The sequence below is a fragment of the Meriones unguiculatus genome, chromosome 4 (genome assembly GCF_030254825.1).
Source record: "Meriones unguiculatus strain TT.TT164.6M chromosome 4, Bangor_MerUng_6.1, whole genome shotgun sequence".
NCBI lineage: Eukaryota > Metazoa > Chordata > Mammalia > Rodentia > Muridae > Meriones > Meriones unguiculatus.
In genome coordinates this window covers 82,285,074-82,355,888 of record NC_083352.1, presented here as the reverse complement: position 1 = coordinate 82,355,888, position 70,815 = coordinate 82,285,074, and the positions used below count along the sequence as shown (strand labels likewise).

General features: G+C 43.8%; 4 protein-coding genes across 5 annotated transcripts in view; 3 read left to right on the top strand and 1 right to left on the bottom strand.

Moving 5' to 3' along the window:
• The window catches only part of Septin14 (septin 14), a 19,593-nt gene extending 17,352 nt beyond the window's left edge, over positions 1-2,241 (bottom strand). The window contains exon 1 of one of the 2 annotated variants that reach the window (XM_021664848.2): positions 2,182-2,241. In XM_021664848.2, the coding sequence (XP_021520523.1) occupies positions 2,182-2,235 (54 nt within the window). In that variant the 5' untranslated portion in view covers positions 2,236-2,241. The remainder of the gene's footprint in view (positions 1-2,181) is intronic. The other variant, XM_060381289.1, reaches the window with a different exon arrangement.
• Positions 2,242-19,311: 17,070 nt separating this feature from the next.
• LOC110566928 (zinc finger protein 713-like) lies at positions 19,312-39,552 on the top strand. The gene is given in 8 exon segments (XM_060383229.1): positions 19,312-19,411; positions 19,914-20,006; positions 22,384-22,409; positions 27,806-28,118; positions 28,121-28,237; positions 35,160-35,252; positions 37,954-38,144; positions 38,418-39,552. Coding segments are annotated over 8 exon segments (1,506 nt in total). The 3' UTR covers positions 38,991-39,552.
• A 3,354-nt stretch (positions 39,553-42,906) lies between these two features.
• Positions 42,907-64,347, top strand: Znf713 (zinc finger protein 713). The gene is made up of 11 exons (XM_060383228.1): positions 42,907-43,837; positions 45,499-45,570; positions 47,636-47,762; positions 48,493-48,585; positions 50,076-50,266; positions 50,539-51,040; positions 52,621-53,576; positions 59,673-59,744; positions 60,357-60,483; positions 61,015-61,107; positions 62,419-64,347. The coding sequence occupies exons 2-11, from the start codon at positions 45,523-45,525 to the stop codon at positions 63,417-63,419; spliced, it is 3,210 nt and encodes a 1,069-aa protein (XP_060239211.1). The 5' UTR covers positions 42,907-43,837; positions 45,499-45,522; the 3' UTR covers positions 63,420-64,347.
• Positions 64,348-66,511: 2,164 nt separating this feature from the next.
• Mrps17 (mitochondrial ribosomal protein S17) lies at positions 66,512-70,502 on the top strand. Its single transcript, XM_021657284.2, has 3 exons — positions 66,512-66,665; positions 67,917-68,056; positions 70,139-70,502. Exons 2-3 carry the CDS (start codon positions 67,934-67,936, stop codon positions 70,400-70,402), a joined length of 387 nt encoding a protein of 128 aa, XP_021512959.1. The 5' UTR covers positions 66,512-66,665; positions 67,917-67,933; the 3' UTR covers positions 70,403-70,502.
• The last annotated feature ends 313 nt before the right edge of the window (positions 70,503-70,815 follow it).

Sequence of the window (70,815 nt, the reverse complement as noted above, 5' to 3'; positions counted from 1 at the left end):
TATTTTTAAAAAACAGGGCTGGTTATCCCTGCATTGTCTTCTCCATGCAAATGTATGAAGTGAAACAAAAACAACCCACATAGATGTTGATGTTATTGTTATAAGTAAATTGAGTCAACCTCTGATCACATGATTTAAAAAAAAAAAAAGAACACCATGAGAAACTCCCTGGTTTTATTCTAAAATAGTAGTGGCTTTTCTATATTAAAGAAAATTTTAATATTGCTGTAGTGTGTATCTATGTTAAGAAAACCTAAGGAAGATATGGTGGTACACAGCTGTGTTCCCAGCACTCAGGGCCTCAAAGCAGGAGGATCGGGAGTTCCAGGCCAGCCTCGGCTACCAGCCTAAACATAACATCTTGGCTAAAGAAAAACTTTAGCCAGGTGTGGTGGCACACATCTTTAATCTCAGAGCTTGGTGGCACTTCTGAGTTGAGATCTGTTGATGGGGATGTGTTACCAGCAGCTCCTGAAGCAGTAAACAGAAGACTATGGTAAACAAAACTAAAATTAAAGATGAAAAGGGATATATTAAAACAGACCTCACAAAAATACAAAAGGACATTAAAAATCAGGATGACAGTTTAGGGCACTCAGCACTCACCAGTTTCTCCTGCCGGTTGAATCAAAACAACTGGAGAACTGCCAAAACATTCAGACAAGCTTGGAGAAACTTAAGAGGCCTTAGACAGTAGAGCAGAGGGTGCCCTGGAGCTAATTATGCAGCTTCATGGCAGAGAGCATGGTCAGAGATGAGGGAAAACCTGGACCCATCACACGAGTGGTGCTGTGCTGAAATGCTGTCTCTTCAGACAGTGGCAATGGGATCTCCAGGGAAACTGGTTCTCAAGAAGCTCTGAGTCCAGCCAGGCCCACAGTGGTGCACAACTTTAATCCCAGCATGCAAGAGGCAGAGGTAGGTGGATCTATGAGTTAGGCCAGCCTGATCTACAGAATGAGTTCCAGGACAGCCAGAGCTACACAGAGAAACTGTGTCAACAACAACAACAAAAAAAAGTCCCTGGGCTGGAGAGATGGCTCAGAGGTTAAGAACACTGGCTGTTCTTCCAAAGGTCCTGAGTTCAATTCCCAGCAAGCACATGATGGCTCATAACCATCTATAATGAGATCTGGTGCCCTCTTCTGGCATGCAGGCACATGAACTAGCAGTATAGTGTATAAATAATAAATTTAAAAATTAAAAAAAAAAGTCCCTAAGATGACACTTCTAGTGGCACAATGGGGCACTCTTTTGAGAAGACGCTGGACTCGTCGTTTCTCTAGGAGTCACGACTCCTGGTCTCCTTTCCACTGGGAGCCTTCAGCAGTTCGCCCATGGCGGGAAACGCCTTCAGTAGTCCGCCCATGGCGGGAAACGCCCGCCAAAACCCACCGAGAACTTCGCGCAGTGAGAAACTGGTCTGACACACAAAGAAGGACTGTCTCACTTTCAGACTGGCGGCTCAGAAAGCCAGCTGGAGGAATTCAGAAAGAGATGTTGCATGTCATTCCGTGCAACTGCTTTTGGGAACTAAGTCCCAGAATATCAGAGCTGTGGAAGGTAGATTGATAGCTAAGATTGCAATAAATTAGACGTCTTCTGCCCAGCAAAGAAAATGATTGACAGTGAAGAAACAAACTACAGAATAGGAGAAAATATTTTCCAATTACTCATCTGACTAGAGATAGAATTCCCTGGTCTTAGGGGCTCTGTGGTCAACACAGGTAGCTGTCAGAGAGGCAGAATTCACACTGGTAACAGGGTCTCCCACCCTTCCTCGGCATTCCCATCTGGGGAGGTGGGGTGCAGAGGGGTGGGGACAAATTGAACAGTGGAGGAGAATGAATGGGTCTCTGCACATCTTTCTCCATGAAGTGTTTTGCAACAGTGATACAAAACTGATAACACCCCTAGAGTGACTTTAAATTTTGATTTAGTTTCCTTTGCTTTTAAATGAGACTGTTTTGTACACACACACACAAAGATCAATAGAGTCAAGAAACATGTTAACAATTGTTTAAGCCATCATTTACATTTAAATATAATCAATAGTAAAGTTCATTCATTTTCAAAAACTGCCTCTTTTGTTATCCAGACCTGATTCAACTTATAGTCAATATTTTGAAACCACTTACTAAAGGACACAATGCATGGTTATATATGAAAGATGTACTTAACTGTATCGTCATTGTTATTTGTTTGTGTCAACATGTTCATTGACTTTTCTGCCATCCCAGACTGAAAAGGCTGAAATAAAGAGAGAAAGCTTTGTCAATTCCACCTACAAAGATCATATTCTTTAACCTTAGGCCATTAAAGAATCCAATATAGAGATAACACAAACTCTGTCATTCTATTCACACCTTTGACCTGTTTGAAGTTGGAGCTTTCATCCTAAACAAGCTTGTATGTGCTCAAAAAAGTAGTCGGTAGTCAGTATATAAAGTACCATTGTTTAACCGATAATACCCAAAACAACAACAACCAAAAAAGATAAGCTCTTTCAAAGTCAAGAGTATACTGAGATTATGGATTATTCCAGCTATCAATGAATTTCACTGTGACCTTCCGTACATGCATTACACTATTCTCAGTCCTCCATTTAAATGGCTCTGAGCATGAGAAAAAGAAGCAGAAGAACAAGAAGGGAGACTCTTAAGAATGACTTCAATTCCCAGAGGAGCGTAAGCCTGAGGCTGGAGTATCAAAACTCAGCCGTTAAAGGAGAAATGAAAAGAGGCGAAATTAGGGACATTGCAAAAGGAAAGGAGGCTTCCCAAAATCTACACAAATTCTTTAGGAACCGAACCAAACCCATTTTTTTTTTTCATTTACAAAGCATCTTCATGCACCTAGCACTGTGCTAGATGATTTACCTCATGCAGTACTTAAAGGACATCTAAGCTCTTCAGACCCAGAAATATCAAGTGACTTACTTGCCCTGGGTTTCAGCTGTGAAATGAGTCTGAACGAACTCGGAGGCCGAAATGCTCTCCCTTGCTATCTGCAGATTTGGACCAAATTAATAGCGACTGTATTTGCAACATTTGGGAACGAGGAGTACAAAAGAATGTGTTGTGCTGATTTCTAAACAGAGCAGTTTGAGAAGGCCATGCTAACCTACTTTTGAGTACAGTGCAAAGATACTAAGCATATGAAACCTTTTTGAAAGGATTTATGTATTTGTGTGTTATGCATTTGAGTGTCTTGCCTGTGTGTGTATATGTGTGTACTGTGTGAAAGCCTGGTACCCTAGAGGTCAGAAGATGACATTGGATGCCCCGAAATTAGAATTACAATCACTTGTGAGTTGCCGTGTGAGTGCCAGGAAACCCAGGTCCTCTGCAAAAAGAGAATTTGCTCTGTAAACCAGGCTGGACTTGAACTCAGAGATCCACCTGCCTCTGCCTCCACACCAGGCCCAGCTTACAGCAAATGTTCTTAACTGCTGAGCCATCTCTACAACCCCCATAAGGAATTTTTTTTTAATATGTATAAGGTGAAACAAAATTGTTTCATTCATGCCTGGGGATTAGTCAACACTACTGTATAAGTTTGTCAAATGTTTCCTTGATGTTAAATAAGATTCTCTCACAAATGGTCTCTTTTCCACTGTATGATTTTCTATATAGATTTAGTAGGATCTTTTTGTTATTTATTTTGGTTTTTCAAGACAGGGTTTCTCTGTGTAGCTTTGGCTGTGCTGGAACACACTATATAGACCAGGCTTGCCTTGAACTCACAGAGATCTGCCTGCTTCTGCCTCCAAAGTGCTAGAATTAAAGGTTCTCATCACCAAGGCCCAGCCTAAGCAGAATCTTTTTTTTTTTTTTTCAAAACAGGGTTTCTCTGTGTAGCCTTGGCTGTCCTGGACTCTCTTTGTAGACTAGGATGGCATTGAACTCACAGCAATCTGTCTGTCTCTGCCTCCCAGAGTGCTGGGATTACAGGGGTGCACCACCACACCCCAGCTCTTAGTAGAATCTTTATGTTAGCCATTACCAAGATTTTCAGTCCTGATCTGAAATCAATAATACTCAAAAAGTAAAAAGGGGATTGTTTCAAAACCTCTTATAACTACCCATTCTCAGAATATAAGGTTAAACGCCAGACTTGGCAGCATATGTGTATAAGCTCAGCTCTTGAGGGGAGGGGCAGAGGCAGGAGGAGCAGAGGCGGGAGGAACAGGAGTTCAAGATCATTATCTGATGCACAGCCCGTGTATTCGTCAGGGTTTCTGTGGCTGTAATGAAGCACCATGACCAAAAAGCATGTTGGGGAGGAAAGGGTTTATTCAGCTTACACTTCCACATCATGTTCATCAAAGGATGTCAGGCCAGGAACGCAAACAAGGCAGGGACCGGGAGGCAGGAGCTGATGCAGAGGCCATGGAGGGTGCTGCTTACTGGGCTGCTCCCCATGGCTAGCTCAGCCTGCTTTCTTATAGCACCTGGGACCACCAGCCCAGGAGCAGCCCCACCCACATGGGCTAGGCCCTCCCACAATCAATGAGATTGGATGCCCTGAAATTAGAATTACAATCACTTGTGAGCTGCCTTGTGAGTGCCAGGAAACCCAGGTCCTCTGCAAAAAGAGAATTTGCTCTGTAGACAGGCTGGACTTGAACTCAGAGGTCCACCTGCCTCTGCCTGCTATTTAAGAAGAAACGCCTCACAGTGATTACCACTGCACAGCTGGTACATTGTGGCAAGCGTGCTAAAGCACAAATGCAAGCTTTGTATTTATAAGCCCAATTCCTATAATTCTTGTATTTATTAATTCTTGTAATTTATTTACTTTCTTATAATTTATTTATTCACTTTATATCCCCTCCCTCCTCTCTTTCCAGTCCCACCCTCCCTTCATCTTTCCCCTATTCTCGCTTTCTTCCTCCTCAGAAAAGCAGAGCTCCCCCCAACCCCCGACTCCACCAACCCACCCTAGCACATCAAGTTGCATCAGGACTGAGTGCATCCTCTTTCCCTGTAGCCTGGCGAGGAAGCCCACCAGGGGAAAGTGATTGAAAAGCAGACAACAGAGAGACAGCTACAGCTTTTACTAGGGATCCTACATGAAACTGGAGCCACCCATTGACTACATCTGTGTTGGGAGCCTAGGTCCAGTCCATGCATGGTCTTTGGTTGGTGCTTCGGTCTCCGAAAGCCCCTCTGGGCCCTTCTTTGTTGGCTCCATTGTTCTTCTTGTGGAGCTCCTGGCACCTTCAGGTCCGTCTATCCTTCCCCTCACTTTTCCACAAGACTACACATGCCTCACCCAATGTTTGGCCATGCGTCTCAGCATCTGTTTTGATCCGCTGCTAGGTGGAGCCTCTCAGAGGACAACTGTGCTAGGCTCCCTTCTATCTGCAAGCAGAGCAGAATATGGTTATCAGTGTCAGAGGTTGGCCCTCTCCCATGGGGTGGGCCTCAGGTGGGCCAGGCATTGGTTGGACATTCCCTCAATCTCTGCTCTATCTTTATCCCTGCACATCTTGCAGGCAGGTAAATTTTACTGAAGAAGACACCCTCTAACTAGACAGGACTCCTAATGGAGGGAGGGGAACACCAACCCACCCTCAAAAACTTTGACGAAAACCATAATTCTTAATCACATGATCGAAACTCTCCTCTGAAAAGCCCACACCTATTTCTCTCTCTCTCTCTCTCTGTCTCTCTCTTCCTCTCTGTCTCTCTGTCTCTCTGCCTCTCTCTCTCTCTCTCTCTCTCTCTCTCTCTCTCTCTCTCTCAGGAGTCTTGCTTTCTTCCCATAACCTCTCTTTCTCTCAGTCCTTGTGCTTAAAAATCTGTGCTGAAAAAAAAAATCTGTGCTGAAAATGTGTTCTAATAAACTCCAACTTTGTCTAATTAACAAAATTAATAAAGCCAATGTCTTAAACAAATAAAAGTATTTTTCTAGCACTTAAATCTAGAGCAGATGGTGGCTGGAGAGGTGATTCAGTGGATAAGAGCATTCGCTGCTCTTCCAGAGGACCCAGGTTCAGTTCCCAGCACCCACATCAGGCAGCTCACAACCATCTGTATGCCAGCTCTAGGCAATCCAACACCTCTGGTTTCCACGGGACCCTGTACTCCTGTGCACATGCCTGCATGTAAGCATACACACCTACACGCAGTTAAAAATAATAGAAAACGTTTTTTAAATATAGAGTACAAGTCTCCAAATATGAGTCCCTAGAGAGCCCTAAGTTTCTTTCAGGATACCCATGAGATTTTTTTTTTCTAGCAATGCTAGGATGTGATTTGTTTTTTCTTCTACGTTGAAGTTTATACCAGTGATTCAAAAGCAATGGTGGAGCTGGTTGGTCAGTCCAGGACTCAGAAGGCAAAGGCAGGGGAGCTAGCCGGTTAGCAGAGTGAGTTCCGGGACAGCCAGGACTCTATAGAGAAACCCTGTCTTGAATAATAATGATGATAATAATAATAACAACAACAACAACTAGGGCAGGCTTGGAGGCACACATCAGTAAACCCAGTCAAGGCAGGAGAAATTCAAATTTGAAGACAGCTTCAGGTATTTAGTAAGTTTTATTTGAAGGCTGCACAACAAGACTGGGGGAGGGGGAATGAAGGAGGAGGAGGGACGAAAAAATGAGAGGGAGAGGATGTTGATGAGAACAAAGGGGGTGAAAGAAAAGAATGGCAGAATCCCAGAGGGCAGAACCTCCTCCTCCACCAGGAAATACCAATTCTATAGCCGCACTCCGAGGCCAAGCACCCTGGAAGACGACTGGACATCAACGTGAGAGGAAGCTCGTAGAACCCGGACTACAATCACGTACAGAGGGAAACAAATTATCCTGACATCTGCCATCCTCGCTTCCTATCTGGAAGGGCAGGGAGGCTCCCTCTGTGCGGGATAAGCTCGGAAGGGAGTCTCGGAACACTCTTAAAAGATGCTGAGATCCCAGCTCTAGGGAGGTTTCCCAAGACTCGCATGCTGGGGAGTTACCAAAACAGGCACAATTGTCTTACTCTGTAGAAAGATCTCTCTCGTTATCTCCCGGCAAAGCTCCAGAATGCTGAAGCCGGAGTCGCCTTGAGAAGGAAGCCATGGTCTGACTCCGAATAGATTTGGTGGTCAGAAACCCTGTGTATTAGGTTTTTTATTTTCTCATCCCTGGGGGGTCGGGGAGAGCGACAAAAGCAGCTTAAGGGTAGTTTGTTTTGTTTTTTGTTTGGTTTTGGGTTTTGCTGTTGTTTGTTTGGTTTTGTTTGCTTTGACTCACGTTAAGGGTACAGCCAGTCATGGTGGGCACAATGGTTTACATTGTCAACCCAGCAGGACCCAGGACCACCTAAGAAATGAGCCAATGGCCGAGCAGGGATTCTCTAGACTAGGTTACCCTGTGTTGCTGCCTCTGAGCACTCCCGTTGAGGTGGGAAGCCCCGTGGAAACCTGGGCCACACCGTTCCCTAGCCTTAGGTATGGCGCTGCACAGGAGAGAGGAAGGCCTCTGAACAGCCGCCTGGCTTTCTCGCCTTGACTGATTGTGAACCTCGAACTGTGAGCCAAAGTAAATGCTTCTGATGGTGGGGGAGGTTGTGCCACAGCAGCAGAGGAAGATGATAGCTAATGCGGAAAGCTGGTAAGGAGAAATGGGACAATTGCTGTAATGAACCCTGACCGCGTGGTTCTTAGGCCTTGTGGTAAGAACGAGTTAGAGTTTGAAACTTTGGGCCAGAAAAGTCCTTGACTGCTTACGGTAAGCAGAGCTTAGTGGGACATTCTAGCAGGAGCTTGGAAGACAAGAATGTTGAGACAAAGGTGGATAGGGTAGGGCCATCTCATGAGGTATCAGAGGGAAGCAGATTCTATGAGGAACTGGCATACATACAGACTGTAAGTGTTACAGCTCTGAGGAGAAAGGTTTCCCCTATGTAAGTGTTGCAGCTCTGAGGAAAGGTTATCTTGGCAGTCCAGATCCAAGGAATGCCACAAAATCATACCACACAGCAAACCTCACACAGAGATTTGTTGGGAAAGACACAACAAATGTCTCTTCTGGGGAGAGAAGCAGAGAACTGAATGGGAGGCAGGCTTATAGAGAGAGTCTGGGGTGGGGTGGGGCTCTTTTTCAAGGCGGAGACTTTCAGGGTGGGGATTGTTGGAATTTCAAGTCCTGAGCTTGGGACAAACTTAAGTGGAATTTTAAGCTCAGGGATTGGTGGGTTTTCAAGCTCAGGGATTGGTGGGTTTTCAAAGCCTAGAAGTGAATTTGGCCCCTACAGGGGCCATTTGTGTGATAGCCAAGAATCTGGCTGCTTTCTGTCAGGGTTCTGAGAACTTAGTGGGGTTGAACTTCAAAGTATGGACTGGTTATTTGGTGGAGGGAATATCAAGAGAGGAGAACATTCATGCTGTGATGTGGCTACTGTTTTCTAGGCTTGCCGGGTGAAGGGGACAAAGAGTTGGGCAGAAGGAGATAGAAAATGCACAGTTGGGAGTGAAAAAGAGCACCTAGGAGTTTGAAGTTGTAGCAGAGGCAATAGGCAATAGCTATCCATCCAGGAGAAACCTCCCTCTCTGGGCTGGAACAATATGGTGTCCTGAGAACAAGCCCTTACCCATCAAAGGGTTGGGAGGAGAAATAACCTTTGGCAGAGTGCAAGCCTTACATATGGGAATCCTTGGCCTTGATCCACAGCACCACACTAAATGGCATGGAGGTGCATGCCTGTAATCCCAGCACTCAGGAGGTGCAAGCAGAAGGATTATACATTCAAAGTCTTGCTTGACTACTTAGCGAGTTCAAGACTATTGTGGGCTATATGAAACCATATTTGGTTGATTGGTTAGTTAGTTGGCTGGTTGATTGTTTGGTTGGCTGGTTGGTTGATTGGTTTTTCAAGACAGGGTCTTTCTGTGTAGCCTTGGCTGTCCTGGAACTCACTCTGTAGATCAGGCTGGTCTTGAACTCGGAGATCTGCCCCAAGTGCTGAGATTAGACTTTTTTTTAAAAGAAGGTTCTGGAATGCTGACTCAGTGAATGACTAAGAGTGCTTGGTATGCATACATAAGGATCTGAGTTCAAATCGCAGTGACCACCATAATTCTTTTATTGGAGAATGGTGGTAGGATTGCTGGGCTTTGATGGTTATCTGCCAGCTCCAGTTTTAGTGAGATACTGTCTCAATGAAGTAAATGGAGAAAGTAATAAAAGACACCCAGCATCCTCCTTTATTCTCTAGACACACACACACACACACGCACACACCCCTAAAGCAATTTTTTCCAAGCTCAGACATATAGTTCTTGGAGTGTTTTCAGCCTTCTGTGACATTGAAAAGACATTGTGGTATTTCAAAATCCATTTGTGTGGCTGAGGAGCTCCCACCTAACTTTTATGTGAGTGTAATTAATCGGCATTAATGAAATGCTAATGACACTCACAGTAGAAAATTATAGAGCTGTGGGAAAACAAAGTTTTTTTTTTCTCAAGCTGTGGACAGCTGCTTGCTTGGCAAGCTGCTTTGTTATAGAGTATTCTGCAAAAAAAAAAAAACCAAAAAAAACATGTTTTCACCCTGGCTTTTACCTTGAAACAGAAATAAGCAGGAGGTTTTGCCAAGTTTCTTTAACTTGCCTGTGAGACCTTGGACCATGTCTGCCATACAGGAATGCGGTCTTAGAAAACAAGTTTGAGGGTTCTACGAACCCAGTCCTTGTACTGATATAAACGATTTTTGCTTTGCCTTTAAAAAGGAGCTGTGGAATAAACTTGGCTGCTTCAGTATTGACTGCACACCCTCCCAAAACTATCCTAAGTTTTCTGTCTCTTTCTTTTAACCTGTAATTTTTCAATCCGCACTCTCTCCATCATGTCCCGAATTACCTACAGCCGCTCCATCATAGAGCTACATAAACACAGCCCAAGCATTGAACATACTCAAGTTAAATTGTATGCTTGTGAATCAATATTTGACAGTTCCCATCCGAAAAGCTTTTCAAAGGAGAAATATGTAAAATCTGTTCATGATTGGCATTAGTTAGCTAACCATTCTTTACATTTGATTTCAGTAATAGAAAGTGCTAAGGTTAACATGGCCAGGGTGGTTCTGACTTGTAATCCCAGCGCTTGGGAGGCTGAACAGGATGCCATGAATGCCAAGCATGGGCTAGCAAAAACCCATCTCAAAGCAAACAGAAAAAGAGGGGTAAGGGACAGGTGTCGGGTAGAGAGGGAACACTGACCCATTAACTGTGAATTCTAGCTAAACAGGAATTTCATTGTAGCTGAGCCTAATGCTGTAGACCTGTAATGCCAGTTAGGTACCTGAGGCAGACCTGTTTCACAATAGAAGGAAGAGAGGAGGAGGAGAAAAACTATGGGGCTTGAGGTATGGATCAGAACTTAAGAGTGCTTTTTGCTCTTGTGGAGATCCATAACTCCAGGTCCAAGGATCAGATGTCTTCTGACATCAGCAGGCACCAAGCACATTGTGCAAAACATATACATGCAGGCAAAACATTCCTACAAATAAAATAAAGAAACCTTTCTTTAAAGTTCAATGAAAAAAGGACAGGGTATATAATTCAATAGAAAAGAGTTTTCCCAGGCTCGGGCTTAATCCTCAATAGCTTGCTCATGAGCACATGAACACGTACTCACGAATTCCAATCGGTGGATCTGTAATTAGATTTTTTTGTATATTTTAGTTTTCTTCAGTGTAAAGTTGGCAGGTTGGGAATGTGGGGATGACAAGATGAGGTGAACTGCAGCTGAGTTGTTCCCTGGGAAGGAATGACAACTGCAAGGGGTACGTTTCTGATTGACAAAGGCTGTCTGTCCGGCCCTGGGCTCACCCATTTAGGGCACTCAGAACAGGAGCTCCTGTGGAAGGCTGATGGAGAAAACTCAGCAGACCCTCCTTCAGACTAGGAGGTCTGCAGCTCCCTAGGGAACAGCAGGCTTGCCCAGCTGAGCCCAAGGTGTGAAGAGCACGCCTAGACAACGCTGGCACATAGGCGTTCAAGATCTGAAACCAGCAGTGGGGTAGCCATTGGCCCAGGGAAGTGGAAGTGTCAGGCTCAGCCAGCTGGCCCAGCCACAGGGGCCCAGTCACTGGTCATCACTGGCTCAAGAGTCAGGACCGTGCATCGTCAGCACCTTTTCCCACCCAAGTCCAAGCAGACTGTGGAGGCTGCGGCGTCACTGGGCGGAGCCACCCTGCGTGACCTTTGTCTTTGGTGAGTGGAAGAGTGTGGAGGACAGAGAACTTCTTGCGTGAGCTGTTCCAGGCAGCCCACGGAGCCCCTCTCCAAGACGTTTCTAATCGGTGTCCCTCTGGGGACTTGGGTCTTTCATCCGTAAAGTCTTTCCTAAGCCATTATAATAAACTTAGTCTCATATTTTCTGGATGCTGTGCCTAGAAGGGATGTGGAATCTCTGCCCCGGCTCCCCACCACGTCTGGTCCCACCCTTCTGTCTCTGTGTCTGTCTTAAGTGACACACACTTGTTTGTTTTTTTGTTTGTTTTGGGTACTGGGGATTGAACCCAGGACTTCCCGCATGCAAGGCATCCAAGCCGCTCTACCCCTGATTAGTCCACAGCTCCCCCCCCCACCCCGCCCCACTATATTTTAAATTTTGAGGTAAGACCGAAGTTGTTCGGGATAGTCTTGCCTTTGTAGTCTTCTTGAAACTTCTCTGAGTGCTGAAACTAGGCCTGCAGCACCCTCTGGCTCAGGTCAACCCTGCAGCAGCTAGCTCCACGCTAACTCTACCGAGCAAAACATCTGTATCGCTAACAGATGCTGCACTGCATCTCTGTGTCAGATGATAGTTAATAATACACTTGAAGCCAGCTTGACCAGCATGAGGTCCTGCCTCAAAAACAAAAATAATAATTCACGAATTAGAAAGCTGGTGCTGTTTACTTTTCTTTTTTTTTCTGACATACATAATATTGTGTGTTTGAGGTAAGTCTAATATAAATCATAATAAAATTAGAGATACAAAAAAACACTTCAGTCACCAGCACTTACATGTAGAACTGAGCATTTACTAAGCCAAGTTAGTGGTTTGATGGTGGATCACCTCACTGCATTATAATTTATGTCAGTGTCCTGCTGCTAGATGCAGAGCATATTTCTCTGTCACTGTAGCCAGAATGGAGTACACAGGATCCTGCCTCAAAAATAAGTTTTAAAAAAATAGAGCAATTAAAAATATAAAAGCAGACAGTAAAACCCTCCCAGGTATTCATTTAGCAAGTATGTATTACCAGGTACTGGGCATTGAAAACAGATAAGCAGGTGTAGTTCCTGCCTTCAAGAAGCTTAACGTCACACATGGGTGAGATATGAAGATGAGTTGCCAGATAGTTTCAGTGAGCAGAAAAGTACTTCTTGAACAAGGAAAATGCAAATGAAGTGTCTGGTTAGGTACGACATCAAAATCTCTTCAGATTTAAGCTCTTACACGAACAACATGTAAATACCTAGGCTGATAGATGGCTCCAATGATAAAGTGCTTATCACTAAATCCAATCCCTGGGTCCCAGGTAAATGTGTAAGGAGAACACCAACTCCATGTGTACCATGGCACACGTACCCCCAACACACACACACACACACTAAATACTAAAAACACTAAAGTTTTTCTTTTTTCAAGTAAAAACACGATATATATCAGCATGCTCCTTATCTGATGGGGCTTTTGTTGGATTTTATAATGTATATCACAATACAAAATCTTTTAAGAGGAGCCTGGAGGTCACCACTCAGAAGGCAGAGGCAGGCAGATCTCTGTGAGTTTGAGGGCAGCCTGGTCTACAGGGCTAGTTCCAGGCCAGCTAGGGCTACATAGAGAAACTCTTTCTTGAACTCCCCCTTTCCCCTCAAAAAAAATTAATATATATAACAAAGAAATGCATTTAACCTTGCATGGTGCAAGCCTTTAATCCCAGCACTTAGGAGGCAGTTGGATTTCTGTGAGTTCCAGGCCAGTCTGTTCCAGGCTTTCCAGGCCAGCCGGAGCTACAAGGTGAAACCTTGTTTGTTTTGTTGTGGTGGTGGTTTTTGAGACAGGGTTTCTCTACGTAGCCTTGGCTGTCCTGGAATTGCTTTGTAGACCAGGCTAGCTTCAAACTCACAGAGATCCACCTGTCTCTGCCTCCCAGGACTGGGATCACAGGTGTGCTGCTGCTGTGCCTGGAAACCCTGTATCTTTTTTTTAATTATGAGTATATGTATACATCTATGTGGTGATACGCACATGTGAGTGCAAGTGCCCTCAAGGGCCAGAAGAGGATGCAGAATCTCCTGAGGCCAGATCACAGGCGACTGTGAGCAGCCCATCATGGATGCTAGCAACCCAACCCAAACCCAGGTCTTCTGAAAGAGCACCAACCACTCCTAACTGCTGAGCCATCTCTCCAGCCACAGCAGTTTTGGTGGGTATAGGGTTTCACTATGTAGCTCTGGCTGGCCTGCTACATACACAAGGCTGCCTCAAACTTGCAGTGATCTTCCCGCATTAATTTTCCAAGTGCTGGCATGAGGGTGTGCATGACCACGCCTGGCTGAGGCCAGCATTTTCCTAACTTCATTTGGTCCCTTTTTATAACACACAGCAGGGTATTATTATTTAGCACACTTTGGGAAAGCCCTAACTTAGTAACCTCGGAGTCGTTTTCAGTTTGTGTATACTAAGGAGAGGCTCTGTCCTGACGGACTTGATAGATGTAAGGGTTTTTATTATTATTATTTGCATTTTGTGTGTATGAGTGTTCTGCCTGTGTATGTATACTGTGTGCTGGCTGATGCTGGCAGAGGCCAGAGGAGGACGCCAAGGCTCCTGGAACAGATAGCTGCCCCCTGCAAGAGCAGCCGGTGTTCTTAACCACTGACCCATCTCTCCAGCTGGATGAACGTAGTTTTTGGTGTCAGTTTTGGCTTTGAGATCATTGAGTTTGAAACTTAAGGACATTTTTATTAGTTTTTTTTTTCTGGCTCTTTTTGAGAGCTTATAAGTGATAAAATAAGAGCCTCGTTCCTAAAGGTTTTTTTCTTCCTCTATTTGTTTGTTTATTTGTTTGTTTGTTTGTTTGTTTTGTGGAGTGTGTGGAAGGAAGTCAGAGGGGAACTTACAGAAGTCAGGGATCAAACTCAAGCCCTGAACACTGGCAGCACACTCCTTTACCTGCTGACCTGGCCTTAAGGTACTTTTTTCAGACACTTTCTCACTATATAGCCCTGACTAGCCTGGAACTTGCTATGCAGACCAGCATGGCTTCGAACTCACATCTGCCTTCCTCTGTCCCCCAGGTGCTGAGATTATAATTATGCACCATAACTTCCTGCTCCTAGGGTTTTGTTTGTTTGTTTGTTTGGTTGGTTGGTTGGTTGGTTGGTTGGTTGGATTTTATTTTGGGTGGGGTGGTGGGGTTATTTGTTTGTTTTTTAGACAGGGGTTTCTCTTTGAAAACCTGGACGCCCTAGAACTAGCTCTGTAGGCCAGGCTGGCCTTGAACTCGCAGAGATCTGTCTGCCTCTGCTTTCCGAGTGCTGCTAAAGTGCTTTTAAATTAATCTGGAAAGGTCTGCCTCTTGGTAAATTGGCTGTGAAATTTTAAGATTGGTATCATGTCTCAGGCAGTGAGTGAATGGCTGGGTTTTCCTCTTTTAAAGGGAACTGCTGCCAGGTGGTGATGGCACAGGCCTTTCATCCCACTCCAGATGCAAAGGCAGGTGGATCTCTGAGAGTGTGAGGCCAGCCTGATCTATAGAGCAAGCTTCGGGACAGTCAAGCTACACAGAGAAGCCCTGTCTCGAAAAAGAAAAAGAGAGAAAGAAAAAAGAAAGAAAGAAAGAAAGAGAGAGAGAGAGAGAAAGAAAGGAGGGAGGGAGGGAGGAAGGAAGATCCCTTTACAGATACGCTTTACTTGGTTTCTTTGGGGGCTCCTCATGAAAATGCCATAATTATGCCCATTATTGTTTATAATTTATATGTGCTGATTTTAAAAACTTTTTAATAAAAGAAATGGCATCTTCATTTCTGTCACTGGCTGTTGTTTGAGAGCTGTTTTTCCAGGTGTCTTTGTGAGCAGACAAAGACTGTTCTTTTATGGTAATTAGCAAATTCATACATTTCACTCTGCTACTAAAATAACTAACTTACCCCTCCTCCCCTTCTTCCTCCTCCTCCTCCATTTTTGAGGCAGAGTCTTACTATTTCCCAGGCTGGACTCCAACTCATTACGTAGCCAAGGACAACCTTGCTCTCCCAATCCTCCTCCCTCTACCTCCTGAGTGCTAAAATTACAGGTCTTTACCACCAAGCCCAGCTTATTAGATGGAACTCAGGGCTTTATGAATGCTAGGCAAGGGCTCTACCAAATGAACTACAGCCTCAGCCCTGGTTTCTCCCGTTTCTAAGGGGAAAAAAAAATCTAATCTTTCTGAAGACTTTCAATTAATAAGGCAAGGACACTATGTTCTCTATTCTGGGAAAATGACATGAAAAGACTAAGTTTCTTGAAGTTGATAACATTCACAGCCCTTTGGCTTTTTGCTTGTTTCTTTTTTGCTTTGGGGGAACAGGTCTCTCTTGCTGACTTAGAGCTCACTCTGTAGACCAGGCTGACCTCAAGCTCATGGAGATCCACCTTCTTGTGCTGAGATTAAAGCTGTGTACCCCAAATGCCTGGCAACCTCTATTTTTAAAATCTGTGAATCAGACATCTAAAAGCCTGAGATGGCAGTAGTTCATGCCTGTTGTCCCCACGCTAGACAGGCTGAGGCAGAAGGATGGCCAAGAGTTCAAAGCCAGCCTGGGCTATACAAATCTTGCCTCGGAAAAAAGAGGTGGGGGGAGGGAAGTGAGGGAAATGAAGGACAATTAAAGTGCTTTTTCTTTATTTTAAAGAATGTCACCAGACTGTGGTGCTAAAAAGCCTTTAATCCCAGCACGCAGAAGGCAGAGGTAGGTGGATCACTGAGTTCGAGGCCAGCCTGGGCTACAAAGCAAGTTCTAGGACAGCCAGGGCTACACAGAGAAACCTGTCTCTGCAGCTTGCTGTTCTCTGTCTTAATGAACAGGTTGTCCTTTTCTTTTCGGACTCCATACGTCTCTCCTGACCAAGACTTCTGAATTCTGTCTGCTTCCTATGGCACCACTCATTCTAGGAGCCCAATCTAAAATTGTATCTTACCAAAATTGTATCTCTGCCAAAAGACGATTTGGGCTATCACAGCCAAAAAAGGCTTACATAGCTGGGTGTAGTGTCACACGCCTTTAATACCAGTATTGGGGAGGCAGAGGCAGACAGATCTGTGAGTTCGAGGCCAGCCTGAACTACAGCGCAAGTTCCAGAACAGCCAAGGCTGCATAAAGAAACCCTGTCTCCAAAAAACCAAAACAAAAATGAAAAGAAAATAATTAAAAATCAATAATGGCAGACATAAAACACTGTTGTCCAGGCCCAGCACACACCAATTCAATTAAAAAAATCTCTGAAAACAAGAGCGGAGCTTTAGTATGACTTCCAATTTCCCCAAGTGTCTAAACAGGCCGAGAACCATTACACTTCTCACCCGAGACAATGTAAACATTTGTACCACACAAGAAGTCCTCCATACAGTTACCCAAGGTAATGGACAAGCAAGTGTGAGCTGGCGTGGTGTGACCTCGGGACTTGGGAGGTGGCAACAGGGGAATCAGGAGGTCAAGGTTCTCCTTGACGGCATAGTAAGTCTGAGGCCAGACTCTACTTCACAGGACCTTCCTCACACAGATCACACGGGGCTGGAGACATGGCTCAGCAGTTAAGGACACTTGTTACTCTTGCAGTGGGTTTGGTCCCCAGCACCCCCATGGCAGATCACAACAGTTTATAGCTATAGTTTCAGTGGACGTACGGTCTTCAGGCACATGCCTGGTACATGTACATACAGGCAGGCAACACTCATACACATAACATGATTTTTTTGTTTTTTCAAGACAAGGTTTTCTTCTGTAGTCCTGCCTGTCCTAAAACAGTAAAAGAAAAATCAATGTTATAGTTGTCTAACTTTTAAGCTTGTGTCTTTGGGGCTTCTCTGTATATTGTCTTCTATAGCAGAATCGTCCAAGGTTTAAATTCAGTTTTAATGACATTATTAACAATGTGTTTCCTCTTTCTCCCAATTATACCCCTGCAGACTGCTTTACTTTCCCAGAAGATGAAAGAGAAGAAATGAATGATGGATTCCAGATACAAGGATGACATGTAAATCTCTGAAACCTCTAAAATGCTATTGTTGTGGGGAGAAATTGCTCAGCCATTAAGAGCACTTGTTCTTGCAGAGGACCAGGGTTCAACTCCCAGCACCTTATATGGAAGCTACTGCTGTGACTACAGTCCCCAGGGATCTAGTGCCATCTTCTGGCCTCAGTGGGCACTGCACACGCATGGTAAACAGACAAACTTGCAGGCAAAACACCCGTGCACATAAAACAAATTTTTTAAAAATCTATTGTAAAGCTGGGAAAGAGTGTTTGCCTACCATGCACAAGGCCCTGGGTTCAATTGGCAGTGTTGAGAAAAAAATCTATTATAGAATGGCTAGGATGATATCTCAGTCAGTACACTGCCTGCCTGACAGGCATGAGGACTCAGTTTGATTCCCAGAACCAAAGTTTAAAAAAAAAAAATTCCAGGCATGGGCTGGGAACATGGGCCTGAGTTCAGATCCCTTGGAGCCATGTGAAAGCCAGCTGTAGTAGCACACATCTGTAATCCCAGGGTTTCTAGGGCAAGAAGAGAGGCAGAGACAGAGGAGCCCCTGGGGCTCTCAGGCCAGCCAGCCTGGTGCATGCAGCAGCAAACGAAAAGTGCAGTGGGGACGGACGTCTGACGCTCTGCGCACCGCCACATGTGCATTTCCCTGTGCATACATGTACATGCCTGCACAAGCACACAAGCATACATGCATGTAGATACGCATGTGCATCACATATACACACATATTTACACATACACATACACATACATGCGAGGAATGGTGGCCCAGTGCTGAGGAGCCACATACAATCAGATCTTTGGAGCTCGCTGGACAGCCAGTCTAGTCTACTAGGAAGTGCCAGGGCCAGGGAGGGACCTGTCTGAAAAAGAAAAAGTGGCGGTGCCTGGGAAACAATGGGAAGTTGTCCCCTGACCTTTACGATAGTATGTGACACGTCCTGGAGAAGTTAACACACATCTAAAGTGAAGCCCTGGCAGCCCAGAGAGACAGAGTACTGACGTCCACCTTGGATAACCGGTGTTTTTATTGGGGTTACTAATGGGAGTACAGGGGAGGGTTACTCCTTTGTTTTTGTTTCTTTGGATTTTTGAGGCAGGGTTTCTCTGTGTAGTCCTGAATCTCCTGGACCTCACTCTGTAGACATGGCTGGCCGCAAACTCAGAGATATCCCCCTGCCTCTGCCTCCTGAGGGCTGGGATTAAAGGTGTGTGCCGCCACTGCCTGACTAGATGAGGGTTGTTTATAAGAAGCAGGATGACACAGAAGCAGCCATGTCAAGAGTCCACTCTGACCTGGCTGACAGCTCAGGAAGGCTGGGTCCTGGAGCACAGCTGGAAGGGAGCACAGCAGTCCAGGAACTTGCCTCTGCACTTGGGTGGTCTTCTCCACCCACACTTGTCTCCTCGTTCACAGTGGGGGAGGGGCCCTAGAGAAGTCTCCAGGCTTCTAGTCTCCTAGCCATAGGATGGTTTGGGGAATTTTTATTTTATTTTGTGTGCTTTGTCATTCTGTATGTCTGTATGACAACAGAGGGCTTCAGATCCCATTACAGATGGTTTTAAGCCACCATGTGGTTGCCAGGACTTGGACTCACGATCCCTGGGAAAGCAACTAGTGCTTTTAACCACTGAGCCACCTCTCCAGCCCCATGATGGTTTGTGCATCTCCTGAGTCTTATGAGCCTCTTCCTCCCTCCTGCAGAGAAGTTGTCAGTTTGGAGGAAACTGCCATACAATGGCATGCTGCCATGGACATAAGTATACCTGTACACGTATGAACATATATGAACATACACATGTATACATGCATGGACACACACATGAAAGCAATCTTCAAAAACTTGTTTTTTGAGCCTATCCTTACAATTCTAGAATGTAACAAAGTATTGTGTCAGCTGATGAGATGTAGGTGCCCCGAGACATTGTTTCTATGGAAACTGGTCAACTATTTGGAATAACTCAATAGATGCCCTTCACTTTAAAAAGATGGCTGTCGAATTAGGTGTGAGCAAGGAGGGGTGTGCTTGCTGTTCCAGGAGTCACTGATATTCCAGGATGTGGCCATGGACTTCACCAGAGAGGAGTGGGCACAGCTGACCCTAGCTCAGAAGACCTTCTACCGAGACGTGATGCTGGAGAACTACCGGAATCTGGTGGCCCTGGGTGAGCCCTGAGTTGTTGGGACAAGAGAGACCATTCAAATGAGTTTATTTGCTTAGGAGGCAAAAGGCATGAAAGCCACAGGAAAGAATGCTGTTTTCATCTGTTTGTTTGGAAGCAAGGTTTCTCTCTATAGCCCTTACTGTCCTGGAACTCCTTTGTAGAACAGGCTGGCCTCAAACTCACAGAGATCAGCCTGCCTCTGTCCCCCAAGTACTGGGATTAAAGGCCTGCACCACCACCACCCAGCTGAATGCTGGCCTGTTTTGGAGACAGACATTTGTTTGCTGTTCATTTCCCTCTGGCATAAGACTGACTTTGTTCACATGACTCTTTTCTTTTTGGAGACATATCCTAGCCTGGCCTCAAACTCATGGAAACCTTGTGCCTCCCGAGTGCTGGGATGATGGGTAATGGATGAGCCAGCATGCCTGATTTGGAAGTGGTTCTGGAAATGACTTCTGTTCCCTATAAACATGTGAGACCTACATTCCCCCTCGCCCAGGACACCAGCTTTCTAAGCCAGAAGTGATCACACAGTTGGAGCAGGAGGTGCAGTGGACAGCAGAAAGCAGCAGGCAGCTGGACACTGTTACAGGTGAGAAGCAAGATCAGCGGGAAAATGGATCCTTCTCAAGTGTTCCACAGAGTGTGTGTTCTGTGGGATGGAAAGAGTATTTATATCATTCAGCTTTCCATTCACATTGTATCATTTATACAAAGTGGATATGTCTTTTTTCCTTATTACTGAATAGAAAATATACACTTATTATGAAAACTGATATTCTGGAAGTGAAAGTGTGAACTTCTGTAAACACTGTTACAAACCACCCCCTAGTGTTTTCTCTGTGTTTTCTTCTGTTAGTATTTTTTATATTATGTGTGTGGTACACAGAATTTGTCTGTGTACCAAGTATGTGTTGTGCCCCAGGTGGCTAGAAAGGGGCTTCAGAGGCCCTGGGACTGGAGTTACTGACGGCTGTTAGCCACCCTATAGGAGCTGGGAATTGAACCTAGGTCCTTTGCAAGAGCAGCCAGTCCTCCTAACCACTGAGCCATCTCTCCAGTATTTTTTAAATTTCATTATTTTTTAAGATCTTTTCTTTCCATATCAGAACTTCTCTATTTGGCTTTCTTTTACTTTGTCTTTATTATCTAACTCTACTTTCTGTCCATAGCCCAGAGCCTCACTTCTGAGCCCCTAGTTTACCTTTCTCATTTGATCCCTACCTCTTCTGTGCCACCCAGGTTGTTTCCCTGGCGTCTCACTAATGTCCTTTCCCTCAGAGTTAGTGGCTGATGTCAGTCGTGTGCTGTTGGACCGGACAACATGGACGCAGCAATCATGTCTTCTTCCTCTTCCTTCTCCTCCTCCTCCTCCTCCTCCTCCTCCTCCTCCTCCTCCTCCTCTTCTTCTTCTTCTTCTTCTTCTTCTTCTTCTTCCTGCCGGCAGACTGGCCTCTGGAAGTCAAAATGCTCCCATGCAGGTTTGTCCTCTGTGCCCAGTCATGGAGGCTCAACCAGCACAAGAGCCATAGACACTTCCAGCCTTCCAGCTCCTCGGCCTGGCAGAGGACAAATGGCTCCTTGATTCAGCGACCTCCACCACCCTCGCCCAGCCAGGGTAACATTGCAGGTCTGTTTTGTCCTCATACTGGGATCCCAAGGACTTGTTGCCAACTTCTGTCTTGGGAGACTTCAGATGCCTTCTCAGTTCTCTTCATATGCAGGAGACCAGGCCTTAGGCCTGAATCCTAGAGCTGCTATTGTCAGATCTAGATACAATATGCCTTGTTGCCAGACTCAAGAAACAGGCCTGAATGAAACCTTTTACTATCCCTGTATTTAGCTTAAGGACAATTAATGTTCATAGCAGTCTCACCTATGTCTCATGGTAAATAACTAGATACAAAGGCAAAATAAATGTTGTTTGAGGATCTTAAAAACGTCTTAAGATTGTTAACACAAGATATAAATGTTTGAGGGTCTAAGAAAATGTTTTAAGGTTGGTAAATGCAAGTTATAAGGTTGCAAGGTCTAAGGTGATTTAAGGTATCTTAAATAGGTAAAAAGGCTTAATAGTTCCTCGTGTTGCTATGCTACTGTTATATTGACTATCCAGAGCTTTGAACTTTATCAATAGAGCTCTGATTTATTAATCTAACTCTAATACAAAAACATTCCACTATACCACCCACTATCATGGTTCCAAGCTCAAGATTTTTAAATCTCCATAATGTGTGCTTATACTCAAGGTTAAAATCAAGTGGGCTTTTGTCCCTTGTACTTCAGGAAAGGCTTCTGCCTTTTCAGAGCTCACCTTAAAGAATATTTATGCTGTTAACATAAATGTGTATGTCTACTGCCTTTTTCTACAATGTATATTTCAATGCAGGTTACAATTGTGACGCTAATAGGTCTAAAGTTTTACATCCTTCATAAAACTTAAAAGTAATACTTGTAAGCTGCGGGAAATCCACCTCTCAGGTCAGTTGGGCTCTAGATAAGTATTGTACTTATTGCCTATCTCAGAAGGTGGGATTCCTCTCCTTTCCCTGGTTTGGGGACTTCCCTTTCCTGGTTACTTGATTGCTGCCTTCTACAGGCAACACTGGCTGGATTGGTGAGTTCTCCTCATTGGCCAGCTACTGGATTGGTGAGTTCTCCTCATTGGCCAGCCACTGGATTGGTGAGCTCACCTCATTGATCTGTATAAATGCCTCTCTTGGTAGGGGAAGCTTGGCCATTCAGCATCTACAACTTCCTACTATCTTTTGAGATGGAGGGACCCCCCCCCCAGCCAGTCTTCATTGGCTACAATTGACCCTTTTTGCTGGCCTCCATTTAGGACTTCCTCTTTCCCCTAGGAGAGATTTTTTCCCCTCTACACCCACAGTTTCTCCCCCTCACACTTGCCTACAAAAATCCTAGTGCTAGGTAAACTATGCCTCCTATGGGCAGCTGTGCCCTTACAGCCAAAGCTGAGGAGCTGTTGGATCAGGTAGGACCATTTCTACTGGGTTAAACCTTGATCTTGGGACGCCATGACAGATCACTGACTCCTACCTCCCAATGGAAATAGTCCATTTGTCCGTTCCTCCAGATTCTCCTCTGGGATGTCTTCTGAAGAATTTCAGGTTTCTACACCTAGTGCCTGCTTTAAGGGCCTCTAAGTTTACACACTAAAGTGTGTAAACTCCCTACTTGGTCAAACTTGGCCTCAATTTCCTTAGATGACAGATCCAAAGCAAAGCCTTTTTAATTACTGCCAGTGACTGGGTAAATGCAGGTTCCCTCAGGTAAATGGAGGTTCCCATGCTCAGGTCTCTTTGATCCAAACCTTCCACCTCTGTTGGCTCTCCCAAAAGTTTTAAATATACACCGAAAGAATTTTCTCCATAATCTCCTTAACTTTATCTTCTGCCTATATATATGTTCTGTCAGACCCAGGTGCTTCCTACATCCACAACAGTGGCAAAGCAGCTACCACAAGTATTCCAGTCTGACTTCACAGACTTCCATCAGGCTGGACCTGCACCTTCCCTCGCAGCCATGGATGTTCTCACAGACCCTGGACAGCATCAAAGCAGCCTGTTCTTCCTGGACTTGGCCAGCATTTCCGCCTTTTGACCTCCCTACACCGCCCCCAGTGTCAGCAGGAAGTAGCCAGAAGAGAATCTATACCCATTATTCACTTATTAACAAAAGGCTGAAATGGTATGCTTCTGGCCCAGGACAAGCAGCTCCAGGTTCTCCCAGCGTTCCCCAGTCCCTACCTGCTGCCTGTGTGGCTGGCAACTCTCTGCTGGAAACCCTCTACCCTAAACTTTTCAGGGCAGAGGCTTTCCCTCCTCCTCCTCTTGACCATGTAATCTGGACACTTTGTTGCTATTATTTTCCTTTCTCTCTTACCCCTTCACATAGCAACCAAGAGCTGCTTCCTTCTAATGAACCTAAATTTATATACTTTAACTTACCTTATATGAGAAGCAGCCCAAGTTCCTCATTTTTTAATTATAGAAAAAGGGAAGAATGTAAGTATTTAGGCACCTGCTTCTGGGTTGCCAGCAACCTATGATGTCATCATGTGTCACAGGCCAGGTAGCCACACCTGGCAGATGTGGTTAGGTTGTTCCTTAAAAGGATCAACCCACTACTTTGTCTCTCTCTTGGCCTCTCTTACCTCTTGCCCTCTTACCCTTTCTTTGTGGGGGCATTCCCCTCTCTTCCCCTATCATGTCTCCCTCTCTCCTTCTCTGTCTCTTCATCTTCATCTAATAAATCCCTTTCATATAAGATCTGCTGTGCGCCTCATCATTCATTAATTGGTCCCAACATTAATAACGGCTAAAATTCAAAGTTCTCTGGCTACAAGATACTTGTCGGCCCTTTCTGGTATGGGTCTGCCAATTCACTGAAACATCAACTAAATTCCAAAAAATAACCAACTGGGCTTTGCTTGTTAGAGCCTAAATTGGCACAACTGACCCAAAACTTAAAACTTTCTTGTCTCTTTGCTTGATTTTCGTTTAAAGGCTTTGAGTTACAATGATATTGATTTGGGAAAAAAATATTTGAACAAGCTGGTGAAGGCACATGCCTTTAATCCCAACACAAGGTAAAAAACAAAAACAAAAACAAAAAAAAAAAAACAACAAAAAAAAAGTCAAATCTCTGAGTTCCGGATCAGCCTAATTTATAAAATAAAAGCCAGGTGGCAACTCCTGCTGTTTAGCCACCTGCAGAGATAGTCTAAGATTCAAAGTAACAAAATTTTCTTTAAGGTTACCATGTAAATTCTTTTTTTCTTAATTATAAATATTATGTCCTTATTGTTCTAAAGATTAGATTCACATCAATTTTTGGTTTATGTAAAAAGAGATTATTTCACACTGCTCTAGAAAGGCCAGCCAATCTCAGAAAGTGGGACATCCACAGGAGAACTGGTGCCAAAGAATATTTTGGCTTAAGAAATATGTTCTGTTGGTCAATGTAAGGACTCAAAATTAGGCTGCGAGACAAATATGCAAACTGCATGCCTAAAAACTTTTAAATACTGACTAAATTAAGATGTCACACTGCTCTGGAAGCTGGCTTATCCTTTCAAACGTAAGACATTTTCACAGGGGACAAATGTTGGTCACACCTGATACAAAAAAGACACAGGAGGCTTACAGTTAAGTCCTAAAAACTCAAAAATTATCATTCATATGTTTAAAAGGCAAAACCATCCATCCCATATCAAAAAGGGTGCAAGCCAGAGATTGCCAAAACAAATGTAAAAACCCAGGTACAAGATGCCTAGGGTATGCTTAAATGCTAAAAGTAAAAGAGAGTTTATATAAAGTTTGGCTATAAAAGCAAAACTGTCCATTCTGTATAAAAAAGGGGATAGGACAAAAATAGGAACAGCACATATAAAAACCTAGACCTAAACCTCTAAACAGGTACAAGATGCCTAGGGTATGCTTAAACTCTAAATTAAAAAGGAGTTTATATAAAGTTTACTTAAAACATGCCTTTTCTATTGCTCAGGGCAATCAGCTTGTCTCACTAATGGAAGGCCTTTTCCCAGGAAATAGATACAGCTTGGCCTAATAAAACAGGCGCCCAAGTGCCCAAAAAGATATTTTGATCTATACAACCTTGTTTTGATTTCAACATGATAATGATTGTGTGTTCAATAATAATGGTAATTTATATTGCTAATCCCTTTACATGGGAACAACTCTGAAACTGACTGAGACATAAAATATGTCTCCAGCCAGAACTTCAACAATACATGGCCAATAAATCCTTGGCTACAATATCCTCAAATTTTATTATACCATTCTTTTAATTGGCATAGATAAAATTGGTTTACAGTTTAGTTTCATCCTGAACATCTCATACATTTATAATTTCAGAACTGTATAATGCTTGTGATAAATTATATATTTGCAGAACAAAAGGACTGGACACTGGAGATGCTGGATCAAACCTGACAGAATCCTCCTTCCAGCAATGCTGAGACATTGACACATCTGTTCCAGCATCTTGCATGTTCCAGCATTCTGCTTGTTCCTGCCTCAACTGCTTCAATTGCTGTTTCTCATCAAAGCCCATTCCCAAGAAAGCTTTGAAGAAAGCTACTAATCTCAATTGGTCGAGCATTTTAGACTGTTCCAAACAGGACTTCTATTAAGCCTGAAATTTCTCAACATTCAAAGACTGGACCACAAATGTTATTGCTTGCTTAATTAACCATTTTTCCCCAATTTTCTTTGGGCCCCTTAACAGGATTTCTATGTGTCCAAAATGTCACCTAGAAGAAATCCACAATAATGACGTCCAATTTTCCATAAGGGGGGTTGGGTAGGTTTTTGGTTGTTTTCTATGGCTATGAATGTTTAATGTCATTGGGAGATGGTTATAATTATTAATAGCCTTATTAAGAGAGAAAACAAGGTTAAACTCAAGGATTCCTCTCTTTTCCTTTTTATTTTCTCTTTTTCTTAGATAAGGAGAAAAGAGGTTAAAAAGAAAGAAAGGAGGAATACACGGATATCTTAGAGGAATAATAAGACAAAAGGTAGATTATTGAATCTACTCAACTTAAGGTTTTATTTGTTATTCTCAAATAAGGTTATTTTTAACTCATTGGTAGAGGATTTTGTATATTGATGAAAAAATAAGTCTATTTTTGATACTTTGGTATAAGCTTTAGTATATTGATACAAATCCAAGGTTATTTCCCATACTTTTTTAACTGCTATTAAAAACTATTTAGGGTATTAGTTAATAGTTAATTGCTAGTTAATCAACTCATAGTCATGTCAGACAGTAGTCTAATTTATCACAGGCGTATACATCCTAAGTTTAACAGATAGATATGATTTTGTAGACAGATCGATTACATAAAGATAGGAAGTCTTCAAAAACTTCAGAGACCTACAGAATATGGCATTTTAAAATGTCTTTATTGTTTTGGAGGTTCTCTGACAATGAGACAGGTCATCTCCTAGCAGCACCCCACCTACCTCAAAGAAGATGAGCATCGAAGAACCTCCATATGGAGATGGCTTCAAATATGGCAAATGAGCCACTCGGGTAAAGAAAATACCCTCCCTTCACTACAGACAAATTCCGCCAAAAATGGGCAAGCTTGAATGCAGGACAAGTCAACTGCCAAGACAGGGTAAGCAAGTCCTGACTAGTTCCTGCTTCATATATATGTCTGTCAAATATTCTGAGGCAGAAGGCTGAAGATGATGCTCCAACATTATATAGAGTTTTGGGTGACTGTTCAGGCAACAAACTGTCTCTGTCAATTTTTTATTTTTTTGGAAGCTGCTAACACGCACTTCCTGTTTACTCCAGTAACTAATTTTAATCCTTCTCAAGTCTCTGGTGGGGTTGAAGACCAATAGTTATAGTTCCACAATTAATCTTAAGTTTTTTAGAATTTAAGAAAATGTTTTCATATAGGTAATGCCAGTAAGAATAAAAGTTAATTTAGGTATAGAATTCTAAACTTTTCGAGATAGGGTAGATAATCAAATACTTTCTCCTAAGTTGCCAAATGCATGTAAAGTGGACATTGCACATGTAAATCTTACCTAATAGTTTTCATAACTTTTATAATTATTATTGTATTGAAAAAAGAAGGAGCCTTTTATTGGGCCTAAAGGGGGAAATGTTGGTATAATGTTCTTGTGGAATGCATACAATTTACCCTTGTTTATTTAAATGCTGATTTCTCTACCCCACTATCTGGTTTCATTCCAGACATTGCATTGTGATGCTTATTCTGAGCATCACTGGTTTCAAGTTTCTGTAAACATGCCACCGTTTGTTCTCTGTATTGTAATTAAACAACCAGCTCCAATGCTGAGCAATGGAGAGGATAGGGTGGGACATCCTGGGCCGGAGTGGGGGAGAAGGAAGCAAATGGGGAGAGAGGAGGAGAATCCGCAGGAGAGGTCTTGAAACCACGTGGAGAGACAGAACGGACCTAGGTTATGATGAAAAGCAAGTATAGTGGGTGAAATCTGAATGGTAGGAAACTATGAGGGCTTGGAGGTTTAAGATGGAATATCCATTGCTCAGCATTGTGCTCTAGGTTAATTAAATCCCAGTCTCTGTGTGGTGATTTGAGTATACAGCTGATTTAGCTTGTTTAACTACAAGATAATTCAATAGTAAATATTAATATACCACAACAGACATAGCATCAGACAGCATTCAGATTTGAATTATCATCACAGAATCAATGTAAGAGAGAAACCTTATGACTATATGGAGTATAGGAAAATCTTCAGTCAGAATGCTGTTCTTACTAATTGTATTCTTCTTGGCGAAAAACCCGGTCAATGTAGAAAGACGTTCAACCAACATTCAACTCCTAACCAACCTCAGATAGTCCTCACAGGAGAAAAACCCTACTTGTGTGATGAATGTGGGAGAAGATTCCGCCACAGAATGCACCTCATTGAACATCAGAGAATCCATACAGGGGAAAAGCCTTTCATGTGTAACGAATGTGGGAAAGCCTTCAGGCTGCCATTATCCTTTAAGCATCACCTGAGAAGCCACACAGGAGAGAAACCCTACAAGTGTAATAATGAGTGTGGTAAAGCTTTTAGTCAAAGCTCGACCCTCACTGAGCATCATAGACTTCACACTGGAGAGAGACCCTATCAATGTAGTTTTTGTGGGAAAGCCTTCACAGAGGTCACAAAAGGACACATACAGGAGAGAAACCCTATGAGTGTATTGAATGTGGGAAAGCCTTCAGCTTGAGTGCATACCTTAAACAACATGGGAAAATCCACAGCCATGAGAAATTGTGTGAGTATAAATGTGAGAGAACCTCAGATTGAAGTCCTTCCCTTAGTGGCACAAAACTCAGGGGGAAACATGAACATAGAGAGATGGGAAGTTGTTAAAATCATCCTTTTCATTCACCATCAAATGATTCATGGTGCAAAGAAAGCTTACCTACCAGTGAGTTCTTACTGCTTAGAAACCAAATTTATAACTGAATTTAGTAGTTTATAACATCTCCAGGAGGTCTTATAAATAGCGAGCATTACTTTTACAAACACTGGGTCCTGTTCAGATTCCAGTGTAAAGCCTAAAAAAAGGATGGGGAGGACGACATGCCTGTAATTCTAGCACTCCGGGTTTGCTGATCATTTTTTTCCTTGTGATCCTAGCAGTTGTCGGTGGGGAGGATTAAGGATATTTTTAAATTACAGCAGTGTTGATGATAACAGGGCAAATGAGGAGGGTTGGGGATTTAAGGCTACCCTCCACTATAGATGCAGTTCAAGGCATATATGGGCTAGTTGAGTCCCTGTTGTTGTTTTGTTTTGTTTTGTTTTGTTTTTTTAAGAAAAAAACATGAAAATCTAAAAGGGAATAACCTATAATTACTAAACTGTAAATTTATTCTATAATACTTTTTAGTTATATTAATATTGATTAAACAAGGCAATATCGCAATATAGCCAGTTATATAAAATAGAATAAAGAGAAAAAAGCAATATTGTTTGAAGGTTTTTCATTTTGTTCTTTATCTACAGGTTTTTTTATACTTATAAAAAATTCTTTTCCAAAAGACAATTGGATTTTTAGCCTGTCTTAATACTATCTATGGAACTTAATAGTTTGCTATACTAACTAAAATTTGCTCTCTTTTTAGCAGAATAAAAATACATTTTAAATTTTAAGGTATTAAGCTAGGCTACTCAAGCTTGTAAGCCAGGCACTCAGGAGGTCGAGATGGTGAGGTTGCTATGAGTTTGAGGGCAGCTTAGCATACATAGGTAAGCCTTGTCTCAAACACACACAGTCTGCAAAACCTCACATGCTCAAAGGTCCCCATCAAGTGGAGGACAATGTCAGGTCCTTAACGAGAAATGCCATCTGAGGAGAGGCCCAGCATACACAGCTTTGGTTCTGGCCAAGTGTCAGGTTCTTGTTCGCCATTTTACATTTTCTCACACTCCATTACACCTCCACGTGATCTCCTTTCTGCCTCAGATATCCTCCCCACACTCCATGTCTCTGTAGGATCCTCCAGGTCCTCCTACTTTCTTCTGTGTGCTGACACAAAGAGGAACAATGGTGTGCCTGACCACTAACTGAGCTAGCACTTACGTTTTCCTAGTAACCTTGAATCTAAGCCATGAACTTGAAAATCCAAGCCATGGCACCAACAAAGGTATTAGATTATTGTCCAAAACTGAAAGAAACTGGCTCCCAATCTGAGCCCAAATTCTTTATGGGAGTCTTCTCACTTTTGCAGTGATGAAGTTGGGTTCTCTTAAGCTAACTGCCCTGTACTAACTGCCCTGGAGTTTAATGTCTCTTTTTTTTTTGAGTCCCGGCCAGAGCTATTTCAGGTCAGTTTGGGACGCCTCTTGTGGGAACGTCCTTGCACAACACTTTTAAGGGCAATTCTAGTTCAGGTCTGATGTAATAGAAGTTTTGGTTTCTTTGTAAACTCAGTTATGTTATGAAAATGTGGATTTTAGTTGGGCTTTAGTGTGTCCACAGCTCCTAATTGTCTCCTGTGGGGTGTGTGGGACGTGGCTTTTGCTGGCTGGTAATAGCCTTCCTCCTGCATCATGGAGAGTGGCTTGGTCTAGGGCTCTGAAGATAGGAGGGTATGGCTTGCCATGGCCTGGCTTGCAGTGTTGGTGTGTGGCAAGTGGCAGTTTTGAGAGACCTGAGGCGAACAGTGTGGCAGTTTGGAGCAGACAGAAACTCACAGGGCGCAACGGCTTTGAGAAGACTGCGTTTGCTGTTCATGGAGAGTGGTGTGGCCCCCAATGACCCACTGATTCTACACAGTCAGGAAAAGTAAAGAGGTCTGGGCCCCTCTCCTCACTCATCTGCTGTCTTCTCCTTAGGGTTAAGGGTTTGGGGGAAGAGAGGTAGAGGCCTAAATACCCCAAATAGAGTGCTACAGTCTGACCAGAACAAAACAATAACCCCCAGGTGGTGGTGAAGAGTGTGTGTGTGTGTGTGTGTGTGTGTGTGTGTGTGTGTGAAGGAAGGTTGTCTGTATTTATATTCTCTACTACCTAGTTTATACTTGTTTCTTTTTCCTTTGCCTCTATTAGACTGAGGGCCTTTTATGGGTAAGGCTCCCTTTTTATTCATCTCTTCCTTACAATGACTAGCACAGAATCTGAGAAAATGCATTCCTTAAATGTTTGCTAAAAAAAAAAAAAAAAAGAGCTGGACAGACTGATGCCTTGTTTTATTGTTGTTATTGTAGTACTGGGGATTGTTTTGTGGAAACAGTGCACAGAACAAGCCCTTGGTCATTTAGCCACATTTCTAACTTTTATGTTTTGGATGAATTTTTATTTTTCAAATCTTCCAACAGTTGCTAAGATAGCTCAGTGGTCAAGATTATCTGTATTTGACCCTTAAAATACTCTCTTCCAACAGGCTGTTCCTCTTCACAGTATGACTAATATATTCCCAGACTTCCCTCTCAGGCAACTTCATCAGGAAACCTGCAACAATTCACCTGAATTCTTTAGGACTCCCACAGAACGCTTATTCTCACAGCAGACTCCCTTTCATTGACCAGATTTTTTTAGGAGGGGAGAGGGTAACAGGTCCTGGTAGCCCGGGTTGGTCTCAAACTCACCATGTAGCCAAGGATGATCTTGAACTCTTGATCCTCCTGTCTTCACTTCCTGAGTGCTGAGATTATAATGGAAGACCACTCTTAAGTTTATGCAGTTTTGGAATCTAAGGCAGGGCCTTGAGCAAGTAGATGAATACCAACTGAACTACATCCTTAGCCCTACGGATGTATGCATGAATATATGTTTGTGTTTATTTGAGGCAAACTGTCCCTGTGTAGCCCAGACTGGCCTCTAACTCACTGCAATCTTTACTGGTCTTTGAGTGCTGGGATTACAGCCGTGTGCCACTATGCCCGCCTTTTAATATTAACTTGAAATTTGTGGCATGCATATTATGGATATTTATGAGCTGCAGTGTGAGATTGCAGTGCACACATACAGTCATATCTGCGTAATTGGCATATTCGTCCACTTCACCTTTGCATTAAAAATACTCAAAACACTCTGTATCAGCTACTTACACAAATCTTCCACTATGCAACAGGACATTAGAAATTATTGTCGATCATGCCTGTAATTCCAACAATGGAAAGGCAGAGGCTAGCCAAGTGTACAGTGTGAGACTGTTATATATATATATATATATATATATATATATATATAGTCTGACGAATGAAAACTCCTTTGATTTGAAGGCACATCCCATCTATTTCTAGGCCACCAAAAGAGCAGGAAACAAAAGGGAATAGGAAAAGGTAGGAACCTCCTGCTCAACAGTTGCAGTGCCCGTAAGGAAACTATGAAGGGCACACTCTTAACTCCGAAGACTTCCGCCCGAGATGCCCGGCTTCAAATAGAATGGGCAGGATCTTCACTTTAGCTCCGCCCAATGCTGAAAGAACTGATGTCTTGTGAAAGGGGAGGGGCGGGGCTCGTGCCCTTGAAGCCGTCAACTGGACCCAAGCTTAGCCAGCCTTGGTTCAAGTTGTTAAAATCCCGAGGTGAGCGAGGGCTACAGGTCTGGGTATTGGGGGTCAGTAGGGCTGCGTCTCCTGTCAGTCCCCCTGAGGCGCGGTGCTTTCGGCAACAGCTATTCCCATCGTGTGTCCGAGTCAAAGTCTCCTCGCTCCTGTTCTGAGTGGCTACCCGGCCGAGGTCTTGCAGCGCTTACCAGAGCTGTGAGCCCTTGCGTGTGTGGTAGCCGGCTGTAATGGTGTAATCGAGGCTGGCAGCGAGCTGCAGCGAATGCTGTGACCTCGAGACCATGTCCCGTGAACGACAAGGAATAAACCCGGCAGACTCAGGAGTTTAGCGCTTCAGTAAGAAAAACTCCCTGAGCAGGGACGGGTTCCAAGAGAGGACACCATTCAAGTGGCAAGGACGAGGTGTTTCTAAATAGTTACAGCACAAAGAATAGTGGGCAAAGAGTAAATAAGGCGACTTGTCTTCTGGTGGTCCGTGGGGCACCTGTAAGTAGCGGAGCTTTGATCTGTTGTAGAGCATCTGTGATCCGAAGCAGGGGAGTTTTCCAGAAGATTAGGTCAGAGACGCCCTGACTGGTACCTTAACTGCTTATTTCCCCACTGTCTCCTGCCTCATTTGGAGAGAGAGACTCCAATGTGACCAGTGTATTGGTGTGTTCGCACACTGCAGTAGCTTTTGAAAACCCTGTCAGCAGGCCATGATGTTCCTAACTTCCCGAATGGGGAATCTAAAAGCCAGGCGCGGTGGTACACTCCTGTAATCCAGCCTCGGGAGGTTGAGGCAGGCAGAGCTCTGTGATTTTGAGGCAAGTCTGGTCACAGCAAGTTTCAGGAAAGCCAGAGCTGCACACAAAAACCCTGTCCCAAAAAAACAAAAATTAAAAAATTTACATTTAAAACAATAAAATTAAACCCTGTTGTCCAGGCCCAGCACACTCCAATTCAATAAAAAAATAAAAAATAAATAAGTAAATAAAGCAGGGGCTGAGCCTCGGTTACTTCCAAATTTCTCCAAGTATCTAAACAGGATGGAAACCATTACACTTCTCACCCGAGACAATGTAAACATTTGTACCACACAAGAAGTCCTCCATACAGTTACCCAAGGTAATGGACAAGCAAGTGTGAGCTGGCGTAGTGTGACCTCGGGACTTGGGAGGTGGTGACAGGAGAATCAGTAGGTCAGGGTTCTCCTTGATGACATAGTAAGTCTGAGGCCAGACTCTACTTCACAGGACCCTCCTCACACAGATCACACAGGGCTGGAGACACGGCTCAGCAGTTAAAGACACTTGTTACTCTTGCAGAGGACCGTGGGTTTGGTCCCCAGCACCCCCATGGCAGATCACATTGATCTATAGTTTCAGTGGATGTATGGTCACCAGGCACATACATGGTGCATGTACATACAGGCAGGCAACAGTCATACATAAAGATAAAAAAAATACTAACAGAAACTGATGTTATAGTTGTCTAACTTTTAAGCTTGTGTCTTTGGGGTTTCTCTCTATATTGTCTGGTACAGCAGAATCTTCCAAGGTTTAAATTCAGCTTTAATGACATTATTAGCATTGTGTTTCCTCTTTCTCCCAATTATACCCCTGCAGACTGCTTTACTTTTCCAGCAGAAGATGAAAGAAAAAGAAGTGAATGATGGATTGCAAATACGAGGGTGCCAGGTAAATCTAATTTCCTTTCCTCTAAAATGCTATTGTTGTGGGGAGAAATTGCTCAGCCATTAAGAGCACTTGTTCTTGCAGAGGACCAGGGTTCAACTCCCAGCACCTTATATGGAAGCTACTGCTGTGACTACAGTCCCCAGGGATCTAGTGCCATCTTCTGGCCTCTGTGGGCACTGCACACACATGGTAAACAGACAAACTTGCAGGCAAAACACCAAAAAACATAAAAGCAAATTTAAAAACTTTATGGAAAACTGGGAAAGAGTGTTTACCTACCATGCACAAGGCTCTGGGTTCAATTGGCAGTGTTGGGGTAAAAATCTATTTTATAATGGCTAGGATGATATCTCAGTCAGTACACTGCCTGCCTGACTCAGTTGAATTCCAAGAAGCCATGTTAAAAAAAAAAAAATCCAGGCATGGGCTACGAAGATGGGCCCAACAGATATTAAATATTGTGTCAGCTGATGAGATGTAGGTGCCCCAAGACATTGTTTCTATGGAAACTGGTCAAATATTTGGAATAACTCAATAGATGCCCTTCACTTTAAAAAGATGGATGTCGAATTAGGTGTGAGCAAGGAGGGGTGCGCTTGCTGTTCCAGGAGTCGCTGACATTCCAGGATGTGGCCGTGGACTTCACCAGAGAGGAGTGGGCACAGCTGACCCCAGCTCAGAAGACCCTCTACCGAGACGTGATGCTGTAGAACTACCGGAATCTGGTGGCCCTGGGTGAGCCCTGAGTTGTTGGGACAAGAGAGACCATTCAAATGAGTTCATTTCCTTCGGATGTAGGAGGCATCAAAACCTTTGTGAATGTAGTTCAGGCCATAGGAAAGAATGCTGGCCAGTTTTTCTGTCTGTTTGTTTGTTTTTGTTTGTTTGGAAACAAGGTTTTCTCTGTAGTCCTGACTGTCCTGGATCTCCTTTGTAGAACAGGCTGTCCTTGGGGCTGGAGAGGTGGCTCAGGCTAAGAGTGCTGGCTGCTTTTCCAAAGGTCTCAGTTCAATTCCCAGCAACACGTGATGGCTCACAGCCATTTATAATTCGATCTGCTGCCCTCTTCTGGTGTATAGGCAGAACACTGTGTACATAATAAATAAATAAATCTTAGAAGAAGAAAAAAAAAGAACAGGCTGGCCTTGATCTCACAGAGATCAGCCTGCCTCTGCCTTCCCAAGTGCTGGCATTAAAGGCCTGTGTCTCCACTGCCCCGCTGAATGCTGGCCATTTTTTGAGACAGACATTTGTCTGATGTTCCTTTCCTTCAGGCACAAAACTGACTTTGTTCACATGACTTTTTTCTTTTTGGAGACAAGGTCTCATTACATATGCTAGTCTGGGCTCAAACTCATGAAAACCCCTGTGCCTCCCAACTGCTGGGATGATGGGGATGATGGGTAACGGATGAGCCAGCATGCCTGATTTGGAAGTGGTTCTAGAAATGACTTCTGTTCCCTATAAACATGTGAGACCTACATTCCCCCTCGCCCAGGGCACCAGCTTTCTAAGCCAGAAGTGATCACACAGTTGGAGCAGGAGGTGCAGTGGACAGCAGAAAGCAGCAGCCAGCTGGACACTGTTACAGGTGAGAAGCAAGATCCGTGGGAAAATGGATCCTTCCCTTCTCAAGTGTTCCACAGAGTGTGTGTTCTGTGGGATGGAAAGAGTATTTATATCATTCAGCTTTCCATTCACATTGTATCATTTATGGAAGGTGGAAATGGCTGCCTTTTTCTTATGATTGCATAGAAAATATACACTTATTATGAAAACCGATATTCTGGAAGTGAAAGTGTGAACTTCTGTAAAGAGATTGCCCCCTAGGGTTTTCTCTGTATTTTCTCCATTTCTCCTGTTAGTTTTCTCTCTCTCTCTTTCTCTCTCTCTCTCTTTCTCTCTCTCTCTCTTTTTCCATTTTGTGTTATGTGTGAGGGTGCTGGCCTGAGTTTGTCTCTGCACCAAGTACATGCAGTGCCACAATTCGTTTATTAACATCAAGTGTCTTCCTTAACTGCAAGGACTCACACTTGACCCCAGAGCTTGCAGGTTGTGTTAGGGAGGTTAGCCAGTTTCCTGTGGGGATCCCATCTCTGCCTCCTGAGCACTAGGATTCCAGGTGAGGCACCACACCGCCCCAGCGTTTCCATCGAGGCTGGGAGCAAACTGTCATCCTCAGAATGCACAGCCAGCACTCTACCCATGAGCCAGCTCCCAGGGCTCTGCTGGGTCCTCTCAAGAGACTGAGAGGGCCCTGTCCCTTGTGTGACTGAGTTCTGCCATGCCCTCTGGAATATCAAATACTTCACTGTTACTGGAATCACCTCATGGCTGTTTATCTAAAATGTCCTTATAGATGAGAAGGGACCTGGGCTGTATCCAGTGGATTTAGCAGCTGGGAAGGTGAGCAATATATCAGTGACCAAAATTATAGGGACTGATGAGGAGAATGGTTCTTTCCTAGGTAGATACTGGAGGCTAAAAAGGAAACAGACCAGAGCCAGCAAGAAGAATCAGTGGGTAAAGGAGATTGCCAGGAAACGTGACAACTTGAGTTTGATCCCCAAAACCCACAGAGTGGAAGGAGAGAATGCCCCCTGACTTCCACACACATGCACCGGCCTGTGCCCAATTATGTTTAAAAGCAAAGCCTGCAGACAGCGAGCTGGTGAGCATGGAGGGACACACCTGCATGCTAGCACTGAAGAGGATCACGTGCAGCTAGACTGCCTAGACAACATAAGTGCTGTGAGCCAGCCTGGACTATCTAGTAAGAACCTATCTCCCAATAAACAAAAACAGAAGGTGCCAGGCATGGAGGTGCGCTCCTGTAATCCCAGCACTCAGGAACAGAGGAAAAAGAATTAGGAGTTGATAGCCAATCTTGGCTACCCAGGGAGACCCTGAGTAAGAAAAGTGGAGGGGGGAGGGACTGCCATTAAACATGAAGATGTCTTAGATTAATCAGGGGCTTCCTTCCTGGACAGCTAGCTTAGCACTATAGACTCTGAATGAAAAAAACATAGCTGGACTTACAGTTCTATTGGGGTAGGAATCATGCAGCAGTTTCTATGTCAGCGCTTAGATTTATACTGTTTGCCCTATAAGGAACTCCTGATAATCCATGCCAGCAGGCTTGGCGAGTGCAGACGATCCTATCTCAGCAGCCCCTCCAGTTGCACCCACTGAAGCTATACATTAGTTAAGGGGCCTTGCCCTCTTGGAGAGAGAGTGTGCCCAGGCTCTCCCAGATGTGAGTGATGTATTGCCCTGTTCTTGTAACCATGGGGGACATGTGTCAGAGCTGTGTGGTCATCCCAAGGAAGCTGGGTAGCTATGTAAGTGCCTTAAGAGTTATGTCAGAAGCTGGGGTGGATGGCACACGGTTATAATGCTAGCACTCAGGAAGCTGAGACAGGAGGATGGCTAGCCTGGGCTACACAGCGAGACACTATCTCAAAGAAATAAAACAAACAAATAAAAAAAGTAAGGGGAAATCAAAATGAAAAATTGTGTACTTATAAGTCATAAAATCTGGTTTTCATATACAAACAGGCAGGGTAACTTCTAAAGTATTAACCATGATTATTTTGGGGGGATGTGGTTCTTCTAAAGATTTTGTTTTTACTTGTATTTCTTTTATGTTATGTTTGCATTCATGTATGTTAGTGCATAACATGTATGCAGTAGCTGTGGGTGCCAGAAGAGGGCGACAGATCCCCTAGAACTGGAGTCACAGACAGTTGTGAGCTATGATGTAGGCTCTGGGAAGGAGGCCAGATCCTCTGCTCTGAGAGCATCCACTGCTCTCAGCTGCTGAGCCATCTCTCCAGCCCCAAGGACTCTTTCCTTTATTCATTTCTACATTTACTATGTTTTTTCTTTGTGTTGCTTGTATCATTTTAGACAAAAAATAAAAATAGGAAGAAGTAATTTAAAAATAAATAAGTTGGCATTACAATAGAACAGTTTGCAAATTAGCTTAAGAAAGCCTGGACCTAGATCTGCCCTCTCAAAGCTGCCCTCTCCAGTATCCTCCATAGTCTTTGTCTGACATTTTCTGTTCTTTCATCCACTTGTTCTCAACCATGGATACCTCTGGATGGCCACTTTCTTGCTATGACCACCACAGGTGCATTTTAAATGTCCCCATGCTCACCGTTTCCTGTCCTCCTTTCTTAGTCTTCCTGCTTGTTGTATGTCCATATTTTAAATGTGCATTATATTACCATCAAGATTATCTCATCATTCTGTATGTGATGGTTTTGTACATTCTGAATCTCTTTTAGGTGGGGTGAACAAATGTGTAATGAAAAAGACATCACTCAAGCAGAACGCATCTGATGAAAATCAGCCCCATGAAGTTAGAACGGAAAAACTAACAGGGGTCTCTTTCGAGTACTCCATCTTAGGAGGACTCTGGGATTTTGATTATCCGTTAGAATTGAGCCAAGAAAAGCAGCAGAAGCATTTGGAACAGGTATCTTTCACCCACCAAAAAGCTACACAGGGAAGCATGGGGTGTACTAAGTTTGAGGAAAACTGTAATTTGAATTCAGACTCTATGCATCAGAGAATCCCTCCTGTTGAAAAACCTCTCTGCTATGACACACAAGGAAAAGACATCAGACAGCATTCAGATCTGACTTATTATCATGGAGTGTATGTGAGAGTGAAACCTTATGACTATAACAAGTGTGGGAAAATCTTCAGTCAGAATGCTGTTCTTACTAATTGTGCTCTTCTTCCATAGAATCTTAGTGAATGTGGAGAGACATTCAACCAACATTCAGCTGCTAATCAACCTCAGATAGTCCTCACAGTGGAAAAACCCTACGTGTGTGATGAGTGTGGGAGAAGATTCCGCCACAGAATGCACCTCATTGAACATCAGAGAATCCATACAGGGGAAAAGCCTTTCATGTGTAACGAATGTGGGAAAGCCTTCAGGCAACATTCATCCTTTAAGCAGCACCTGAGAAGCCACACAGGAGAGAAGCCCTACAAGTGTAATGAGTGTGGTAAAGCTTTTAACCGAATCACATCCCTCACTGAGCATCACAGACTTCACACTGGGGAGAGACCCTATCAGTGTAGTTTTTGTGGGAAAGCCTTCAGCCAGAGGTCACATCTTAATCGGCACAAAAGGACACATACAGGAGAGAAGCCCTATGAGTGTATTGACTGTGGGAAAGCCTTCAGCTTGAGTGCATACCTTAAACAACATGGGAAAATCCACAGCCGTGAGAAATTGGGTAAGCAGAAATGTGAGAGAACCTTAGACCGAAGTCCCTTCCCAGTGACACATAACTCAGGAGAGACATGAACATAGAGAGATGGGAAGTTGTCAAAAATTCCTTCATTCATGATGAAATTATTCATGGTGGAAAGACAGCTTGCCTACCAGTGAGCTTTTACTGCATAAAACACAAATTTATAAGAGATTTTAGCTTTTTATAACATTCCCAGGAGGTCTTATACTGAGTATTATTACTTTAACAAATAGAAATATGTTGGCTCGTGCTCTGATTCCAGGGTAAAACCTAAATATAGGAAGGAGTGATGACATGCCTGCAATTCTAGCACTCCAGGTTTGTTGTTGCTGTTGTTTTCTTTGTAATCCTAGCAGCTGGTGGTGGGGAGGATTAGGAATTTAGGGGTCCCCTCCACTATGGATGGAGTCCAAGGCCATATGGGCTAGTTGAGTCCATTTTTTTTAAGAAAAGAAAATAGGAAAAAAAACACAAATCTAAAAGTCAAAAACCTATAATCACTAAATTGTAAATTTATTCTATAATGCTGCTTAATTATATGAATATTGCGTAAATAAGGTGATGTTATAATATAGCCAGTTAAATAAAATAGAATAAACAGAAAGAGTAATATTTCTCAAACTTTAGTCATTTTGTGCTTTATTTACAATTTCTTCCATACTGGGTCTTAATTCTTTTCTAAAGGACAATAGGATTTTTAGCCTGTCTTAATATTATCTGTGGAACTTAATAGTTTGCTATACTAACTAAAATTTGCTCTCTTTTTAGCAGAATAAAAATACATTTTAAATTTTAAGGTATTCAGCTAGGTATGGTGACTCAAGCTTGTAAGCCAGGCACTCAGGAGGTCGAGATGGGGAGGTTGCTATGAGTTTGAGGGCAGCTTAGCATACATAGGTAAGCCTTGTCTCAAACACACACAGTCTGTAAAACCTCACATGTTCAAAGGTCCCCATCAAGTGGAGGACAATGTCAGGTCCTTAACAAGAAATGCCATCTGAGGAGAGGCCCAGCATACACAGCTTTGGTTCTGGCCAAGTGTCAGGTTCTTGTTTGCCATTTTACATTCTCTCACACTCCATTACCCCTCCACATGATTGCCTTTCTGCCTCAGATATCCTCCCCACACCCCATGTCTCTAGGATCCTCCAGGTCCTCCTACTTTCTTCTGTGTGCTGACACAAAGAGGAACAATGGTGTGCCTGACCACTACTGAGCTAGCACTTATGTTTTCCTAGTAACCTTGAATCTAAGCCATGAACTTGAAAATCCAAGCCATGGCACCAACAAAGGTATTAGATTATTGCCCAAAACTGAAAGAAACTGGCTCCCAATCTGAGCCCAAATTCTTTATGGGACACACACACACACACACACACACACACACACACACCCTTATTTGGACAATACTAAATAGAACATCTCTGTCTCCTCAAATCCTTTGCACTGATGAAGTGGGGTTCTCTTAAGCCCTTTGTACTAATTGTCCTGGAGTTTAATGTCTCTTTCTTTGGAGTCCCGGCCAGAGCTATTTCAGGTCAGTTTGGGACCCCTCTTGTGGGAACGTCCTTGCACAACACTTTTGAGGGCAATTCCAGTTCAGGTCTGATCAGAACAAAACAATAACCTCCAGGTGGTGGGAGAGAGAGAGTGTGTGTGTGTGTTTGTGAAGGAATATTCTCTGTATTTATACTCTCCCACTATGTAGTTTATAGTTGTTTCTTTTTCCTTTGCCTCTATTAGACTGTGGGCCTTTTGTGGGTAAGGCTCCCCTCTTATTCATCTCTTCCCTACAATATCTAGCACAGAATCTGAGACTATGTGTTCCATAAATGTTTGCTGAAAAAAATAGTTTTATGCCTTATTTTATTGTTATTATTGTAATACTGGGGATTATTTACTGGACAGGATGCATGAAAGAAAAGCCCCTGACCATTTAGCCACATTTCTTTTTTTGTAGTTTGTTTTTTGTTTTTAATGTGCTAAAGTGGAAGTTTCTGGTTTCTTTTAAGATTCAATGAGACTGTGATGTTTTGCTGGAGGCTAGCTTGTGAGAGGGCATGTGTTGTTTTGCGCTGAGCTGTCTCATGCAAGGGGCATGACTTTGGCCAACTGAGAACATCTGTGGCTGAACTCTGAGGAGAAAAGATATACAGAAGCCCACAAACAGACAGTGTTTTTTGGATTGACTTCACTGCATTGATCTTCGTGTTTGGACACTTGAGTTCACAGAGAGAAACTTTCCAGAGAAATTCTCAGGGCAATCCAGCTGAGTCTTACTGCTTTTGCTAACTTGTTCTGATCTTCTGAATCACGCTGATTCCTTTTGCTGCTTAGTGTTGGCCTTTAGACTGGACTGCCGGTGTCTGGACAAGGAAGAGTGGACTCATCCAAGGAACAACTTCTAAAAAGGTCTACAATAACCTTTACCTAATAACCTTCCTTTTCCCCTACCTCAGGTCAGTGGGTGAAAGGGAGGTAGAACATTTAAGAACCCTAAATAAAGTAGGTTTGGTGAAAAATCTAAGCCTATAATCTACATTGGTGTTTTTCCTGCATGTACGTCTGTGGTTGTCAGATCTTGAAGTTACAGACCGTTGTGAGCTGCCATGTGGGTGCTAGGATTGAGCCCTACTCCTCTGGAAGAGCAATCGGTGCTCCCAACCACTGGGCCATGTTTCCAGCTCCCTTAGCCACATTTCTAACTTCATGTTTTGGATGAATGTTTCTTTTTCAAGTCTTCCAACACCAACTGCTAAGATAGCTCAGTGGTCAGGATTGTTTGTATTTGATCCTCAGATAGTCTCTTCCAACAGGCCATTACCTCTTCACAATTTGCCTGATATATTCTCAGTCTTCCTGCTAAGGAGGCTTTATCAGGAAACCTGCAATAATCACCTGAATCCTTTAGGACTTCACATAGCAGATTCCCCTTCATATTTCAGTTTTCTTTTCTTTTCTTTTTCTTTTTTTTTTTTTTTTTTTTTTTTTTTTTTGAGACAGGGTCTGGTAGTCCAGGTTGACCTCAAACTCACCATGTAGCCAAGGATGATCCTGAACTCTTGATCCTCCTGTGTTCACTTCTTCAGTGCTGAGATTATATGTCACACCACATGAAGTTTTAGTGCTGGTGTCTAAGGCAGGGATTTGAGCACATTGGTAAATGCTTTACCAACTGAACTACATCCTTGGCCCTATGTATATGTGCATGAATATATGTTTTGTGTTTATTTGAGTCAAACTGTCACTATGTAGCCCAGCCTGGCCTCAAATTCACTGCAGTCTCTACCCCCACGAAGTGTTGAGATTACAGCCATGTGCTGCCACACCCACCTATTAAGAAACTTGAAATTTTTGACTCGCATATTATACATATGAGATAGAGTGTGACATTGCAGTGTACACAGAGTCATATCAGGATATTTGGCGTATCCGTCCACTAACGACATCTTTGCCTTAAAAACATTGAAAATCCCGTTTATCCGCTACTTGGGTGTATGCAAATATTACACTGTACAACGGGATGCTAGAAATTATTGTAGGTCGCGTCTGTAACTCCAACACTGGAAAGGCAGAGGCTAGCCAGGTGTACAGTGTGAGACTGTTAACAGAAGGGAAAAGTTTCTGACTGACGAATGGAAACTTCTTTGATTTGAAGGTACTCAAAAGAGCAGGAAACAGAAGGGAATAGTAAAACATCGGAACTTCCCGGCCACCAGTCGAGTGCCTGGTGGGAAAGTATAAGCGCAACTGGGTGAACTCCAAAGACTTCCAACCGAGTTGGGTAGAGGGAAGGGACGTGTTCAAAAGGACTGGGCGGGATCATCCCTTTAGCCCCAGCCAAAGCCCGCAGAACTTGCGCCCTGTGAAAAGAAAGGGGCTGGACTAGCGCGTCCTTGACGTCATCACGCTGCGCCCATGCTCCGCTGGCCTTGGTCCGAGTGGGAAACAGCTGAGGTGAGCGAGGGTTCCAGGTCTGGGTATTGGAGGGTCCGCTGGGCTTGGTCTCCTGTCAGTCTCCCTGAGGCGCGGTGCTTTTGGCAGCCGCTGATTTCTAATATAGCTGCGAGTCAAAGTCTCCCCGTTCCTGTACAGGAAGCTGAAGTCAAAGTCTCGTTCCTGTCTTGCCCTGCTTAGCGGAGCTGTGAGCCCGTGTGTGTATCAGCCTGTAAAATGTGTGTAGCAGCTTGTAATGGCTGGAATCAAGGCTGGCAGCAAGCAGCAATCAATGCTGTGTTAACGACAAGGAATAAACCCCCGCAGACTCGGACGTTAAGCGCTTCAAACAACACCCATTATTAGAAAAACTCCCTGAGCAGAGACCAGTTCCAGAAAGAAAGGACACCATTCAAGTGGCAAGGATGAGGTGTTTTTAACTGGTTACAGCACTAAGAATAGTGGGGAAAGGGTAAATAAGGTGACTTATGTAGCGAAATGTCTTTAGTTCATCAGTTGAAAAAAAACTCATTAGAGGGCACATGATCTAGGTCAGCTGAAAACCGACTTGTGAGAGCGCGTGATGTTTTGCAGGAAGCTGTCCTGTGCAAGGGGCGTGGCTTTTGCCAGCTGGAAAAACAGCCCTGCTTGGACTCCGGTAAATAGAAGCTCACGGACAGGGAGGTGACAATGGTTTTCCATCGGTATTTTTTGTGAGGTGCACATCGCTTTGCTGGTCTTGGCTTTTCTACACTTCACTTTGGAGAGAAATGCTCCAGAGCAAAGAACTTCTCGTGACAATCTGATTGGTACTTGTGCCTGTCGCTGACTAGAGTTCGTGGAGTCTTCCTTTTTCTGCTGAATCCTGCTGATTCTTGTTGCTGTTTGGTGTTGGATTTTGGACGGACTGCTGGTATCTGGACAACGACGAGTTGACTCACCCCAAGGAACTACGTCTAAAAAGGTCCACAACCCCCTTTTTCTAATAATCTTATTTCTTCCCTACCTCTGCTCAGTGGTTAGGAAGGGAGGTAAAAGTGTTTAAGAACCCTAAATAAAATAGGTTTTGGAAAAAGTCTATAAGCCTACAGACTTGTCATCTGGTCGTCTGTGGGGCACCAGTAAGTAGCAGAGCTTTGATCTGTAGAGCATCTGTGATCCGAAGCAGGGGAGTTTCCAGATTAGGTCAGAGACGCCCTGGGGCTGGTCCCTTAACTGCTTCTCTTCTCTGTCTCCTGCCTCATTTGGAGAGAGACTCCAATGTGACCAGTGTGTTGGTGTGTTTGCACACTGCAGTAGCTTTTGAAAACCCTGTGAGCAGGCCATGATGTTCCTAACTTCCCGAATGGGGAATCTAAAAGCCAGGCGCGGTGGTGCACCCCTGTAATCCAGCCTCGGGAGGTTGAGGCAGGCGGAGCTCTGTGATTTTGAGGCAAGTCTGGTCTATACAGCAAGTTCCAGGAAAGCCAGAGCTGCACACAAAAACCTTGTCCCAAAAAAGCAAAAATTAAAAAATTAAACACTGTTGTCCAGGCACAGCATACTCCAATTCAATAAAAATCTCTGAAAGCAAGGGCTGAGCCTCAGTATCCTTTCAGTTTCCCCAAGTATCTAAACAGGATGGAAACCATTACACTTCTCACCCGAGACAATGTAAACATTTGTACCACACAAGAAGTCCTCCATACAGTTACCCAAGGTAATGGAGAAGCAAGTGTGAGCTGGCGTGGTGTGACCTCGGGACTTGGGAGGTGGTGACAGGAGAATCAGTAGGTCAGGGTTCTCCTTGACGACATAGTTAGTCCTCTACTTCACAGGACCCTCCTCAAAGAGATCACACGGGGCTGGAGACTTGGCTCAGCAGTTAAGGACACTTGTTACTCTTGCAGAGGACCGTGGGTTTGGTCCCCAGCACCCCCATGGCAGATCACATTGATCTATAGTTTCAGTGGATGTATGGTCACCAGGCACATACATGGTACATGTACACACAGACAGGCAACACACACACATAAAGATAAAAAAATACAGAGAAACTGATGTTGTAATTGTCTAACTTTTAAGCTTGTGTCTTTGGTGCTTCTCTGTATATTGTCTGCACAGCAGAATCTTCCAAGGTTTAAATTCAGTTTTGTTTTTGTTTTTGTTTTGTGATTTGTTTATACAGTATTCTGCCTGCATTCGTGCCTGCAAACCAGAAGAGGGGATCAGATCTTACTATAGCTGGTTATGAGCCGCTATGTGGTTGCTGGGAATTGAACTCAGAACTTTGAAAAAACAACCAGTCTTATTAATCTCTGAGCTATCTCCCTAGTTCCCCCCCCCTTTCTTTTTTCAAGACAGGGTTTCTCTGTGTAGCCTTGGTTGTCCTGGACTCACTTTGTATAACAGGCTGGCCTTGAACTCACTGAGATTTTCCTGCCTCTGCCTCCAAGATTGCTGGGATTACAGTCATGTGCAACTGTGACTGGCTCTAAATTTTAGGCCAGGATGGCCTCAAACTTGTTATCCTCCTGCCTCTGCCTCTATCAGTAAATCCTACCAGCATGCACCTCCATAACCTGCTAAATTCTTTAATGCCATATATTAACAATGTTTTTCTCTTTCCTCCTTATACCCTCTCAGGATACTTCCTTTTCCCAAAAGAAGATGAAAGAGAAAGAAGTGAATGATGGGTTCCAGATAGGGGGGTGCCAGGTAAATTTAATTTCTTCTCCTCTGAAATGCTATTTTTGTAGGGAGAAATTGCTCAGCCATTAAAGGCACTTGTTTCTTGCAAAGCACCAGGGTTCAATTCCCAGCAGCTAAATGGCAGCTTATGTCTGTAACTCAAGGCCCCAGTGCCATCTTCTGGCCTCTGTGGGCACTGCATACATATGGTAAACAGACAAACTTGCAAGCAAAACACCCACATACATAAAAACAAATTTTAAAAATCTATTGTAAATCCAGAAAGAATGTTTGTCTACCATACCATACCATACCATATACAAGGCCCTGCGTTCAATCCGCAGTGTTGGGGTAAAAATCTATTATAGAATGGCTAGGATGATATCTCAGTCAGTACACTGCCTGCCTGACAGGCATGAGGACTGAGTTTGATTCCCAGAACCAAGGTTAAAAAAAATTCCAGGCATGGGCTGAGAGCGTGGGCCCAACAGACACAGCGCTTGTTGTCTGAGAGTAAGGGCCTGAGTTCAGATCCCTTGGAGCCATGTGAAAGCCAGCTGTGGTAGCACACATCTGTAATCCCAGGGTTTCTAGGGCAAGAAGAGGCAGAGACAGAGGAGCCCCTGGGGCTCTCAGGCCAGCCAGCCTGGTGCATGCAGCAGCAAACGAAAAGTGCTGTGGGGACGGACGTCTGACGCTCTGCACACCGCTACATGTGCATTTCCCTGTGCATACATGTACATGCCTGCACAAGCACACAAGCATACATGCATGTAGATACGCATGTGCATCACATATACACACATATTTACACATACACATACACATACATGCGAGGAATGGTGGCCCAGTGCTGAGGAGCCACATACAATCAGATCTTTGGAGCTCGCTGGACAGCCAGTCTAGTCTACTAGGAAGTGCCAGGGCCAGGGAGGGACCTGTCTGAAAAAGAAAAAGTGGCGGTGCCTGGGAAACAATGGGAAGTTGTCCCCTGACCTTTACGATAGTATGTGACACATCCTGGAGAAGTTAACACACATCTAAAGTGAAGCCCTGGCAGCCCAGAGAGACAGAGTACTGACGTCCACCTTGGATAACCGGTGTTTTTATTGGGGTTACTAATGGGAGTACAGGGGAGGGTTACTCCTTTGTTTTTGTTTCTTTGGATTTTTGAGGCAGGGTTTCTCTGTGTAGTCCTGAATCTCCTGGACCTCACTCTGTAGACATGGCTGGCTGCAAACTCAGAGATAACCCCCTGCCTCTGCCTCCTGAGGGCTGGGATTAAAGGCGTGTGCCGCCACTGCCTGACTAGATGAGGGTTGTTTATAAGAAGCAGGATGACACAGAAGCAGCCATGTCAAGAGCCCACTCTGACCTGGCTGACAGCTCAGGAAGGCTGGGTCCTAGAGCACAGCTGGAAGGGAGCACAGCAGTCCGGGAACTTGCCTCTGCACTTGGGTGGTCTTCTCCACCCACACTTGTCTCCTCGTTCACAGTGGGAGAGGGGCCCTAGAGAAGTCTCCAGGCTTCTAGTCTCCTAGCCACAGGACGGTTTGTTTATCTGCTGAGTCTTACCAGCCTCTCCCTCCCTCCTGGAGAGGTTTCCATTGAGGGGAAACTGCCATACAGTAGCATGCTGATGGGGCATAAGTACACCTGGACACTCATGAACATACATGTGCATGCACACACACACAGACACACATGAAAGCAAGCTTCAAAACCCTGTTTGAGCCTATTATTACAGTTCTAGAATATGACTAAGTATTGTGTCAGCTGAGGAGATGTAAGTGCCCAAAGACATTGTCTCTATGGAAACTAATAAAAATTAGTTTCAAATAATTTGGAGTAACTCAATAAATGACCTTCACTTTAAAAAGAACAGCTTTCAGCCTGGAACTGTGGTGCATGCCAGTAATCCCAGCACTCTGGAGGCAGAAGCAGGTGGATCTCTGTGAGTTTGAGGCCATCTGGTCTATAAATGAATCCAGGACAGCCAAGGCTATGCAGAGAGACCAACTGGGAAAAAATAAATAAATAAAGTAGCTGTCGAATTAGGTGTGAGCAAGGAGGGGTGCGCTTGCTGTTCCAGATGCTGCTGACATTCCAGGATGTGGCCGTGGACTTCACCAGAGAGGAGTGGGCACAGCTGACCCCAGCTCAGAAGACCCTCTACCGAGACGTGATGCTGGAGAACTACCGGAATCTGGTGGCCCTGGGTGAGCCCTGAGTTTATAAATAAATAAATGAGTTTTATTTCCTTCAGATGTAGGAGGTATCAAAACCTTTGTAAATGCAGTTTAGGCCATAGGAAAGAATGCTGGCCAGTTTTTCTGTTTGTTTGGACACAAGGCTTTTCTGTGAAGCTCTGACTGTCCTAGAACTCCTTTGTAAAACAGGCTGTCCTTGGGGCTGGAGAGGTGGCTCAGGCTAAGAGTGCTGGCTGCTCTTCCAAAGGTCTCTCAGTTCAATTCCCAGCAACACGTGATGGCTCACAGCCATCTACAATGAGATCTGCTGCCCTCTTCTGGTGTATAGGCAGAACACTGTGTACATAATAAATAAATAAATCTTAGAAGAAGAAAAAAAAAAAGAACAGGCTGGCCTTGATCTCACAGAGATCAGCCTGCCTCTGCCTTCCCAAGTGCTGGCATTAAAGGCCTGTGTCTCCACTGCCCCGCTGAATGCTGGCCATTTTAGGAGACAGACATTTGTCTGCTGTTCTTCTCCTTCAGGTACAAGACTGACTTTGTTCACATGACTTTTTTCTTTTTGGAGACAAGGTCTCACTACATATGCTAGTCTGAGCTCAAACTCATGGAAACCTTGTGCCTCTCGAGTGCTGGGATGATGGGTAATGGATGAGCCAGCATGCCTGGTTTGGAAGTGGTCCCAGAAACAACATTTGTTCCCTATAAACATGTGAGACCTACATTTCCCCTCGCCCAGGGCACCAGCTTTCTAAGCCAGAAGTGATCACACAGTTGGAGCAGGAGGTGCAGTGGACAGCAGAAAGCAGCAGGCAGCTGGACACTGTTACAGGTGAGAAGCAAGACCAGTGGGAAAATGGATCCTTCTCAAGTGTTCCACAGAGTGGAACACAGAGAGTGTGTGTTCTATGGGATGGAAGGAGTATTTATATCATTCAGCTTTCCATTCACATTGTATCATTTATGGAAGGTGGAAATGGCTGCCTTTTTCTTATGATTGCATAGAAAATATACACTTACTGTGAAAACTGATATTCTGGAAATGAAAGTGTGAACCTCTGTAAAGAGATTGCCCCCTAGGGTTTTCTCTGTATTTTCTCCATTTCTCCTGTTAGTTCTCCTTTTTTTTTTTTTTTTTTCCATTTTGTGTTATGTGTGAGGGTGCTGGGTAGCTATGTAAGTGCCTTAAGAGTTATATCAGAAACTGGAGTGGTGGCACACGGCTGTAATGCTAGCACTCAGGAAGCTGAGACAGGAGGATGGACCATCAGTTTTAAGGCCAGCCTGGGCTACACAGTGAGACACTATCTCAAAGAAATAAAACAACAAAGAGGAAACCAAAATGAAATTTTTTATCATGCTTATCATTAGTGCCTGTTTAAAATCTGTTTCTCCTATTAAATCAGGCAGGGTAACTTCAAGTATTTGCTCTGTGGTTGCTCTGGTTTGGTTTTTAGAGACAGGGTTTCTCTGTATTGCTTTGGCTGTTCTGGACTTCTCTATAGACCCGGCAAGCTGGCCTTGAACTCACAGAGATCACATGCCTCGGGCCTCCCCAAGAGCTATGATTACAGGCCTGCACCACTGTGCCCAGCTGACTTCTTAAGTATTAACCATGATTATTTTTAGGTGATGTGACTTTTGTAAAGATTTAGTTTTACTTGTATTTATTTTATGTGCATGTTTGTGTTCATGTGTGTCCATGCACCGCATGTGTGCAGTAGGTGTGAGCTGGAAGAGGGTGTCACATCCCTGGAACTGGAGTCACAGTCTTTATGAGCCACCCAGTTTGCACTGGGATGGAAGCCAGGTCCCCTGCAAGAGCATCCACTGCTCTCAGCTGCTGAGCCATCTCTCCAGCCCCAAGGACTCTTTCCTTCATGCATTGCTCCATTTATTTTAATATGTTATTCTGTGTGTTACTTGTATCCCTTTAAACAAATATTTTAAATAGGAAAAAATAATGTTTAAATAAACAAGTAGAGATTACAACAGGACAGTCTGCAAATTAGCTTAAGAGAGCCTGGACCCAGATCTGCCCTCTCAAAACACACTGTTCCGCCAGTATCCTCCATAGTCTTTGTCTGACATTTTCTGTTCTTTCATCCACTTGTTCTCAACCATGGATACCTCTGGATGGCCACTTTCTTGCTATGACCATCACAGGTGCGTTTTAAATGTCCCCATGTTCACCTTTTCCTGTCCTCCTTTCTTAGTCTTCCTGCTTGTTGTATGTCCATATTTTAAATGTGCATTATATTACCATCAGGATTATCTCATCATTCTGTATGTGATGGTTTGTACATTCTGAATCTCTTTTAGGTGGGGTGGACAGACGTATAATGAAAAAGACATCACTCAAGCAGAATACAGCCGATGAAAATCAGCCCCATGAAGTTAGAATGGAAAAGCTAACAGGGGCCTCTTTTGAGTACTCCATCTTAGGAGGACTCTGGGATTTTGATTATCCATTAGAATTGAACCAAGAAAAGCAGCAGAAGCATTTGGAACAGGTATCTTTCACCCACCAAAAAGCTACACAGGGAAGCATGGGGTGTACTAAGTTTGAGGAAAACTATAATCTGAATTCAGACCCTATGCATCAGAGAATCCCTCCTGTTAAAAATCCTCTCCATTATGACACCAAGGAAAAAGCATCAGACAGCATTCAGATCTGACTTATTATCATGGAGTGTATGTAAGAGTGAAACCCTATGACTATAATGAATGTGGAAAAATCTTCAGTCAGAATGTTGTTCTTACTAATTGTGCTCTTCTTCCGTAGAATCTCGGTGAATGTGAAGAGACGTTCAACCAACATTCAACTCCTAACCAACCTCAGATAGTCCTAATAGGAGAAAAACCCTACTTGTGTGATGAATGTGGGAGAAGATTCCGCCACAGAATGCACCTCATTGAACATCAGAGAATCCATACAGGGGAAAAGCCGTTCATGTGTAACGAATGTGGGAAAGCCTTCAGGCAGCCTTCGTCCTTTAAGCTGCACCTGAGAAGCCACACAGGAGAGAAACCCTACAAGTGTAATCAGTGTGGTAAAGCTTTTAGTCAAAGCTCAACCCTCACTGAGCATCACAGACTTCACACTGGGGAGAGACCCTATCAGTGTAGTTTCTGTGGGAGAGCCTTCAGCCGAAGATCAAATCTTAATCGGCACAAAAGGACACATACAGGAGAGAAGCCCTATGAGTGTATTGACTGTGGGAAAGCCTTCAGCTTGAGTGCAAATCTTAACTTACACAGGAAAATCCACAGCCGTGAGAAATTGTGTGAGTATAAATGTGAGAGAACCTCAGACTGAAGTCCTTCCCTTAGTGGCACAAAACTCAGGGAAAACAAAAATAATCCGTGCCAGCAGACTTGGCTTGTGCAGACCCCTCCTATCTCAGCAGCCCCTCCAGTCTCACTGAAGCTAGACAGTAGGTAGGGGCCTTGGCCTTCGGAGTGAGAGTGTGCTCTCGCTTTCCCAGGTGGGAGTGATGTTCTGGTAACCACAGGGGACAGAGATGTGTGGGTTATCCACCCCGCCCAAAAAAAAGCAGGTGAAAACCAAAAATGAAATTTTATCATAATTAATCCCTTTTTAAAATCTGTGTTGGTATAAAATTAGGTAGGGTAACTTCTAACTTACTATGATTAACTGTCGAGGAGGCGACTAAATTTTAAAGATTTTTTTTTTAAATTCGTATTTATGTGTATGTTTGTGATCATTAAGTCCAAAACCACAGCATGGAGACCATCACTCACATAGGCCATCAGCAAGAGTGCTTCTGTTTTAGAAACAGGGATCCTGCATGTAGGGGTCAGCCACTTTACAAAGCGGTGACTCAGTTTGTGGGTGAAGACAGGAGTTCCAGCAAGAGTTAGGAAACCTTAAACTTGATTGGTGGGCAGCAAGGCAGTTCAATGGGTCTGGTTTTGATTGGCCCTTACCAAGGTGGCCAGCAGACCACATTCTTGTGTCATGAACATTTAACCATAAGATGAGCTACCTAAACCATGTAGGGGCTTCAAGCACAGATGGCCAATCTTGAGAATAAGAACGCCACGTTCTTGTCGTTCTCCACTGGCTGCCCTCGCTTTTGATTGGCAGACCCTCCACTGGGGGATATTTATGGTCTGTTCGTGGGTCTGACGACTTCTAGGGGTCAGGTCCACTCCTGGCACAAAATGGAGTTAGTCAAGTCCTCCCATGTTCATGTGTGTCCGTGCACCGCATGTGTGCCCGTGCACCGCATGTGTGCAGTAGCTGTGAGCTAGAAGAGGGCGACAGATCCCCTGGAACTGGAGTCACAGTCTTTATGAGCCACCCAGTTTGCACTGGGATGGAAGCCAGGTCCCCTGCAAGAGCATCCACTGCTCTCAGCTGCTGAGCCATCTCTCCAGCCCCAAGGACTCTTTCCTTCATGCATTGCTCCATTTATTTTAATACATTATTCTGTGTGTTACTTGTATCCCTTTAAACAAATATTTTAAATAGGAAAAAATAATGTTTAAATAAACAAGTAGAGATTTCAACAGGACAGTCTGCAAATTAGCTTAAGAGAGCCTGGACCCAGATCTGCCCTCTCAAAGCACACTGTTCCGCCAGTATCCTCCATAGTCTTTGTCTGACATTTTCTGTTCTTTCATCCACTTGTTCTCAACCATGGATACCTCTGGATGGCCACTTTCTTGCTATGACCACCACAGGTGCGTTTTAAATGTCCCCATGCTCACCGTTTCCTGTCCTCCTTTCTTAGTCTTCCTGCTTGTTGTATGTCCATATTTTAAATGTGCATTATATTACCATCAGGATTAGCTCATCATTCTGTATGTGATGGTTTTGTACATTCTGAATCTCTTTTAGGTGGGGTGGACAGACGTGTAATGAAAAAGACATCACTCAAGCAGAATACAGCCGATGAAAATCAGCCCCATGAAGTTAGAATGGAAAAACTAACAGGGGCCTCTTTCGAGTACTCCATCTTAGGAGGACTCTGGGATTTTGATTATCCATTAGAATTGAACCAAGAAAAGCAGCAGAAGCATTTGGAACAGGTATCTTTCACCCACCAAAAAGCTACACAGGGAAGCATGGGGTGTACTAAGTTTGAGGAAAACTATAATCTGACTTTAGACCCTATGCATCAGAGAATCCCTCCTGTTGAAAATTCTCTCTGCAATGACACACAAGGAAAAAGCATCAGACAGCATTCAGATCTGACTTATTATCATGGAGTGTATGTAAGAGTGAAACCCTATGACTATGAGTGTGGGAAAATCTTCAGTCAGAATGTTGTTCTTACTAATTGTATTCTTCTTGGAGAGAAACATGGTGAATGTGGAGAGACATTCAACCAACATTCAGCTGCTAACCAGCCTCAGATAGTCCTCACAGGAGAAAAACCCTACTTGTGTGATGAGTGTGGGAGAAGATTCCGCCACAGAATGCACCTCATTGAACATCAGAGAATCCATACAGGGGAAAAGCCTTTCATGTGTAACGAATGTGGGAAAGCATTCAGGCTGCCATTATCCTTTAAGCGTCACCTGAGAAGCCACACAGGCGAGAAACCCTACAAGTGTAATCAGTGTGGTAAAGCTTTTAGCCGAAGCACAACCCTCACTGAGCATCACCGACTTCACACTGGGGAGAGACCTTATGAATGTAGTTTCTGTGGGAAAACCTTCAGCCGAAGATCACATCTTAATCAGCACAAAAGGACACATACAGGAGAGAAGCCCTATGAGTGTAATGAATGTGGGAAAGTGTTCAACCGTAATGCACACCTTAACTTACACAGGAAAATCCACAGATGTGTGTAATGGACTGTAAATGTGAGAGAACCTCAGACTGAAGTCCTTCCCTTAGTGGCACAAAACTCAAGAAAAACAGAGAGAGAGACGGGAAGTTGTTAAAACGATTCTTTTCATTCAGTAGCAAATTGTTCATGGCAGGAAGAAAGCTTACCTACAAGTGAGTTTTTACTGCATTGGAACCAAATTTATAACTGAATTTAGTAGTTTATAACATCTCCAGAAGGTCTTATAAATAGTAAACATTACTTTTACAAACTGAAATATATTGGGCCCTGTTCAGATTCCAGTGCAAAACCCAAATAAAGGTGGGAAGGATGACATGCCTGTAATTCTAGCACTCCGGGTGTGCTGCTTGTGGTTGCTTTGTAATCCTAACAGTTGGAGGTGGGGAGGATTAGGAATTTAAGGCTGCCCTCCAGTATGGATGGAGTTGAAGGCCATTTTGTGTTAGAGGAATGTCTACTATGTTTTAAAGTGCTGTTGAGTGCCTTGTGATCCGGTTGGGGCCCTGCCTTGGGCATTGTTACGAATGTTGAACTATCTCCTTTAACCATGTGATGATAAGGAATGTTCCCGGTTATTCCAGACTGGTAAATAAAGGTGCTGAAGCCTAGGACTGGGTTGCAAAGAGGCAGGCAAACTTTTAGGTTCCTGGGCTTGGGTTTGAGAGGGAGAGGAGAAAATGTCAGACGAGGTAGCAGGAGATGAATCCAGAGAGAGAGAGAGAGAGAGAGAGAGAGAGAGAGAGAGGAGTCTTCATAGGGCAAGATGTCAATAAGCATGTGGCTGTAAGGACAGACTGGATGGAACAAGCCATCTGGGAGCCATCAGATTGCCAGGTGATTCGCTTTTATGTAGGTTTTAAAGATACTAGGGTCAGAATAGCACAGTATCTGCCTAGTATAGTTCTTGAAGTTTAATAATAAATCATAATCATTTTTTGTCAGTCATTGGGAACCCGACTGGTTAAAGAAAACTATTAATTTACTGTATTAATTTAGAAAGCATAACCATTCTTTCTACAAATTTGGGTTGTTGAGACCCTGTTTTAAAAAAGAAAATAGGAAAAGAAAAGCACAAAAATCTAAAACTCAAGAATTTATAATTACTAAACTGTTATGTTTATTCTATAATACTTTTTATATGAATATTGATTACACAAGGCAATATTGCAGTATAGCCAGGTATATAAAACGGAATGAATAGAAAGCATATTTCTTTTTTTAATCTTTCTGTAATTTATTTATTATGTACACAGTATCTGCATGTACACCTGCAGGCCAGAAGAGGGCACCAGATCTCATTATAGATGGTTGTGAGCCACCATGTGGTTGCTGGGAATTGAACTCAGGACCTCTCGAAGAGCAGCCAGTGCCCTTAACCTCTGAGCCATCACTCCAGTCCTGCATAATATGTCTTAAACTTTATTCATTTTGTGCTTTAATTATACTTTCTCTTAATTCTTTTTCTAAAGGACAGTAGAATTTTTAGCCAGGCCTAATAAATATTATCTATGGAACTTAATAGTTTGCTATACTAACTAAAATTTGTTCTGCTTTCTAGAACAATAAAAATAATCTCAAAATGTAAAATACTCAAGTGGGCATGGTACCTCAAGCTTGTAAGACAGAGGCACTCAGGAGGTGGAGATGGTGAGATTGCTATGAGTTTGAGGGCAGCTTAGGATACACAGGTAAGCTGTGTCTCAGAAACACACGGACCCTGCAAAACCTCACATGCTCAAAGGTCCCCATCAAGTGGAGGACAATGTCAGGTCCTTAACAAGAAATGCCATCTGAGGAGAGGCCCAGCATACACTCTGGCCAAGTGTCAGGTTCTTGTTCGCCATTTTACATTCTCTCACACTCCATTGGCCCCTCCACACACATGTTCTTTCTGCTTCAGATGTCCTCCCCACACCCCACGTGTATCAGAATACATAAATGACATGCCCCGCAAAAGGTGGGGTACAAAAAGGTTTACTGTGGGAAGGGCAGGGGGAGAGAGGGAGAGAAGACAGAGTCTGAGTGGACCACGAGAGAGAGGTAGGCAGTGTGGAAGAGCAAAGCGGGGAGGGAAATGGGCAGAGAATGCAAGAGGAGAGAAAAGAGACAGGAGTCTTTTCATCCTGGGCCCTTGGCTCCAGCAGCAGCAGGTGATGACTTAAGAGGTTGCTAAGCAACCTAGAGGCTGGTTGGAAGGGCTGCCTCTATGCTAACAGCAAGTCCCTCTGTAGGATCCTCCAAGTCCTCCTGCTGTATTTTACAAACTGACACAAAGAGGAATCGTGGAATGCCTTGACACTAACTGAACTAGCATCAGTGTCTTCCTAGGAACCTGGAATACAACTGTGGCCTTGAACACTGCCAAGCACCAACAAAAGTGTTAGATTATTGTCCAAAACAGAAACTGGCTCCCAGTCTGAGCCCAAATTCCTTATGGAAGCTACACACACACACACACACACACCCTTAGCTGGACAAAACAGAACATCCCACTCTCTTCAGGTCCTTTCCACCTTCTGCCAGAGGTGGAAGCTCTGTTAAGTGCTTTGTACTAATTGCCCTGGAATTTAGTGTTTCTTTCTTTGGAGTCCAGACAAAACTTATTTCAAGCCAGTTTGGGACACCTCTTGTGTAAACGTCCTTGCTACCCTTTTGAGGGCAAGTCTCATTGTGTGGGGGGGGGGGTCCTCTGTATTTATACTCTCTACTGCCTAGTTTATAATTGTTTCTTTTTCCTTTGCCTCTGTTAGACTGTGGGCCTTTTTTGAGTTAGGCTCTGCTTTTATTCATCTCTTCCCTACAATGACTAGCACAGAATCTGAGAAAAAAATGTGTTCCATAAATATTTACTAAGAAAAAAAAAGTTTGACAGATTGATACCTTGTTTTATTGCTACTGTAATACTGGGGATTGTTTTGTGGACAGGGTGCATGAACTGGCTATTTAGCATTTACCAACGTTTTGGATGAATTTTTGTTTTTCAAATCTTCCAGTTGCTAAAATAGCTCAGTGGTCAAGATTATCTGTATTTGACCCTCAAAAAGTCTCTTCCAACAGACTGCTCCTCTTCACAGAATGACTAATATATTCCCAGGGTTCCCTCTCTGGAAGCTTTATCAGGAAAGCTGCAACAAATCACCTGACTCCTTTAGGACTCCCACAAAACGTGTATTCTCACAGCAGACTCCCTTTCATAGTCCAGCTTTTTTGCTTGTTTGTCTGTTTGCTTTTGAGACAGCATCTGGTAGCCCAGGTTGGACCTTAACTCACTTCCTGCCTTCACTTCCTCAGTGTTGAGAATATATGCAAGACCACAGGAAATTTATGCAGTGTTGGGATCTAGGGCAGGGCCTTGAGGAAGTAGGTAAGTATTTTAGAAGCTGAACTACATCCTTAGCCCTATGTATGTATGCATGAATATATGTTTGTGTTTAGTTGAGGCAAGCCGTCAACATAATACCCGGACTGGCCTCACTGCAATCGCTATCGGTCTTTGAGTGCTGGGATCACAGCCATGTGCCACCATGCCCACCTTTTAACATTAAACTGAAATGTTTTGACGTGCATATTATGTACATTTGGATACGATGTGACATTGAAGTGCACACATACAGTCATATCAGGGTGATTGACAGATCCATCCACTTGCCATATCTTTGCCTTGAAAACATTCAAAACCCTCTGTATCTGCTACATTTTTATGCAAATATTGCACTGTGCAGCCGGACATTAAACACTTAGAGTAGATCACGCCTGTAATTCCAATACTGCAAAAGAGGAAGCTTAGCCAGGTGTACAGTGTGAGACTGCTTAAAAAAAGGAAAAAGGAAAGTTTCTGTCTGACGAATGCAAGTTCCTTAATTTGAAGGCATGCCCCATCTATATCTGGGAAATCCAAAGACCAGAAAAACAAAATGGAATAGGAAAAGGTAGGAACTTCCCGATGACCAGTTATAGTGCCTGTGGGTAAAGCATAAGCCAATCTTTTTTTTTTAATTCTTTATTAATTACACTTTATTCACAAGCCAGACAATCTTAACCATGAAAATTTCCGCCCAAGGTGCGGTGGGGAAGAGGGACGGGTTCAAAAGGACTGAGCAGCACATTCCCTTTAGCCTCGCCCAAACCGAAAAACGGTTAAGTTGGGGGCGGAGGTAGCGCATCCATGGCGTCATCACGCTGCGCCCATGCTCTGCCAGCACTGATGTGAGTGCTGGACCTCCAAGGTGAGCGAGGGCTCCACATCTGGGTTTTGGGGTTCGGTTCTGCAGGGCTGGGTCTCCTGTCAATCTCCCTGAGGCGCGGTGCTTTCGGCAGCAGCTGACTCCCAAGTGTCTTTGAGTCAAAGTCTCCTCGCTCCTGTTCTGAGTGGCTGCCCGGCCGAGGTCTTGCAGCGCTTACCAGAGCTGTGAGCCCTTGTGTGTGGTAGCCGGCTGTAATGGTGTAATCGAGGCTGGCAGCGAGCTGCAGCGAATGCTGTGACCTCGAGACCACGTCCCGTGGACGACAAGGAATAAACCCTGCAGACTCGGGAGTTTAGCGCTTCAGACAACAAAAAAACAAAAAACAGAAAGAAAAAAAAATCCCTAAGCAGGGACCAGTTCAAGAGAGAACACCATTCAAGTGGCAAGGACGAGGTGTTTCTAAATAGTTACAGCACAAAGAATAGTGGGCAAAGAGTAAATAAGGCGACTTGTCTTCTGGTGGTCCGTGGGGCACCTGTAAGTAGCGGAGCTTTGATCTGTAGAGCATCTGTGATCCGCAGCAGGGGAGTTTTCCAGAGGATTAGGTCAGAGACGCCCTGACTGGTGCCTTAACTGCTTCTCTTCCCTGTCTCCTGCCTCATTTGGAGAGAGACTCCAATGTGACCAGTGTGTTGGTGTGTTTGCACACTGCAGTAGCTTTTGAAAACCCTGTGAGCAGGCCATGATGTTCCAAACTTCCCGAATGGGGAATCTAAAAGCCAGGCGCGGTGGTGCACTCCTGTAATCCAGCCTCAGGAGGTTGAGGCAGGCGGAGCTCTGTGAGTTTAAGGCAAGTCTCATCTATGCAGCAAGTTCCAGGAAAGCCACAACTGCACAAAGAAACCCTATTCCAAAAAAACAAAAGTAAAATTTTTTTAATTTAAAACAATGAAACTTTTGTCCGTGCCCAGCAATCTCCAATTCAATAAAAAAATCTCTGAAAGCAGGGGCTGAGCCTTGGTTACTTTAAAATTTCCCTAAGTATTGAAAACCATTACACTTCCCACATGAGACAATGGAAATAAATATTTGTACCACACAAGAAGTCCTCCAGAGAGTTACCCAAGGTAATGGACAAGCAAGTGTGAGCTGGCGTGGTGTGACCTCGGGAACTGGGAGGTGGTCACAGGGGAATCAGGTTAAGGTTCTCCTTGACGACATAGTAAGTCTGAGGCCAGACTCTACTTCACAGGACCCTCCTCACACAGATCACACGGGGCTGGAGACATGGCTCAGCAGTTAAGGACACTTGTTACTCTTGCAGAGGACTGTGGGTTTAGTCCCCAGCACCCCCATGGCAGATCACATTGATCTATAGTTTCAGTGGATGTATGGTCACCAGGCACATACATGGTGCATGTACATACAGGCAGGCAACAGTCATACACTTTTTTTTCCTGTGTAGTGTGTCTGTCCTGGAACTCTGTAGACCAGGCTGACCTGAAATTCAGATATCTGGTGGGATTGGGAGGGGTTGGGGGAGGTGGCTACAGCTGGGATACAAAGAGAATAAACTGTAAGTAATAAAATTAAAATATTTTTAAAAAAAGAAATTCAGAGATCTGCCTGCCTCTGCATCCCAGTGCTGGGATTAAAGGCCTGTGTCACAAGCACCCAGCAAAGTAAATATATATATATATTCTTTTTTAAGAAAAAAAAAAAAAAAGGGAAAACAGTTAAAAAAAAAACAATAACGGAGAACTGACCGTTTATAGTTGCTTATGTTTTAAGCTTGTGTCTTTGGGGCCTCTCTGTATATTGTCTTCTATTGCAGAATGTTCCAAGGTTTAGTTGCAGTTTTAATGACATTAACAATGTGTTGCCTCTTTCTCCCAATTATACCCTCTCAGGATACTTTCCTTTCCCAGAAGAAGATGAAAGAGAAAGAAGTGAATGATGGATTCCAGATAGGAAGGTGCCAGGTAAATTTAATTTCCTCTCCTCTAAAATGCTATTGTTGTGGGGAGAAATTGCTCAGCCATTAAAGGCACTTAGAAGACTAAGGTTCAATTCCCAGCACTTACATGGCAGCCGATGTCTGTAACTCCAATCCCCAGGGATCCAGTGCCATCTTCTGGCCTCTGTGGGCACTGCACACACATGATAAATGAACAAACTTGCAGGCAAAACACCCAAAAACATAAAAACAAAATTTAAAAACTTTATGGAAAACTGGGAAAGACTGTTTGCCTACCATGCACAAGGCCCTGGGTTCAATTGTCAGTTTTGGGGTAAAAATCTATTTTACAATGGCTAGGATGATATCTCAATCAGTACACTGCCTTCCTGACAAATGTGAGGACTGAGTTTGATCCCAAGAAACCAGGTTAAAAAAAAAAAATCCAGGCATGGGCTACGAAGATGGGCCCAACAAATACTAAATATTGTGTCAGCTGATGAGATGTAGGTGCCCCAAGACATTGTTTCTATGGAAACTGGTCAACTATTTGGAATAACTCAATAGATGCCCTTCACTTTAAAAAGATGGCTGTCGAATTAGGTGTGAGCAAGGAGGGGTGCGCTTGCTTTTCCAGGTGCTGCTGACATTCCAGGATGTGGCCATGGACTTCACCAGAGAGGAGTGGGCACAGCTGACCCCAGCTCAGAAGACCCTCTACCGAGACGTGATGCTGGAGAACTACCGGAATCTGGTAGCCCTGGGTGAGCCCTGAGTTGTTGGGACAAGAGAGACCATTCAAATGAGTTTATTTCCTTCGGATGTAGAGGCATCGAAACCTTTGTGAATATGGTTTAGGTGTTTGTTTTTTGTTTGTTTGTTTGTTTGTTTGTTTGGAAACAAGGCTTTTCTCTGCAGCCCTGGCTGTCCTGGAACTCCTTTGTAGAACAGGCTGGCCTTGATCTCACAGAGATCAGCCTGCCTCTGCCTTCCCAAGTGCTGGCATTAAAGGCCTGTGCCTCCACTGCCCAGCTAAATGTGGGCCATTTTTTGAGACAGACATTTGTCTGATGTTCCTTTCCTTCAGGCACAAAACTGACTTTGTTCACATTGACTCTTTTCTTTTTTGAGACAAGGTCATTACATATCCTAGCCTGGCCTCAAACTCATGAAAACGCCTCCCGAGTGCTGGGATGATGGGTAACGGATGAGCCAGCATGCCTGATTTGGAAGTGGTCCCAGAAACAACATTTGTTCCCTATAAACATGTGAGACCTACATTCCCCCTCGCCCAGGGCACCAGCTTTCTAAGCCAGAAGTGATCACACAGTTGGAGCAGGAGGTGCAGTGGACAGCAGAAAGCAGCAGGCAGCTGGACACTGTTACAGGTGAGAAGCAAGACCAGTGGGAAAATGGATCCTTCTCAAGTGTTCCACAGAGTGTGTGTTCTGTGGGATGGAAAGAGTATTTATATCATTCAGCTTTCCATTCACATTGTATCATTTATGGAAGGTGGAAATGGCTGCCTTTTTCTTATGATTGCATAGAAAATATACACTTATTATGAAAACCGATATTCTGGAAGTGAAAGTGTGAACTTCTGTAAAGAGATTGCCCCCTAGGGTTTTCTCTGTATTTTCTCCATTTCTCCTGTTAGTTCTCTCTCTCTCTCTCTCTCTTTCCATTTTGTGTTATGTGTGAGGGTGCTGGCCTGCGTTTGTCTCTGCACCAAGTACATGCAGTGCCACAATTCGTTTATTAACATCAAGTGTCTTCCTTAACTGCAAGGACTCACACTTGACCCCAGAGCTTGCAGGTTGTGTTAGGGAGGTTAGCCAGTTTCCTGTGGGGATCCCGTCTCTGCCTCCTGAGCACTAGGATTCCAGGTGAGGCACCACACCGCCCCAGCGTTTCCATCGAGGCTGGGAGCATACAGTCATAAAATCTGGTTTTCATATACAAACAGGCAGGGTAACTTCTAAAGTATTAACCACGATTATTTTGGGGGAATGTGGTTCTTTTAAAGATTTTGTTTTTACTTGTATTTCTTTTTTGTTATGTTTGCATTCATGTATGTCAGTGCACCACATGTATGCAGTAGCTGTGGGTGCCAGAAGAGGGCGACAGATCCCCTGGAACTGGAGTCACAGTCTTTATGAGCCACCAAGTGGGCGCTGGGATGGAAGCCAGGTCCTCTGCAAGAGCATCCACTGCTCTCAGCTGCTGAGCCATCTCTCCAGCCCCAAGGACTCTTTCCTTCATGCATTGCTCCATTTATTTTAATACGTTATTCTGTGTGTTACTTGTATGCCTTTAAACAAAAATTTTAAATGGGATGAATTTTTAAATAAACAAGTAGAGATTACAACAGGACAGTCTGCAAATTAGCTTAAGAGAGCCTGGACCTAGATCTGCCCTCTCAAAGCACACTGTTCCGCCAGTATCCTCCATAGTCTTTGTCTGACATTTTCTGTTCTTTCATCCACTTGTTCTCAACCATGGATACCTCTGGATGGCCACTTTCTTGCTATGACCACCACAGGTGCATTTTAAATGTCCCCATGCTCATCGTTTCTTGTCCTCCTTTCTTAGTCTTCCTGCTTGTTGTATGTCCATATTTTAAATGTGCATTATATTACCATCAGGATTAGCTCATCATTCTGTATGTGATGGTTTTGTACATTCTGAATCTCTTTTAGGTGGGGTGGACAGACGTGTAATGAAAAAGACATCACTCAAGCAGAACACAACTGATGAAAATCAGCCCCATGAAGTTAGAATGGAAAAGCTAACAGGGGCCTCTTTTGAGTACTCCATCTTAGGAGGAGTACTCTGGGATTTTGATTATCCGTTAGAATTGAACCAAGAAAAGCAGCAGAAACATTTGGAACAGGTATCTTTCACCCACCAAAAAGCTACACTGGGAAGCATGGGGTGTACTAAGTTTGAGGAAAACTATAATTTGAATTCAGACCCTATGCATCAGAGAATCCATCCTGTTGAAAAGCCTCTCTGCTATGACACACAAGGAAAAGGCATCAGACAACATTCAAATTTGATTTATTATCATGGAGTGTATGTAAGAGTGAAACCTTATGACTATAACAAGTGTGGGAAAATCTTCAGTCAGAATGCTGTTCTTACTAATTGTATTCTTCTTGGAGAGGAACCTGGTGAATGTGGAGAGACATTCAACCAAATTTCAACTCCTTACCAGCCTCAGATAGTCCTCACAGGAGAAAAACCCTACTTGTGTGATGAATGTGGGAGAAGATTCCGCCACAGAATGCACCTCATTGAACATCAGAGAATCCATACAGGGGAAAAGCCGTTCATGTGTAACGAATGTGGGAAAGCCTTCAGGCAACATTCATCCTTTAAGCAGCACCTGAGAAGCCACACAGGAGAGAAGCCCTACAAGTGTAATGAGTGTGGTAAAGCTTTTAGCCATATCACAGCCCTCACTGAGCATCACAGACTTCACACTGGGGAGAGACCCTATCAGTGTAGTTTTTGTGGGAAAGCCTTCAGCCAGAGGTCACATCTTAATCGGCACAAAAGGACACATACAGGAGAGAAGCCCTATGAGTGTATTGACTGTGGGAAAGCCTTTAGCCGGAATGCACACCTTAACTTACACAGGAAAATCCACAGCCGTGAGAAATTCTGTGAGCATAAATGTGAGAGAACCTCAGATTGAAGTCCTTCCCTTAGTGGCACAAAACTCAGGAGAGACATGAACATATAAAGGTGGGAAGTTGTCAAATTCATTCCTTCATTCACCATCAAATGATTCATGGTGGAAAGAAAGCTTACCTACTAGTGAGTTCTTACTGCATTGAAAGCAAATTTATAACTGAATTTAGTACTTTACAACATTCCTCTGAGAGCTAGAGAGATGGCTTAGAGGTTAAGAGCACTGACTGTTCTTCCAAAGGTCCTGAGTTCAATTCCCAGCAACCAGATTGTGGCCCACAACTGTCTATAATAAGATTGGGTGCCTTCTTCCGTTGTGCAGGTGTACATGCAGTCAGTATAAGGTATACATAATAAAGAAATAAAGCTTAAAAAATTCCTTGGAGGTCTAAAAGTAGTGATTATTATTACTTTTACAATCAAAAATATATTGGGCCATGTTCTGCTTGCCTGTCATTCTAGCACTCTAGGTTTGCTGTTGTGCTATTGTTTTCTTTGTAATCCTAGCACGTGGTGCTGGGCAGATTAGGAATTTAAGAATACCCTCCCCTATGGATGGACCTCAAGGCCAATATGGTCTAGTTGGGACCATCTTTAAAAGAAAAAAGAAATCAGAAAAAAAAATAATCTTAGTCAATATCCTGTAATTACTACACTTTAAATTTATTCTCTAATAGTGTTTTATGATATGAATGTTGATTAAACAAGGCAACACTGTAATATAGCCAGTTATATAAAATAGAATAAACAGAAAGTAATATTTCGCAAAATTTAGTCATTTTGTGCCTTGTTTACAGTTTTTTCTATATTTAGTCTTAATTCTTTTCTAAAAGACAATAGGAATTTTAGGCTGGCCTAACAGAACTTAATAGTTTACTATACTAACCAAAATTTGTTCTTCCTAGTAGAATAAAAATACATTTTAAAACTTACTAGGTCTCAATGGCAGGAGTCTACTTCTGCTATCTTACAAACATCTGTTAACTCTTTTTTTGAAATATGCATTTCAATACAATGGTAATACTAATTTTTGTAATTAATAATTTTCCTTCTGTAAACTAAACTTCATATATTCTTCAGGTAATTAAAAAGTTATACGACCAGCCAGGCGCTGTGACACTCACCTGCAATCTCAGCACTTAGGGAAGCAGAGGTGGGAGGATGTCTGTGAGTTTGAGGCCAGCCTGGTCTACAAAGTGAGTCCAGGACAGCCAAGGCTACACAGAGAAACTCTGTCTCAGAAACAAAACAAAACAAAACAAAAGGTCATAAAACCTGGATCCACCTGCCATAGATCAAACAGACTCCAGACAAGTACACTGGCCTGATCTTGAAAATGGGAATTTTCCCCTGGTCTTGGGACTCTTCACCTTCCCCAATTACTTACTTTCTTATTTATTTATCGCACATGATTGCTCCATTTTCATGCATACCAGATTCTTCACCTTCCCCAATTACTAGGAGCCTTTATTTGTTTGTTTATTTATTTAGTGCTTATGAGTACTCCATTTTCATGCATACTAGAAGTAGGAATAAGATTCCATTACAGATGGTTGTGAGCCACCATGTGGGTGCTGGGGATTGAACTCAGGACCTCTGGAAGAACAGCTAGTACTCTTAACCTCTGAGCCATCTGTCCAGCCCCTACTAAGAATTTTTATTTCTGTCCCTAGTCTATATTTGTCTCAGCAGATTTTTCACTTCGCTGACAGACTCCATCCAGGACTGCAAACTGCTGAGCTCTGAACTTTCTAAAAGCTGATGTAAACCAGTCCAGCCAAGATGATTGCTCCCTGTCTTTCAGCTGTTCAACTAATCCGATGCTTCTGAGAATTGCCCCATTGCCCAGTCTTTGACTAGCATTTCAGACTCTCTGGGCCCCATAACAACATCCTAATGTCAGCTGAAAATAATTACAGAAGAAAATCCGTTGTCCATTGTCTCACCTAACAAGCTGAACTGCTACATCCAAAGGAATTTTCTGGCATAGGGGACAAATGGGTTCCTATAATGCCAATTGATATATCAAAAATGGGCCCTTTGTCCTGTTCCTCCTGGTTATGCTTTATGTCCCTTATGTGATAAACTTTATTTCACACTTCATTCAAATAAATACCGTATTGTCAAGTTTATGATACTAAGGACATGATATATAATGTCCTTATATAATGGACAGGATATATGACATCAAATATTTGATTCAGATACATAAGAACAGGGGAGATTGTAAGGAGGCAGCCACAAAGCCCATACTTCTTAAGAGCAACTCTTACATTTGCTCCCCCGTTTTGCTAGCAAGGTCAAACTACCTTCACATTCCCAAGCCTGAAGAGCCATTTCCTACTGACCTACTGTTAACTGGTAAAAAATAAAATAATAATAATAATAATAACATGTTATCTTAACCGAGGTGCATAAATTGTAAAAATATATTGCCTGCAAAACCCTCACTTACTACAGACAGATGACCCACCTCTTTGTTCCCTTATCACCTTGAGCTCTGAACCAAATGTCTAGGCTTAATTTATATTAAGGACCTTGGATTCCAGATCGAATGTCTTAGAAAGTAGTTAAAGCCCTTAAGGCCAGGCGTCCTGGTTCCGGTCCAGCTTCCAATCCATAAAGTTGGACTGACACTCACCAATACCCACTCACCTGGCGGTTTTCACCTTTTAAATACTCAATGCAGCTTTCCCTTGGGGACTCAGTTCGGATCCTGATCTGTCCGCCTCCCTACGAGCGCAGAAAATAAAGCGTGCATTTTAAGCTTCTGTCTCTGAAGTCAGTTTTCTGAGCTTCCACCCCGAACCCAACACAAATATTACACTGTGTAACAGGACATTAGAAATTATTGTGGATCACGACTGTAGTTCCAACACTGGGAAGGCGGAAGATAGCCAGGTGTACAGTGTGAGCCTGTTCAAAAAAAAAAAAAAGTCTGACCAATGTAAAGTCCTTTGATTTGAAGGCGTGTCTCATCTATTCCTGGGAAATCAAAACTCCAGAAAACAAAATGGAATAGGAAAAGGTAGGAACCTCCTGCTCAGCGGTCGCAGTGCCTGAGGGAAAAATATAAGCGGGACACTATTAACACTTGTTTCAAACGGACTGGGCAGGATATTCCCTTTAGTTCCGCCCAAAGCTGAAAGAACTGGCGCCCTGCAAAGAGGGGGCGGGGCTAGATCCCTTGACGCCATCACCCTGCGCCCATGCCTTGCCGGCCTCGGTCCGAGTGGGAGACTCCTTGAAGGTGAGCGTGGGCTGCAGGTCTGGGTATTGGGGGTCAGTGGGGCTGCGTCTCCTGTCAGTCCCCCTGAGGCGCGGTGCTTTTGGCAACAGCTATTCCCATCGTGTGTCCGAGTCAAAGTCTCTCGCTCCTGTTCTGAGTGGCTGCCCGGCCGAGGTCTTGCAGCGCTTACCAGAGCTGTGAGCCCTTGTGTGTGGTAGCCGGCTGTAATGGTGTAATCGAGGCTGGCAGCGAGCTGCAGCGAATGCTGTGACCTCGAGACCATGTCCCGTGGACGACAAGAAATAAACCCTGCAGACTCGGGATTGGAGCGCTTCAGACAACAAAAAACAGAAAGAAAAAAAAAAAAACTCCCTAAGCAGGGACGGGTTCCAAGAGAGGACACCATTCAAGTGGCAAGGACGAGGTGTTTCTAAATAGTTACAGCATAAAGAATAGTGGGGAAAGAGTAAATAAGGCGACTTGTCTTCTGGTGCCCCACTTGTCCGTGGGGCACCTGTAAGTAGCGGAGCTTTGATCTGTAGAGCATCTGTGATCCGCAGCAGGGGAGTTTTCCAGAAGATTAGGTCAGAGACGCCCTGACTGGTGCCTTAACTGCTTATTTCCCCTCTGTCTCCTGCCTCATTTGGAGAGAGAGACTCCAATGTGACCAGTGTGTTGGTGTGTTTGCACACTGCAGTAGCTTTTGAAAACCCTGTGAGCAGGCCATGATGTTCCTAACTTCCCCAAAGGGAAATCTGAGCGTTAGTGAGATTCATTTACTACTTTGAAAACACTATAAAATCCTGTTAAGTATCTCTGACCTGACTATTCTAGAAAGGTAGCAAAAATGATTTCTGAACATGGGCATTGCCCCTGACAGAAGTCACTTGGTAAGCTCTAGCTATCCATAATGCTAGAAGTTTAAATGGATTGTTTGTGGCACCAGCCTGTTTGTAATTTTGGAGGGTCCCCTAGAACTACTCCTACAGAGGTCTTGAGCCACTATGTGGGTGCTGGGAACTGAATCTAAGTCCTCTGGAAGAGCAACTAGCGCTTAACCATCCCTCCAGCCTAACTCACGGGAGGCTAATGTATAAGGATTTCCCAGCTCAAGATCTGCCTGGGCTACAGTGGAGAAAGATAGACTTCAGGAAGAAAAGGCAGAAGGCAGAACCATTGGTTTGTTAGATAGATAGGGGAAAGGGGGAAGGCTGCCTTAACACTGTATAGCTTTGAGTGTTTTAATTTTTTATTTTTTTTTTTTAATTTTAGGTGCTCAGAGGTTCATAATGTCAATAGTCCACTCATCCATCCATGCCAAATGGGTTGTGGGGAAGGTGATTGGTACAGCGATGGTAAAAACTGCTAAAGTAAGAGTAACCAGACTTGTTTTGGATCCGTACTTACTAAAGGTGAGGGTCAGTGCCTATTTTACGGTGGTGTTGATGAGTTACCAACCTGTGGATCTCAACCCCTTTGAGGGTCACATCAGATATTTACATACCATTCATAACAGTAGCAAAATTACAGTTATGAAGTAACAACGAAATAATTTTACTGTTGGGGTCACCGCAACATAAGGAACTCCATTAAAGGATCACAGCATTAGGAAGGTTGAGAACCACTGCCTTTGGGTCTGAACAGAAAAGCATTCCCTGTTGCTAGAAATTGGACATCTGCAGCAATCTAGATACCGCTGGCCTTTAGGTGTAACCTGGGTCATAGGATTTTGGGAATGCAGTTCATTCAAGTTTCCTCTGATATTTCTTGTAGTCATTCGCTGGGCAGAACAGAGGACAAGACTTCCTTCTTTCCTCCCAGATTGCTGTAGAGACCATCTCAGGAAAGAGATATTTGAGCTGAGCCTCCAGTATGGGTTTATTCCTGGACCTGGTGGTGAAAAGTCATTGCAGCGCTGATGAATACTTGGTGGTGGGCCTTTAGCTATGATGGCTGGTGGCCCTCCTGCAGAAATACCAGGTGGCTCCACACATTGAGGCCAGGGTTTGGTGTTTGAGTTTAAGAAATGCAAGGACAGTTGGAGGTGGACTGTGAAGGGTCCTTGGTGCTTTGTTGTTCTGTTTGGTTTCGAGACAGGGTTTCACTGTGTAGCCCTGGCTGCCCTGGAACTCAGTTCTGTAGATCAGGCTGGCTTTGTACCCACAGAGATCCACCTGTCTCTGCCAGAGGTGTGCACCACTACACCCAGCAAGCCACTGTGTAGTGATTTCATCCCTTAAATAAAGGAAAGACTGGTGGGGGGGTGGGGAGGTGGACGCCTTTAATCCCAGCACTCAGGAGGCAGAGTCAGGTGAATCAGCCTGGTCTACAGAGTGAGTTTCAAGACAGCCAGGGCTACATGGAGAAACACTGTCTCAAAAAACTGAATGAATGAATGAATGAGACTAACATATAGATAAGACCAGCATAAGGAGAGACTAAGGAGATTTTTGCAAAGATATGGAGTAAAAACAATAAGGGCCCTGACTAATGAGGCAGCAGCAGGAATTGGGGAAAGATAGACTTCAGGGGCACAGAGCTGTTGATTTGTTAGATGAATAGGGAGGGAGGGGCAGGTGCCAGGTGTTGTTGCTGTGTTCAGGTTTGACTCCCAGGCAGTCAGGAATGCTGGTCACGATCCACAGTCAGGAAACGGGCCGACAGGACTGTTCAGTAGGTGAAGTGCTTGCCACCAAGCCTGACAACTTGTTTTTGACCAGAACTCACATGGTAGAAGCAGGGAACTGACTACCGTAAGTTGTCCTCTGACTGCCACATCTGTCCTGTGATAGATAAAGTAAGTGTAATAAAAACATATCCTGTAAGAGCAAAATCAGTAGCATCAGGCCTGTCATCTCAGCTTCTCAAGAGGCAGAAACAGGATTGCAAATTCAAAACCAGCCTGGGCAACCTTTTTTTTTTTTTTTTCTTCAAGACAGGGTTTCTCTATGTAGCCCTGGCTGTCCTACAACTCACTCCGTAAACCAAACTGGCCTTGAACTCAAGAGATCCACCTACCTCTGCCTCCCTTGTGCTGAGATTAAAGGCATGTGCTGTGACTACCACCTGGCCTTCTTATAATATTTGTCTTAATAACTTTATAACTTAATAACTTGAGTTATTTCGAGTTTAGGGCCTCCTGTAGTGGAAGGAAACAGTGGGAGCGGTTTGCGGACTCATGCAGCTAGTGAGGAGAGCAGTATATATAGGAGGCTGGAAAGGAGGCCTCTGTGGGAAGGGTCTCATATAAAGACATAACCACTGATAGAGCCAGGGTAAATAAAGAAATGACTTCCATACCTCAGAAATAGCTCTGGCAAAGTCCTTGCCAGTTTCCAAAAACTAAGCTAAGTGTGGTACTAGATGCTTCCAAAGGTATTTCATGATCCATTGCCAAGTCCTGGCTGTTGTCTACACATTGATTTTCATGTTCTTTCTGCACCATCATGTCACAAATGGGGCTTACTGATGTGCTCTGGTCCTTCTCTCAACAGTACTTTAATAAGCGGAAAACCTACTTTGCCCATGATGCCCTCCAGCAGTGCAGCGTCGGGGACATCGTGCTCCTCAAAGCCTTGCCCGTCCCACGAACAAAGCATGTGAAACATGAACTGGCTGAGATCATCTTCAGAGTTGGCCGAGTTATCGACCCAATCACAGGAAAGCCCTGTGCAGGAACAGCCTACCTAGAGAGTCCACTCAGTTCAGAAACCACTCACCTAAGCAAAACCCTGGAAGGCCTCAAGGTCTCAACCTAGGGAAGAAGGAGCCAAAGGGATTTCTGTCTATATGTTTGTCCTGTGCCTTTCATTACTAACTGTCCAGTTTCCCTTATGATATTAAAAGTAGTAAATGAAACACAGTGTTCTGTAAAGGCTTATGTCATGTTTCAGATTCTCTGCACTTTCAGGTTACACGGGATGCCTGTGTATGCTTCGTCATCTTGTAAGCTCACATTGTTTTCTTTTGCTTTGTTTTTTTGGGTTGTTTGTTTGTTTCAAGAAATCTTGGACTTATCTTTGTACCTTCATTTTGAAAGAAAACCTTTTGATAGTAACATCGAAGGCTAACCTCCAAAGTTTTGATAGTTTTTTTTTTTAATTGTGTGTCTGTGTCCATGATGAGTGTAAGGACACATGTGCCATGACACACCCATGTCAGTCACAGGACA

Bases quoted from the DNA above. Each gene is read 5' to 3' on its own strand.
- Znf713 (XM_060383228.1), top strand. From the start codon at position 45,523: ATGAAAGAGAAAGAAGTGAATGATGGGTTCCAGATAGGGGGGTGCCAG. The intron at 47,763-48,492 runs GTGAGCCCTGAG...CCCCTCGCCCAG, and splicing joins CCGGAATCTGGTGGCCCTGG to GGCACCAGCTTTCTAAGCCA. The intron at 50,267-50,538 runs GTATCTTTCACC...CTTCTTCCGTAG, and splicing joins AGCAGAAGCATTTGGAACAG to AATCTCGGTGAATGTGAAGA.
- Mrps17 (XM_021657284.2), top strand. From the start codon at position 67,934: ATGTCAATAGTCCACTCATCCATCCATGCCAAATGGGTTGTGGGGAAG. The intron at 68,057-70,138 runs GTGAGGGTCAGT...TTCTCTCAACAG, and splicing joins TGGATCCGTACTTACTAAAG to TACTTTAATAAGCGGAAAAC.